Source organism: Hevea brasiliensis, chromosome 13, assembly GCF_030052815.1.
Source record: "Hevea brasiliensis isolate MT/VB/25A 57/8 chromosome 13, ASM3005281v1, whole genome shotgun sequence".
Taxonomy (NCBI): Eukaryota; Viridiplantae; Streptophyta; class Magnoliopsida; order Malpighiales; family Euphorbiaceae; genus Hevea; species Hevea brasiliensis.
Genome location: NC_079505.1, coordinates 70,311,184 through 70,374,342, shown reverse-complemented (window position 1 = coordinate 70,374,342; position 63,159 = coordinate 70,311,184). Strand labels below are relative to the sequence as shown.

The 63,159-nt window shown below is 31.8% G+C and overlaps 4 protein-coding genes and 1 pseudogene across 10 annotated transcripts; 3 read left to right on the top strand and 2 right to left on the bottom strand.

The window, feature by feature from the left end:
• Positions 1-3,479: 3,479 nt before the first annotated feature.
• On the top strand, positions 3,480-10,165 carry LOC110638303 (UDP-arabinose 4-epimerase 1). Of its 6 annotated transcripts, none has more exons than XM_021788812.2 (11): positions 3,480-3,637; positions 4,633-4,802; positions 4,986-5,110; positions 5,668-5,781; positions 5,888-5,995; positions 6,072-6,163; positions 7,091-7,232; positions 7,396-7,490; positions 8,596-8,725; positions 9,456-9,600; positions 9,692-10,165. In XM_021788812.2, exons 2-11 carry the CDS (start codon positions 4,742-4,744, stop codon positions 9,931-9,933), a joined length of 1,254 nt encoding a protein of 417 aa, XP_021644504.1. In that variant the 5' UTR covers positions 3,480-3,637; positions 4,633-4,741; the 3' UTR covers positions 9,934-10,165. The 6 variants fall into 6 exon arrangements, with proteins under 6 accessions (XP_021644504.1, XP_021644505.1, XP_021644506.1 ...); XM_021788813.2 differs by having other exon boundaries at positions 3,485-3,637; positions 4,636-4,802; XM_021788814.2 differs by having other exon boundaries at positions 3,585-3,741.
• Positions 10,166-10,697: 532 nt separating this feature from the next.
• On the bottom strand, positions 10,698-17,884 carry LOC110638305 (coatomer subunit epsilon-1). Its single transcript, XM_021788818.2, has 7 exons — positions 17,643-17,884; positions 17,456-17,545; positions 16,673-16,824; positions 14,712-14,847; positions 14,477-14,632; positions 14,001-14,080; positions 10,698-11,026 (listed from the first exon to the last, which is right to left on the bottom strand). Exons 1-7 carry the CDS (start codon positions 17,802-17,804, stop codon positions 10,933-10,935), a joined length of 870 nt encoding a protein of 289 aa, XP_021644510.2. The 5' UTR covers positions 17,805-17,884; the 3' UTR covers positions 10,698-10,932.
• Positions 17,885-23,383: 5,499 nt separating this feature from the next.
• On the top strand, positions 23,384-38,424 carry LOC110638313 (uncharacterized). Of its 2 annotated transcripts, none has more exons than XM_021788827.2 (2): positions 23,384-24,436; positions 26,873-26,897. In XM_021788827.2, exon 1 carries the CDS (start codon positions 23,557-23,559, stop codon positions 24,430-24,432), a length of 876 nt encoding a protein of 291 aa, XP_021644519.2. In that variant the 5' UTR covers positions 23,384-23,556; the 3' UTR covers positions 24,433-24,436; positions 26,873-26,897. The 2 variants fall into 2 exon arrangements, with proteins under 2 accessions (XP_021644519.2, XP_021644518.2); XM_021788826.2 differs by lacking the exon at positions 26,873-26,897 and adding an exon at positions 38,126-38,424 and having other exon boundaries at positions 23,385-24,436.
• Positions 38,425-39,298: 874 nt separating this feature from the next.
• LOC110638318 (beta-amyrin 28-monooxygenase-like) lies at positions 39,299-41,424 on the bottom strand. The gene is made up of 3 exons (XM_021788837.2): positions 40,319-41,424; positions 39,877-40,064; positions 39,299-39,717 (listed from the first exon to the last, which is right to left on the bottom strand). Exons 1-3 carry the CDS (start codon positions 41,259-41,261, stop codon positions 39,421-39,423), a joined length of 1,428 nt encoding a protein of 475 aa, XP_021644529.2. The 5' UTR covers positions 41,262-41,424; the 3' UTR covers positions 39,299-39,420.
• A 17,556-nt stretch (positions 41,425-58,980) lies between these two features.
• Positions 58,981-60,546, top strand: LOC110638307 (berberine bridge enzyme-like 17; annotated as a pseudogene).
• The last annotated feature ends 2,613 nt before the right edge of the window (positions 60,547-63,159 follow it).

The following is a 63,159-nucleotide window of genomic DNA, read 5'->3' as shown; positions in this document are numbered from 1 at the left end:
GCTATAAAAAAAGTTGTAGATAAAGTTGACTGGGCCTCTCTTTACAAGTGCTACATTTACATTATTGAGATATATTCATATTTGTTTTATAATTGTAGGACAGCTAATTGAAGCATATAAATATGGTTTTATTTTTATATTCACATGTGTAAGGAAATCAAAAGCAATCACCGAGTGAGTAGCCTGCTGGTTAATCTGGTGATATATTTTTATCTCATTTTAGTTTAATTCACTACACTAATATTGATAACTAATATTATTTTTATTTAGAAGTATGAATGAGTCAGTAGCGGATTGTCCAGTGGTGTGTTTCTTAGGATGCCATCTCAGGCTTGCTGGTAAGTCCTTTTTTGGATTAAATCAAGAATAACATCAATGAATAATTTCAAATTTTAGACTCCAAGGAGTTATGATTATTATATTCGAAGAGCCCTCATTTTCGCATTTAAAAAAAAATGAAAAGTAGAAAGTTGTTTATTTTGTATTTTTAATTTGTTAGATTTAATATCTTTTTTTCTTCCTCAACATGGATTTTTTTTATTTATTAGTTTGAAAAATTTTAAGAAGAGAGTATTGAATTAAACCCAATCTTATTTTAATATTCACTTGAATTCTTTAGGATAGTATTCAATAGTTCTTCCTCAAACATCATATAATAATTAATTTTATGTTTTTTTTAATATATAATTTAAACATACAATCTTCATCTTTACCTATACTATTGAGATGCTAATATGATTATAAATGACTCCCTCTTAAGAATTAGAATCATAAATAAGAAAATTTATAAAACATGTAAAAGTTTGTTTAAATTGTGGATCTAATTTACTTTTTGAAAGAGTATAATAGTTTTAAATTATGTTGTTAAAAAATAATTTAAAAAAGTTTTTTAATTTATTTTGATTAAAATATGTTAAATTTAATTTTAAAATAAATTTGAATAATTTTAATTAATATATTTAAAATAATATATTTTTTTCAACAATAGATCAAATAATAATACTGTGTCAACTTTTTCAGCTGCTAGGGATAGTGTTGATAAAGAAAGAAGTGTCCAGCTTCTGGGTTTGTCAACTCTTTCAAGCTGGGATAGCGTTGATAAAACTACTTTTCTAGCCTCCAATGTTGATTTTTGTAGCATAATTAGGCACCAAACAAAAAAAAAAAAAATTCAGCAGTCAAATATATAATAAATATCTTGGAAAAAATATAATAAATAAAAAAATTGGATTAATAATATTTTTTAGTATAATAAAAAAAATATTATTTTCCATTAATTAAAGTATATGTAATTATTGCATATTAATAAAAAAAATTATGTCTTTAATATAATATATGATTTGATAGATGAATTTTAGAATATAATCGTTATATTTATAACCATTTTATTATAAATATTAATCATTCAATTGCTTTTGTTATTTTAATCATATGAATATATTATTTCAATATTGTTTTATAAAATTTTAAATTTTTAAGTCTATTAATGTTGATATTTAGAGTTAAATAAAAAAATTTAAAAATTAATTAAGTATAATAAAAAAATTTAAATAATAAAATAAATAAATAAATCGAGTTTATGATCATTTTATCTGCACATTATTTTTTTTATAAAAAAAAAAGATGTCATTTTAATAGAAAAAAAGAGGAATTTCGAGCAAATGGGCAGAGTCGTCCATTAAGCTTGGAGAGTTCTTTTGCTTGGAGTTAAGACACGACGTCGTAGCACAAACGAGACGCGCGTGGAAAAATGAGGCATGGACACGTGTCAAATGGCGTTTAAAAGTTTTGAATTCAATTGCTAATAAATTTTTAATGAATAAAAAATAATTATTATTTTATTATTTCTTAAAATAATTTTAATTTTAAAAATGTTGTATGACTATTTATTTCAATATTTCAATGACTGTTATATGAAATACGTATTATATTTGGAAATAAGTTTATGGTATTATAGTATAAAATTAAGAAATAAATTTTTAATATTTTCAATTGTAAGAAAATTTTATATAAATAAACTACTAATTGTGTTTTCTTTTATTTAATAAAAAATAGATAAAATATTTCACTAATTAAAGTAAAAAAAAGTATAAATTAATATATTATTTTTATTATAAATAAAACTAATCAAGAAAAAAAAAGAATTTAAAAAATTTGATAGTACTGACAAAATATGTAGATTAGGCAACGGGGCGGATTGCGCGCTCCGCTCTTCCATGGTCTTTTTTCAAGCCTGGTTGATCTCCAAATTTAGATATCCTATTGAATGAATATTACTCTCATTCAAAAAATAAAATATCTCAATAAAAAGCCTTCATTAAAGAAGAGAAAATATCATAAAAATTAAAAATATATTAACAATGACATATTTGAGGGAAATTTATCATTTTTTAGAAAACGATTTAAAATTAAATGAAGTTTAAAAATGGGAAGAAGATAATTATATATAAATGAGAAAATATATAAATGAGAAATAAAAAAATAACAAATTTATTATTAAAAAGTATATATATGAATTTATTAAAAGCAAATATAAAAGAAAAAAGAAAGGGTATCGCTAATTAAAAATAAAAATTTATATGTACATGAAAGTTGAAATTAAGAAATTGTCTTACAAAATTAAGCTACCTAATTTAATAAAAGTGTTAAAAAAAATGTCATGTGGCATCTCTTATTAATAGTGAACTTATTTATTTATTTATTAACATTTAAATAAAATTATAATTACTTAAAAAATAAAATGATAATTAATTAAAAATGTTATTATTAATAAAATTTTATAATATAATTATAAAAATATAAATTTTAAAAAAACTAAAATATATTATTAAATAAATAATTCACACAAGTAATACTATTAGTTTCAAACTAAATTTAGAGTTAGGCAACTTGTTAAAGAAAAAAAAGGAAAAAGACACATATTATTAATTTTATAATTAAATAATTAATTACTTATTTTATATACAGAAAGTCAGTTCCCTAAGTCCAACCTAATAAATTAATAATTTTATTTAAAAATTAAAATATATAACTAAAAATGAAAAGACTTTCCAATCCTTTATCTTTTTAGTTGAGATTTTAATTTTTTTTAAAGAGTCGTAATACTCTCTCACTCTTCAATTTTATATCATTTAAAAATTTAAAAAAACAAAATATTATTTAGAAAAGCTTTAAGATTATGTTATGTATTATTTAAAAAATTTGTTTAATTATACTTTTAATTATTTAAAATATAAAGAGAATATTTTTATATTAAAATTTATTTTATTAATTTTAATATAATTAATTTTAAATTTATTTATTTAAAGTCAAGAATTTTATTTATTTATTTATTTTTTAGGAGAAAGAATTTGATTGATTATGAGTTAAGTAAGGGGTCAAAGTCAAGAGCAAAATATGGCTTAAATATATAAACAAATAAGAAAAACGAAAAATTAAATAAAAAAAAGGAAAGTCCAAAAGAAATTTCTTTTCCTTCCTCTTCTCTCCGCGCTTTGCAAAATGGGCGCACAGAGACTTCTTCGCGTCGCCTATTACAACTCTCTCTCTCTCTCTCCCCCTTCTTCATATTCAAAACGTACCCTCTCACACGACACCACTGGACCTCGTTCTGTCTTTTTTACGTTGTCATTCCTACGTAAGTCCATTCTCTCTCTTCCTCTTTCACTTTGTGCGTGTCTCTCTGTTAAATTCTTTAAAGTTCTTTCCTTTCCTCTCTCTTTACGTTTCCGATCGTCTCGGGTAATTTTTTTTTTTTTTTGTTAATTTAGGTTTTGGATTCTGGGCTCTGTCTTATGTGTGTATTTATGTGCGTTTCTGTGATGGGTGCACCGCATAGGCTTGTTTATTATAAATGCCCTGTTTGGATCTTGTGATAGATTCTTGGCAAATTATTCTTTTTTCTCAGCTTTTCATTATCTGTAAAGTGTTATAATTGTCCTGCTTATTTCAGGTTCTGTGTTTTGGCAACTTATGCGTTTTTATATATTAACACTTTTTTAAGTTTTTCTGGTCTTTATATATTCAGAGGACCAGACCTTAACATTTGCCATTCTCATTTTCTCTTCCTGGGTTTGTGAAGGGGTCCTGATTGCGTCGTTTTCCAGTGTAATTTTCAGATGGGTGGTTTTGGATCTTGGGAATTTTTATTTTTTAAATTTTGGATTTGGTCTGTTCTTCTGCTTCTCTTACTGGGTTTTATTTATTTGCTAAAAGCTGATCGCTTGCATTTTTTTTCCCTGGGCAGACATGCCCTGACAAATAATTATAATGGCCAAAAGTTGAGCTTGGATTTTTTTCTTTTGCTCTCAGATGGCTTTTGTGATCTCTTTGGATCTTCAAACTCTCCTTTCCTCTCCAGCTCTTCCTCTCTATCTATGAGAATTTTAATTTTGAGTTTTTTTTTTTCCTTCAATTTCTGTTGTAAAAATTTTGATACTTTCTGATATTAAACTTTTTGCCTTTCTGTTCTTTTATACATTTCTAATACAGTGCCCAGCCAGACTTTCTTTTGGTTTTGATTTTACCTTTTTATAGTTATATATATTTTTTTAAATTATATTTCTTTTATTCTAATTGTTTTTAAATCTATTTCAGAATTGATGATTGTTTATTGCTTGATTTTTGTTACAGCAGATTGGAGCAGAAAAGGCAAAATTTGAGAAGAATTCTTTATTGATAATTATACAGAAGTGTATTTTTGAATCCTGTTGAAGGTATTAGCATTGTAGAGATTCTCCAAATGCAAAATATTGGCAGGACCAGAAATCAGCCAAGGTCCAACAGATCTATGTCACTTGGAGGTCTGTTTTCTTCTACCTATGGAAATTGATATACTCTTCCTTGCTCTTTTGTTCTTTATAATATTTTTTGGTTGGCATTTGATTGCATGTTGAACTTTCTCAATTTTGAATCCATTGTTCGAGTTATGTGTTAACCATTGTTGTTTTAAGGATTGACTGTGTTTTGTGTCTCTCCTGTTGCAGGCCTGGATTATGCAGACCCTAAAAGGAAGAGTAATTATGTAGGGAAGATTCTATTGGCTGCTTCCCTCACAGCATTGTGCATTATTTTGCTCAAACAATCCCCAACATTCAATACCCCAAGCCCGGTAAATTTGTTGACTCTATGTTCAACTTTCATCTGTTGACTAGATGCTTTGTTCTAATAGAGTCAACATCAATACTTTAAATCAGATCTTGTTTGCTTAGGTCTTGCTTGTTCAAAGAATTGTACCTTGTTTTAGCCCTTAAGATATGCAGGACACCCGTGTCCATGAGTGCAATGTTATTATTTTGATGTGCAGATAAGGGCAATTTCTTGCTATTCTTTGAACAAGCACATGGCTACTGCACAAATGTACATGGCTATAAGTTCCGCTTTGAAATCTGGTTTATTATGTCAAAATATGAATGGTTGTCCTAGTTTCATAACTAAAATCTTGAAGAATGATGATATGGGTTGTTGATTATAGTGTATGGATGTTACTTTTTATGAACATGGGCTCTTTGTAAATGTTGGGGAAACATTGGCAAATGAAGTGAAAACTTAGCTGCATATCAAGTGAGAGTCTATTATTCTTTTTATTCTTTTCTTTTTTCATGTGCTATGTTGCAATTATTTATCTCAGCCATAACATGTTTCATTTTTTGGTTGGCTTTTCTCCAGTTTTCATTGCATGAAGAAGGGGTGACTCATGTGCTTGTGACTGGTGGTGCTGGATACATTGGTTCACATGCTGCGATGCGGCTTCTGAAGGATGGTTACAGAGTAACCATAGTGGTATGTTCATTTCATGCAATATAAAAGTTTCAGTTTGTATCTCATATAGCTCTACAATGCTTATTGTTATGGATCTATTAAAGAAAAGGCTGTTAATTTTTGACAGGATAACCTCTCACGGGGAAATCTTGGTGCTGTCAAAGTTCTACAAGAATTATTTCCAGAACCTGGGAGGCTACAGTTCATATATGCTGACTTGGGAGATGCAAAAGCTGTATCCTTGTTTTGCCATTTATAGTATAGGAATTTTCTTTTGTGCGTGTGCTTGTTTCCTTCATAAAAATTTTCAGGTTAACAAAATATTTTCAGAAAATGCATTTGATGCTGTGATGCACTTTGCTGCTGTTGCGTATGTTGGGGAAAGCACCATGGATCCTCTTAAGTAAGTTTTGTTGATGGTGTGAAGTGGGCCTGTTAAAATTTCTGTTAAACTTGGATGCAAAAAGCTTTCTCTTTAAGCTTGTGGTAACTTGTGTGTTTTGTTGTGTGTGGTGATGTTATTAATCATGAATGGCTGAATAAGGTGTCTCCAAAATTTAGTTTCACATTTTGGCACTTTGGTGGACAACTGAACAAAGATGTTTGAATAGAGGAACTTCAGCCAATGATTAGATGGTTGTGTGGGATAATAACCGACATTTTTCTTTGGTTCCATCTTAGAGCTGTTCTTATGCTTATATTGGAGACTAGAGCTTTTTCTTTTTGAGGATGAATGAGGTTAAAATAATGCAGAAACAAATGACCTCTGATGCTGGTAATTTTGATATTTAGGTTGGTAAACTGGTTCTAAACATATGCCTGATGCTGAATCTTTTCTCAAATATGATTAAAAAAAAATAGAAAACCATTAGCATTTTCATCACCATTACCACCTTGAGTCCATGCTTTTCTGTCACAATCTCTAATAACATAGCACTTGAAATTAGCAGCATTGAAGTGATTCCACTGCTTATAGGAGGAACATCTCCATGTTATCTAATATCAACATCTACAAGTATATTAGTAAACATTCTGCACTTAAGTTATGAAAACCTAGGTCGGTGGAGACTATTCCTGATTGAATAATCCTGCATACATTTTTCTTTACTTTGAGAATTACAGAAAAATCCATTGGAAGCTATAGAACATAGAAAATTGCTTTTGAATTCTGATATTATGGACATCAAATTGAAACCTTGAGAGTCTTTGAATGACATTCTTATGTAGTTTTGAATCTTCTTCAAATGAAACAACCAACATTGTTTTATTATCTAAACTTAATGCAGAATAGCCTGTACCTAACCATGATGTTCCTTTTCTTGTTACGAAGGTACTATCACAACATTACATCAAATACCTTGGTAGTCCTGGAGTCAATGGCTGCACATGAGGTGAAGACTTTGATATATTCAAGTACATGTGCAACATATGGGGAGCCTGAGAAGATGCCCATTACTGAAGACACTCCACAGGTTTTGGCCGAGAAACTTGATTATATGTTAACTAGGCACTATGATTTACTTGTTTGTTTAATTTAAATTTTAATTTATGCCTTGAAAGTTTTAAATGGCATGCTTAGATTTTGCATGGAATTTTATTTCTAGATGGCTGATCTGTATTCCTTCATCTTCTCAGGTCCCAATTAATCCATATGGAAAAGCTAAGAAGATGGCAGAAGACATCATCCTGGATTTTTCTAAAAATTCTGACATGGCAGTTATGATACTTAGGTTGGTGTTTCAGTAGATTCTATTTGATATATTGCTTTAATCTTTAAAACTCTTTTCTTTAACTGTTACTCTCACAGGCAATATTCTTATTGTTTCTCGTCATCTAATTCTCTCTGAAGAACCTTTCATTCAATAATCTAATTTTATTTTTTTGACAGTTTTGTTTTATTATTTTAGATTACCTTATGATTGAAAGAATTTCATTAAGAATGGTAGCAGTTTTGTACCTTGAGTTCCCAAAATACCACTAGAAAATACACAATTAGGGATCCAATTGGGTATTAACCCTCTTACTTCTGTTCTTCCCATGCAATAACTCGCTTGCGGGAGTCGTCATTTTTGTTGGAGATCACCCATTGTTCTCCCACAGCTGAGTGGCTTTCACTTCCTGCCATTCACTTCATGGCCACATAGCCAGGCAACCATAAATGTATTTGTGGCATTATGAAAAATAGTTCTAATGTCAATCACTGTTTCAGATTTTATTATCAAAACCTGGCTTTGGCAGAAATTCTCTCCTTTGTGAAAACTACAAGAAATTTCTGAAATCAGGATAACTGATAACCTCAAAATATGATTTTCTAATTTATTCATTTAATTTAATTAAGTCTATGACCAGTTTTTAGTATTTGTTTTCAGGGTTAGCCTTTTGTTACCACTGTTTTTGTAAAATCAAGTTATTGTATAACTTAATTCCTTTCACATTCTGGAAGGGTATCTACTTCAGATTGTTAGAATTGAATAATACTGTTTTTAGGCTAGCAACTTATGCTGTATTTGGCCCTTTATTTTACCAACTGCAGCTTTTTGCAAAGCAGCTCTCAGTTGCCTTGCAAAACATAAGCATGTGCAGGCCAAATTTTGGAATATGCACACACAATGCCATATAGCTTTTATTGCTAGTAATTGCTGATGGGGGACCCATACATGTTCTCCATCTTATTCTCAAACCCGTGAAAAGATGGAGCTTTGAAGTTAAATCTCTCTCTTTCTCTTTCCATCTCTTATAAGCTCACTGCCTTGCTTTGGAATTTGAATATTTAATGAGGAATTGTCTCTTCCATTGGTTACTTACTGATGCAAATTTCTTGTGAATGACTTCCAGATACTTCAATGTGATTGGTTCAGATCCTGATGGCAGACTAGGTGAGGCTCCCAGACCTGAACTGCGTGAGCATGGACGAATTTCTGGCGCTTGTTTTGATGCAGCTCGTGGTATTATTCCTGGCTTGAAGGTACCTATTTATATTCCCTTGATTTTTTGTTTTTGATTAAAGTTGCAACTTTCTTGCCAATTATTTCATGGCTATACTGCTAAATGTATTTATTTGGGTAATTTGTTATGTCTGTCGACGTGTGTATATGTAATTTGTTATTAATGTATGTTTCTAAAATACTTGAAAAATTGTAAATTTCTACTTTTAATATTTGGAAAATCAAATGTTGAGTGCTGCACCTGTCTGGTTGGCCATTGATATCTCTTTGATTTGTGATATCTCTTTGATTTGTGATATCTCGACAAGCTTTGCTATTTATTTATTTATTTATTTTTGTGTGTTTTTTGTTCTGATTTCACATGTATGTTAATGCACATTGCTACATTTTCTCATTTTTGATGATTGGTTCAATTTTTAGATGCTTAGCTTTAACATCTACATGGAGCTTATTCGTATGCTTCAGTGCTGCCCCACTAATTTTTTTTTTTTTTTTCCAATTGTGAATCTTCTAATATATTATATATGTCATCCCTGATAAAATTAGATGACTTCGTTAAAACCTGGGATAATCTAGTAAATATTTGGTGCGGCTTAACCTCTTAAACTTCTTCCAGTGTCTATCTGCTTCCATATATGAGCAAGGAGACATTTTTGAAAATAAATGTAATGATCCATCTTTTTTTTTTTTCTGTATTCTGATAAATGAAATGGCTAACTGCATTGATCTGGTGTTTCCATTCTTTTGCAGGTTAAAGGAACAGATTACAGGACACATGATGGCACTTGCATTCGCGATTATATTGATGTTACTGATCTTGTTGATGCCCATGTGAAAGCCCTTGAAAAGGCAATGCCTGGAAAAGTTGGGATCTACAATGTTGGCACTGGAAAAGGTGCAGTATGCAAATTCGAACATCAAATGATTCTTTTATTTATTTCTTCCCTTTTTTGTGTTTATTTTTTTGTTCTGGCTCTCATCATCAGGTAGATCCGTCAAGGAATTTGTGGAGGCATGTAAGAAAGCAACTAGTGTGAACATCAAAGTTGACTATTTACCTCGCCGACCTGGTGACTATGCTGAAGTTTTCAGTGACCCAACAAAGATTAGGCTTGAGCTGAACTGGACAGCACAACATACTGATCTCCAGCACAGCTTACAGACTGCATGGAGATGGCAAAAGGCACATAGAAATGGATATGGATCCCCTTTGGTGATGGCTTCTTGAAACATTGAGAGCAGTCCATAGCAAAAATTTAACGTAAACCCACCAATGCAGCACCTGCTTGGAGCTGTGCTTCTAATATCTTAGAAGAGGGGGTTCCAAAGAAAATTTTTTTGCACCATCATCTAATATATAGTGGTAGGAGTAGCCAATTCATTATATGTATTGTACTGATAATAGCTTAATAATATGATGCCCATCTGCTGAGGTGCAGGCATAGTTTCTATCTGATTCATTGCTGTTGTTCTTGATCCTCCTTTTGTAGCGTAGTGTTAAACGAAGTTGGTCATTATTTGGCAATTCTGACCCTAAAGTTCTTCGAAAGGCCTCTCGGGATAATGCATGGGATTTATAATGAGATTTATATATAAAAAGATTGATAAATCCATCAGATGATGGCTTCATGTACTAAATATTTTTATATCGATGACAATGTAATATGAAATAGGTGTGAGAATAGATTTGAATCAATAATTAGAAACTTTCTTTTCTTGATCTTGATTTGCGTATAAATTCAGGAACTATAGTCCTAGTTGAACCAAGGAGATTGGAATTGGTACTGAACATCCCCTGTAATTGTACATGCCCCTAACCATAGAATACACCTTCAAGCTCAAAATATGTTTCTAATATTACTGCAGTGGTCTAAAATTCTTTACCATCTATCTTCAGAAGTTTAAAAATACTCGATTCGCTTCGATTACATTCAAAAGCCAAAAGGGATACAAGTCTCCTTAAAAGGCAGTTTAAAACACTTAAATCCATAATGAATGAAATCACTAGACCTTGTGATATATCAATTGTTCCTTATCAAAAAGATTTGGGAAAAGCCATTACTCATCGGATTTGAGCTCTCAGTCAACAGATACTTTCCCTAACAATCATGTACTTCTTATAGGTTACACAACCCAAACAATAATAATAATAATAATAATAAAAAAGACGGCTGTGACAATGATGAAATAAACACCATTCACCCAGTTGCCGAAGACCAACTGCACATCAAGCTACTGATTGTAGTGCTCTTTCAAAGTTCTCTTCAGCAGATGATGAACGTTTGACAAGCATGTGATCTGGATGTGAAAGTTTCAATTGACTGCAAAACAATCATTAAAAATTCAGTAATATGATTATACTAGGAATTTCAAAACATACATTGAAGTGACATTAAACGTTAATAGCTTTCTTCTGCTCAATTAGTAGGAAACCAAACATAAACTCCACACAAAAAAAAAAAAAATTGAGCATTTATGGCACTAAATAACTTCCCAAGAAATCTCAGGTAAAAGCTCAAAATCTACAGTACTTTCTAATCAATTGGAGTTAATGTTGGGTTTTAAAATCACTTAAATAAACCTTTAGGCCTTGTTTAGCTGTGAAAAACATTTACTATGTTCATTTTCCAGTTTTTTCCTCCATTCCTTAGTTTTCCAACTTTCCAATTGGAAAATTGAAGAACATATTCATTTATCTATTTTTCATTTTTCAATTTTTAATTTTCAGTTTTTCCATTGTCAGACTTTTATTATACTTTTTTTTTTATTAAATAAACACTATTTCATTGAAATTACTATTTAATATAAAATTTATCAACTTAAAGATTACATTTCAAATATGTAAACTATCCTAATAATTAATATAAAACTATTTGGCACAATATTTCAAAATTATCATACTAATTAGTTTTTCTATTAACAAAATAAAGAATATGTAGCATCATTGACTTAGGTTTAACAATGACTTTATATTTAAAAAATAAGTGGGCTATATATATATGGCTTTGAACCCAGCAACAAGAATGAGAATGGAAGATAACCATCAAACCATGCATAAAAGAATATTAAAAGAAAAAGGAATGTCAGTGCTGGGATTTGAACCCAGCAACAATGACACTGAAAAGTGGAAAATTGGAATAAACTCCATGTTCCACTTGAATCTAAATAAGGGGAAATTTGGAAAACATTGTAGAGTAGTTTTTAAAATTTAGTATAAATTTGGAAATTTTGAGAAATTGATTTCTAATTTTCTAATTTAGAAAACTCTAGCAACTAAACAAAAAGCCCTATTTTCTAATTTTCTTGGAGTAATTTTCAAGAAAACAGTCTTTGTTTTTCCATAACTAAACAAGGCCCTAATGTTTTCTGAAACAAGAATGCTTTGATTGAAAGAACTCAGCAGTACTTTCTCAAAAACAGAGCCAACTGATTTTTCAGTTCAAAGAATGATTTCTTGGTTCTGCAGATCAGACATAGGAATCATCCAAATTCTTCTGCATGCCGTAAATATGCACCAGCCAAAAGACAACAGATATGCAAAAAATACAAAAGAGGAGGATTGCCAAAGAATCCCACCAGGCTACAACTACAGTATTGCTAACAAGATTACAAAGTCAAACAGGAAAAGAAAACCCGAATATTAGTCCACTTGAAACAAGAAAGTAACATGTACTACTTCAGACCAATAAGACTGACAAGGAAGAAATAACGAACAACAATGTCATATTTAGTCACCAGCTGTAACCATATTTGTCAAATTAAGATTTGAATCGAGAATCGAAATATTTATTTTGCGAATCGAGAATCGAAATCTTTATTTTGCGAATCGAGAATCATAAGATTCGACAAAAATCTCAAAATTAATTAAAAAAGATATATGTTCTAAAAAAATAAATAAATGTCACAATAACATATTTTGATAAATATAAAATTATCATTTAGCTAATTAGAAGTATGCTTTATAATAGAACAATATATTCTTATTATGTTGTATAGTTTTATATTATAAATTATAAACTTGTAGATAATGATTATCATTGTGCATGTACTGAAACTCTTGTCACTTAAATTTGATTAAATAATTAAATAATAAAAAAGGATAGCTGGTCAAATTAAACGGTCATGATATATTACTATAAAATGTCATAATTTGACAAATTTAATTAGAAGAGTAAATTAACAAAAAAAAAAGAAAAAAAAAAGAAAGGGAGAGGGAAAAGAAAGGCCGGTGGAAGAAAAATAGTTAGGAGAAGATTTTATGTGTACTTCTCATACTAAAAATAAAATGAAATATTCAATTTTGAAGCTATGAGGTCTAACAACCCTTCAGAAAAAGAATCGACCGAATCAGTTGATTCCTATCAATTCACCAAATTCACTATCGAATCGTAATATTAGGTCATGATTCAGGTACATTTTCAATTCATCCCATAGATTTGAATTTTTAGGAAGGGAAATCAAATTGAATCGAGAATCGTATGATTCTAACAACGGTGGCTGTAACCAACTATCCCTGCCTGCCAGATAGACACATTCAAATTTATTCAGCACGAAGAATGCAAGAATTTCTCAACTTTCCTATGGACAGAAGTATCAAACCATATAAACTCAAGAAACCATCACATCTCTGCACAATAATTTAGAAAATAACAACTACATCTAAGCATGATAAACTATATTCAGTAAGGTCAAAAACAAGAAATTGCACCACGTTAAGTGCAACTGAACTAAATGACAAAGTGTCTTCATATATACAGTTTGAACACCAAACTGGAGGTATAACCATTCCTACTCCTCTCAATCACATCTAAATTAAGAAGCAAGGCCATTGCCCAAAGCCAGTTATCATGATACAAGCTCACTTATACCACATGTGAATAGATCACCAAGTACTGTCATGCCAACTGCGGCAAATACAACCAGCATGTTTCTAGAGGCAACAATAATTCAAAGGAAGACCACAAACACTGATCACCATTGAGAGAGAGAGGTAAACTTATTTTTGTTGCCAAAGAAAAGAAAAAAAAAAAGGAGGAAGAGTTATCACTAGTCAGCAGCAGCAAAGGCAAAATTAACAACTTTTCTAAATGCCAAAAATCATGTCGTCTAGCTTCCACCAAAAACAAGCATATTGAATGACTGACGAGAGTTATCCATCACTTTTTTAATTTCATGTTTTGCACAAGCATTAAGGAAAGCTTATTTAGCTTGCAAAAGAAATCTTAAATATTCACAAAAATATTACAACAAAATGGGATTAAAAAAAAAAAAGAATTACATGAAAAAATATTTTACCTGAGATAACGTGATGAGGGTTTACCAAGGTGAAGACTGCATACTACTAGATTGGCTAAAGTCTCTGGATCCTTTGCATCCTGTATCAATTACAAAACAAAACCCTAGTCACTTACGGGATCTAGAAAAACCAACAAATGCCAACTGCATGTTCATTATGTTGAATCAAAGTTTTGGACAGAAAGAAAAGAATTCAAAACCAGTCCAAAAAAAAAAAAAAAAGAGATTTTAAATTGCAACAAAGCTTATCCAGCAAATTGACAAGAAACCATATATATATCATCCGCATTGTTCACATTAATCATGCAAACATGCAATCAAGTAGCACTATGTGCATGCTAAAGTCTTATACCAGTAAAATTTGTGAACAGCTGTGAATTTTGTGAAAGTGGTGAGTAAATAAACAAGACATAGGATTACAAGAGGGAGGGGAAAAGAGAGGGAGGATTACAAGATGTTCACTAATTTTAACTTGCCTTATTTAGTGCTTCAAGCAACAATGTTTCAGCTTCATCAAAGTTTCCCATGTGCATGCAACAAACTGCCTTCCCATTCAAGATCAAGGATGTCATTGGATACTTCTCAGAGAAATCTTGGAAGATGAGATATCCTTCCTGTACCTTTGAACCACCCTGATTCATAAAACAATATATGATTAGTATACTGTCAATGACTTGTGACATAGATAATAAAATAAACTAATCCACGTACAACTGCCAGATTCAACCATGCATTTGCAAGTTGAGTTAGTGTGTGGTCCTCATCAATCTGCTGCATGTACCTCAGCTGTTTCTCTGCATAATCTGACCTGTGCATCTTAAGGAATATTTGGACATTCAATGCATGCCTGGAAAAGCAGACATGGGCATGCTTCAGACTTTCAGTATTGAAAACCAAAAAAATGCAATCTCTAAACAGAATTTCCTCCATACAATTTAAAGCATAATGCCAGAGAAAAAACAGGTTCTAAATCTTTTAATTATTTACCCCATATGGCCACATCTTAATCTTTATAGTTTTGGTTGGAACAGAAGCCAAATCTGTTGTCTTGACAAACTCTATGAGACTATGACAAACCCTGAGAAATTGTCCCAAAATACCCATTATTGAAAGGGAAAAACTACACTCCCATTCAAATTCCAAGCTGTCAATGATTTCAAAATTTGATCAAACCTTGATGTATTGTCTAGCACAATAACCAGATAAAATACACATGACATTTCTTGACAGCTTATCTTCCAGATCACATCATGGACCTTTCATCATTTTAGAAAAGTATATCTATTCCCTGACACTTGGATGGAACCCAAATAGATTAAGAGGTTCCTAACTCTGTGCCATCCCCCTTAGGCATGCTTTACATAAAGCCATAGACATCTGACTCTTAAGTTATTCCTAAAATCTCTAATTTTCAATCAGATGCATCAATATTCTGGAATTCGCTAACTAGCCACATAAATACTCCAGTCATTTTGATACTTTGATAAGTACTATAATACTCAACTCAACTCAACTCAACTAAGCCTTTATCCCAAAAATTTGGGGTCGGCTATATGGATTCGTTTTCTCCACTATGAATGATTTTGGGTTAAATCCTCAGAAATGTGTAATGCTTCTAGGTCATGTTGAAATGTGTAAACAAAAAAAACTGAGGGTATGATCAGTAGAATAATGATATGTGGCCAAGAATTCATTGTTAGCATCATAGTTATTGGTACTTCTCAATTCATGATTCAGATCTCAAATGATCCCAATCAGGAATGCAAAATTAAAATTGCACAAAACCGTATTCAAATCTTAAATTCTGATTCAATTTCACAATTCTCGTGATTTGGAAAATAAAATATGTAGATATCATTTTTCTTTACATTTTATAATTGTTTCCACTCTTCCTTAATTGCATTCTCAATATCTTCCGCCTCAGTCCCTGGCTATTCTTCTTATATTTGTCAACTCTCTCTCTCTCTTCCCCTCCTCTTTTTTCATTTCCTTTTCTTTCTTTCTTTTCTTTATTCTTCCTTCTTTCTCCAAAAAATGAGGATCACTAAAGCCACCAACAACTGAATACGCTAGTAGTCAAGTTCTAGTTTATTTTGGATTCCTTGGTATTTAGAAGATCACATAGGTAATAGAAATTCCACCATTTTGAAGATAATATAAAGTGTGAAAGCGCCATAGTTCAGTGAAAGAAAAGTTTTATTTGATAGGTGAAATTGTGAGTGAAACTACAGAAGCCATACTTGGAAGCAGGAATATCATTTGCGTACATTTCTATATTACTATATGATAATGAACCTGAATTTCAAATATTTTTTTAATATCAATTAACATGAAAATATATTGCCGAATTTTAAGAAGGAAAAACTCAGAGAGATTGTAGTTTAAACTTTAAAGTTCAAGGTTGAGTGGTTGACATACAAATTCCATTAGTAAAAGAAAAGCTTAGTTGTTGGTTTGGGATAGAGGAAAATTAATCCAACAAGTTGATTTACTTTCATTCCAACTCAATCAAAGAAAACATTGCAAAAATAAGAAAATTTAACAGCCACAAGATATACATGTTTCATCATTAGTGCTTATAAGAATGAACAAGAACCGACAAAAAGCTAAACATTATAAGAATGGATCTGCTGATACGTATAATTACAATATCTAAGTCAAATTGAACTTACAATTCCATAGTTCCTCCAGCATTGGTGTGTTTTAGAGCCTCATTATAATCTTCTTCATGCATGAATATGGTTCCAGCAATCAGCCTCAGAATAGCATTGTTTCCAATGGCTGAATCAGCCAGCCACTCTTTCAAGCTTGAAATAGTGGATTCCTGAACAATTCAAAAACAATTATCGCACTATAAAACTTTACATCTTTAAATGATCCAAACTAATAAAAGTTTATGATTGGAATTTTCAGCCTAATTTCTTTATCTCTGTTTTATTGGCAATCAAAAAGCAGAAATGTGAACAAGTAGATTCACACAAATGTGTGTGTGTGTGCACACACAAACAAAAGAAACAAACAAAAATATGACTATATGATACTGCTTTAAAAGTAAAATATTAGGCAGCATTTGGCAGGAAAAAATACGATTTTTATGAAAAATCCAACATTCAAAATGCAAATGCAGTGCAAACTTCTGCTCATAGTACAAGCATTTAAATAAAACCCAAATCTCTTAGTTGTACACACTAAGCAAAGAAAACTCAAACCACATATCCAAAGTCCAAACCTAATAAACAAAATTTCAGAGACAGTGAAGTTTTATTTTACTTAAATTCAGAGCCTCCGAAACTAAAAGTCACTCGAAGAGCAATAGATTTTCCGATCAAAGGAAAAACCAAATCAAACTTAGATCTCACACTTACGGCCAATAAATTAGCAATAATTTAATGAATCACCCGATTAACAAACCAACTTTTCTAAAAAAAAATGTATTAGGATCGAGCGAATTAAACCTTGTTTGCTGGGCTTGAGAGATACAAGGCCAGCAATTTCACCGCCTGGAGCGAAGTGGCAGCCGAATTGTCGATTTCATTGATCACCAGCTGCAAAAATTAATCCAAATTTCATTTAGTTATTCCTTTTGGAAGGAGAAATGAATGAATCAAGAGTTAAAAACAGGAAATGAATAAAGCGAAGGACCTGGTAGCTGCCGAGGGCAATATAAGAGCGGTAGACGAGGCAGTCACGCTCAACGGCGTCGTCAGAGGAGAGATTGGGAAGGTCGCTGTTGTTGATGGCAGCCTGGTAAGCTCCCAAGTAGAAATTGTTTCGGAGACTGAATAGGTGATCTGGCGCTGCCATTGCTTCCTTCCGACTGATTTTTGGGAGATCTGCAGATTCAGACTCTTATCACTAAAAAAAATGGCACGATGGTGTTCTCCAATGTATATAAACACATTTTTATATTATTTTTATAATTTCTATAAGGTTTTCAAACTTGGTCATTCAAGTATATTATTAAATAAATATTATAAAATTAATAATAATATTTATTATAATTAATATTTTTATATATTTTATAAATAATTATTAAATTAAATTAAATTTTAATATGTGAATACATTTTAAAAATAATTTAACTTATAATTAAAATTTTAAATAATAATATTTAATTATTTATAATAGATAAACACTTAAAATTAAAATTTTTATGATAATAAATTTGTACAATATCAATAGAAAAATTATAAATAAAGAATAATTTAATAACTAAATTTAACATATTAATAAATAAATATTTTTTTATTGTTTGTATAATAGTTATAGGCTTGTAGTTATTAATTATTTTATATAGTTTAAATACATATATAAGTTATTGTAAAAGACAAGTAATATATATATATATATATATATATATATATATATATATATATTTTTTTTTTTTTATTTGAGGAAAACAGAAAGAAATAACATTGATCAACCAGAACTAACTAATAAGGAGTATCATCAGATGCAATAATGGCAAGGTGAGATGGAACATCTTCCATCCATACAATCAAAGACTCGTTGTAAAAGCTTCCTTAGGAACCCTAAGAGCTAGCCTATTTCATGCATGAGGAGAAAACATAAATTTCGCAGATGTGAAACTAGCAGAAAGAGCAAGGATATCAGCAACACATAAATCATGAAATGGGCTAATAACAGGGCCTCCATTCAGAAAACAACTTCCAGGAGGCACCAATATATGTCCTTTTTTTTTGAAAAAAAAGAAGGAATGGTATGATTTAGATTGCCTGTTTCAAATCGGCCGGATTTGCAAGTGGTCATCAAGTCCCATTTTGAAGTTGTAGCTCCTCTGCGTATTCAGCGCATCCTCGCCCATATCACAGCCCTGTCGAGTATTTCCTTCTCCTTCATCAAGAGAAGTGCCGGTAATGTCGCTCACACTCTAGCATCCCGCGCGCTTCATTGTTCATCTTTCATTAACAATATTAAGTGCTCTTTGTTTCAGCATGTTTGTCGGTTTAGTCATATTGTAGCTTTTGTTTTTATTCAATAAAAAAAAAAAAGGAAGTGCTTTTTCTTTTTTTAAGAGAAATTATTTAAATTAATTTTATTTATTTATTTATTTTATTAAATTTATATTTATAATTGTTTATAAATTAATAAATATTTCCCTATATATTAATTTATTAGTATTATATATATATATAAAGTAAAGAGGTATTCTCAATAAAATAACATACGGCACTTTCCTTAAAAAAATTTTTATGTATTACATTGCATAAATATTCTCTTTTTATATTAATTATTATTTATTTTTTTAAAATTAAGACTTTTTACGAGTAAATATGATATTTAAAAATTATTTATAATAAATTTATTTATATAAAAATATTATTTGTCATATATTATTCTTCATAATTATAGATGGTCATTATTTAAAAAAAAATTAATTATTAATTTATAATCTCATAATTAATCATAAATACTATCCTTTATACTAATTATTATTTAATTTTTTTAATTTCTCTTTTAATTATTATTATTATTATTTACAATATTACCTTAACATTTATGATTTAAATTATTATCTTCTTTAAAATTTAATTTTTAAAAATTAAGACATTTTTATGATCAAATGCAATATTTAAAAATTATTTATATTATTTTTTTTATAAATTTATTTATATAAAAATATTATTTATCGGATATTACCCTCTACAATAATAATAATAATAATAATAATAATAATAATAATAATAATAAAATGTTATTTATAGCTATTAGTTTAAAAAAAATTAACCATTAATTTGTGATCTCATAATCAACTATCATATAATTTAATTAATCTTAAATTATTTCATGTATTTATTAAATATTTTTCTTACATTATTATATTTTTTATTATTTTTATTATGAAATCTCTATTAAAAAATTTGAGAGACAAAAAATATAATTTATATAAAAAGTTATGAAATTAAAATAAAGATATTTAACTTATTTATAATTAGCATGTATTGTTTTTTTATGTTAATAATTTAATATTATTTTTATTTCACTTTCTTAAGATTAATTAATATTTATTATTATGATCAACTTATAGCTATTTAATTGAAACGATCAAATAAATAAAAAATATTTCACTATTATAAAAATTGAATTTGAATACTTTTATTATCGTTTTTTAATTAAATAATATTTAATTATAAATTAATTTTTATTTTAATAATTTTCATTTGTTTGTTTATATATAGTAGGTCATATGAGATACGTGATACACATCAAATGTTCTCATTTTATAAAATATTTTTATTTCACCTAAATACTTTCAATTTTTTTTTTAATTGCACTATTTTTTTATTATTTATTTCAAAAGTTATTAGTTATCATTCTCAAAATTTATTTATTTAAATATATTTAATTAATATATATTTAATCATTATTTTTTAATATATTTCTTATTTAATATTTCTTAAAATTTTGAATATTTTATTTCATTATAATTATATATTTAATACAATTATAATTAATAATTTGATTATACATATTTTATTATCATTAATTTTTAACATAATTATTTTTTAAATTTTAATTAAATATCTATATTTTTATGAACAAATTATCTCTCAATTATTTTTTATATAAAAATAAAAATTTAAAGATAAATTATAAATATAATTATATCAAAAGTTTACTTACAAATAAAAATTATTAAAAAAAATTAAAGTTATAATATGAAAATTATAGAATCTATCTTTTAAAAAATAATATATATTTTTAATATTTTTATATTAATAAAAAATAATAATATTTTAAAATTTTAATTTTTATGAATTGTATTTATTGTATATTATAAATTTATGTTAAGTGATAATTATTTTTGTTAAAAAATTATTTTATAAAAATATATTAGATTAATAAAAGAAATTTACACTTAGATATAGTATTTTTAAAAAATAACATAATAAAATATTATTTTTAATTAATAATAATGTTATATATTTTCATTATTATTAAAATAAAATAATTTAATTTATTATTAGTAATTTAATATTTTTTATTATATTAATTTAAATATTAATTTTTTCATTAAAGTAAATTAATATTCAATTCATTTTTAGTAATTTAAATATAATTATATTATTTTCTTATTAATTCAATATATTTTTTTAATTTATAAAAAATAAATACCAATTTACATAAATTATAAGATAAAATATAAAAATTTTATGAAATTTAAATTATTTTTTAAATAAAGTACTTTTGTGACATTTTAAACGAAATAATTATGAAAATTATTATTAATATATGTATAAAAAGAATTAAATAGTTATTTTAATTAATTATATCATAAATTAATTAAAATTTTATTATTATAACAAGTAAAAATTTATTAAATTAAATTCAATTAAAAAGAAATTTTTACATTAAAATTAATTTAATAGTAATAATTTATTTTATTTAAAATATAATTAAAAATAGAATAAAAAAATAAAATTATAAATTAGGATGAGTATTATCCTAGTTAAATAGCATTATTAAACTATTAATATGTCATTCACATTACATGTCCTCACAGTATTATTTTATCGAATTAAAATTAATACATTATGCATATTTTTATTATTTATTAATACTAATTAATATTTATAAATAAATAAATATATATATATATATATATATATATATATATATATATATATATATATATATATATATACACAAATTGATCTCTTGTTTACATTTTTATAAATTATTGCTATTATTACATATTAATTGTACTTAATAAGGCTATTTATATTTAATAAAATTAATTATTTAATTTCCCTCATTTAAAAAAAATTATGATTTTGTTTCTGTTTATTTTGTTAAAAATATTATATTTTTTAGTGTTTAAAGTATTTATTAAAATTGATCAATAAAATATATTTAATTGATTAAAAAAAATTAAGTCAATTTAAAAAACGTGATTTTTTTTTTCAAAAGATGAAGTTATTTTTCATATGACAACCTTATTAAAATATAAACATTTATACATATATAATATAAATACATATCATTAATTTAATATTATAACTAAATAATAAGAAATATTTTTAAAGAGAACATTTTCTTAGTAAACAATTTTTATAGAATACATTTTTAATATATAAATTATTTTTTTATAAAATAAATAAATTCTTAAGTCTTATTTTTTTTTTTGAATTATTTAGTCCTGTTATTATTTTAAATAACTTTTTTATTAATTAAGTTAGTAAAAAAAGAAAAATTAATTGTATCATTCAAAATACATGAATTTAATAAGTGATGCATTTTTTAAATTATGAAAACTAAATAGTTATATTATTCAAATTGTATAAACTAAATAATTGAGTTAAAAAAATTATAAAATAATATAGAAACTAAATAGTCCATTCACCATAAAAAATAGAGAGATTAATGCTCCATTTATTTAGCAAAATTAACACTTACAAAAATGAGTTAACAAAAATATTTTATTGAACAAAAGTAAAACTAAGCCATTTTATGTTTAGTTTTATTAAGGGTAAATTATTATTTACTCTCTATATTTTAGATAAATTAATTATTTAGTTTTTATATTTTAATAAATATATTATTTAGTCCTTATATTTTTCTTTTATTAAATTATTTAGTCTCTTTATCAATTTTTACGTTAGTTAATAGTAGCCAACTACTGTTTGGTCCCTCAATTTTAATGAAACTAATTAATTAGTCTCTCTATTTTAAAAAAACATAGTAATTAATTTCTATTATTTAATTTCGTTAACTATTTAGTCTTATAATTATTTTTTATACCTAAACTACTGTAATTCTCTTTCCATTAATATTCTTTTGTCCTTTTTCATTTTTCTCTTTTTATAGTTTTTTTTTTCTCTTCTATATCTACACCATTCTCTTCCTCATTGTCTATTTATTTTCATCTATTGATAAAAATAACACAAGCTGTCTGCACAAAAAAAAGAAATTAATTTCTTTAAATTTATAAAAAATTTTAAAAATTTATTTTCTAGTATAAAAGATACAAAAATGATATGCAAGAAATTGAAAATTAAAAAAAATATAAATTTAAATTTAGTCTCTACAGCAAAATTTTTATTTTTATTTTTTATTAATAATTATATTTTTAAAATATTATATTTTTTAAAATATATGAACCGACTAATTAGTTTTACTCAAATAGAGGATTGAACAGTAGTATTTTTTAAATTTTAAATTAATTAATTAGTTTTCTTAAAATATAAAGATTAAATAGTAGTATAAATAATAAAAAAATAATAAAAAATTAAATAATTTAATAAAAATAAAATATAAAAATTAAATAATATAATTTTTAAAATATAGTAATTAAATAATTAGTTTTATTAAAGTATAGGACTAAATAATAATTTTTCTATAAGGATTAAATTGTAATTTTGTCTTTATATCAAACGAGAACGAAAACCCTGCCAAACCTAAAACCCACGCTGATTTCCCTATCATCCCTAACCGCAATCCACCTCTTCCTTCTCCAGGTCCAGAGTCCAGATTCGGGACTAGATACGGAAAAATTCACACATCAGAGAAACCGGAAAAACCCTAGATTGGCAAAATGTCCATGTCCAAGAGCTCCAAGATGCTCCAATACATCAACTATCGGATGCGGGTCACCATCCAGGACGGTCGCCAGCTGGTCGGAAAGTTCATGGCCTTCGACCGCCACATGAATCTTGTCCTCGGAGACTGCGAGGAGTTTCGCAAGCTCCCTCCAGCCAAGGGCAAGAAGAACAACGAGGAGCGAGAGGACCGCCGCACTCTTGGCCTTGTTCTCCTCCGTGGTGAAGAGGTTATCTCCATGACCGTTGAGGGCCCTCCTCCTCCTGAAGAGTCTCGGGCTAAGGCTGTTTCTGCAACTGCCGTTACTGGTCCCGGCATTGGCCGCGCAGCAGGCCGTGGGATTCCCACCGCTCCTCTCATTCAGGCCCAGCCTGGCCTCGCGGGCCCTGTACGTGGCATTGGTGGGCCTGCACCTGGCATGATGCAGCCGCAGCTCTCGCGTCCTCCGGTCCCACAACTTTCTGCTCCGCCTATGACTTACCCTGCAGCAGCGGCTCCACCGGCTGGTGCCGCGCCTGTCATACGGCCGCCTGGCCAGATGCCTCCTCCTGCTTATCCTGGTCAAGCTCCTCCAATGGGTCGGGGTCCACCTCCGCCGCTTCCACCTCAGTTTGCCGGTAGGCCACCACAACAGGGTTTCCCTATGCCGCCACAGTTTGCACAGAGGCCAATGGGAATGCCACCCCAGCAACAGGCACCAATGATGAGAGGGCCTCCTGCTCCACCAAGACCTGGAATGCAACCCCCACCTCCTCGCCCTGGAATGCCTCCTCCGGGTGGTGGCGTTCCTGTTTATGGACCTCCTCGTCCTGGCATGCCACCACCTCCTCTCAATCCCCAACAGCAGCAGCATATTCAGCAGCAACAATGATTAGGTATGCCTGATTTTTGATGTTTGGGACGTTGCATTAATTTGTTCAGCAACTTGTTTGAGTTTGCCACTTTCTTTGCGAATTGTTGTTCTTTTTAGAGGTAACTTATTGCTTACTGCTGCATATAAATTATAACGTGGTCTGTATGGTGTCACACTGGAATGAACAATTAGGTTACCGTCTATAGGAGCCTTGTTATTGATTTCCTCGTGTGTCATGTTAATACCAAAATATAGCATACTATCAGTACTTAGCTGCATTCGGCTTAACAATTATGTTTAGACCTAATGACCTATAGACCAATACATTTCAGTAGCAATTAGTGCATTTGAAGGTCAGACGTTTTGGTGTACAATATCTGTTTGAAATATAAAAGATATTTTATATTTAAAAAATATAAATTCCATAATTTATGTGGTTTATGATTTTTTAAAAATTTTTTTATGGAGTTTAAATTATGTAGTTTATGAAATATTTAGGGAGTTTATACTAGGTGCTTGTCTGTCACATTTTAGTCTTGTACAGTGGTAAGAGTCCTGGACACAATCAAGAAATTGTTCCACACAGCAAGTCTGTCTTAAGACTTATGGACATTTGCTGCGTGGTTTTCAAAGGTTGTCTATTACTGATGCTCAATGAGATTAGAGTGCCTTATCATGTTGACTCTTCTTTTGTTCTTGAAATAATTTAGAGGATGCCTTATTTTCCTAACTGTACTTGTTTCTTCTTCCTCTTCTATCAATGCTTACCTATGTACAAAAATGCATGTTTTTTTAACTGAAGGATTTTTCCTCTTATTTTAAAAATACTTTTTAGTGATTGTCTGTGATTCTTATAGGATTGGTTAAATATTATTTTTAGTTCCATGTAAGTTATGTATGTGATTTTCTTTGTCAACACCTAGAGATTTCTTTTATCCTCCTCTACCCTCTTTCCTTCTTAGTTTTTACTCAAATGAGGATATTGTTACTTTTGGCTTGTGTAGTTGGGATTGGTAGCTAATTTAGTATTTTTCTGGCATCTGGTTGTCCATTTGGAAGTTGATAATGTTTCATATTTTGTGTTTACATACTTGTGTAAGTGCATAACCGGACCCTTCTGTGGGATATGAATTCTGGTTAAAATGTTTGATGTTTATGTTCTTAACACTCTTGTTATTTGCCTATGTCAATCACTTGTTAGGATAAAACAATTTCATTTAGAAATTTTATGTTACCAGATGATGTTTCATGCTAAAGAGTTCCTTGGTAACTCGGCGTTACCAAAAGTGCTGTAGGCTTCTTCCTGCAAATCTCATTGGTGCATGCAAACCAATATAACGTGCAATAACTTCAATACTAAAGCTCGTTGGTGTACTAATTTTTTTTTTTTTAATTTTTAGTATTGTACATATGTTTTATGTGTTTTACTATATTAATATACCAATTGACAATAAATATGCTCTAAATTATTATATATCAAATGGCAATATATAATTATGTTGCCTTTCAAGCTACTCTGTTATCTTGCAAATTTTTAGCATTATTATTAGTATTGTTATCTTAATTATGTTTCTAATGAAATTTCAATGTAATTTATACTAGAATTTTATTGGTTTGATGTTATAATTTAAATTTGGTGTATTTTATTGTTACTTTCTTTTTAACTTATTTTGTGTATTTCACAATTGGGTTAGATTCTTACAATTCATCCAATAATATTTATTTTCAAAGTAAGATTTACTTTGCAAAAAAAAAAAAAAAAAAAAAAAAAAATATATATATATATATATATATAATTTAAATACTATTAAATTCATTGATACTATCTTTTAATTGATTAATAAATTTAAATCAATTAAAAATAATTATATTTTAAATAAAATTGTAATTTTAAAATGTAGTCACCGGTTAAAAATGATAAAGACGTGCCAATAAAAACTAGTCTTACAAAACTCATAAACTTGAAATTATAAAATATTATCATTTGCTCAAATCAAAATTGAGTCATACAAATTGAAGTTGAGGGATGAAGTTGAAATAATCCTTAAAGTTGAGGGACTGGGGGTGAAAATTAAATTTATGGTAGACAGAAAACCAGCTGAATCTGGTTAGTGTGACTTTTTGGAAACTCAAATTAAAGTGATTTTATTGTAACAAACTGAAGTTGAGGGAGGAAAATGGAATAACCTCTAACCATTCTCATTTTGGGCGGAACAGATCTATGAATTCTTTGATTCTAGTTAGTAGGTGGGTTCTTGAACTAAGAAATTGAGTCTAGAAGCTTAAAAATGGTATCTTGATTCTCTCTTATCACCTTGGAGTTTCGCTTATATGCAGTCTCTTCTCTACGATCACAGTATAACTCCATTGCCTTAAAAACCATCTTTAAAAACTATCTTTACCCCGTAACATGGGTCAAAAATAAACAAAGTCTGATTTAGTGCTTGGCCTTATGAAGACATGCATGCGGTTGCATTGGAGAATGTGTTGGAAACAAGACTGAAAGCAGTATTTATGAACTGCTGCTGAAATGAGATGGGCGATGCCTTGAACCCATGAACAGGTTTGGTTTATAATCCCAAGAAAGCCAAAATCAAGTTCAGACACCAAAGAATACATTGACCTATCAATTATATAGAATTGAAAACCAAGATAATTCAAAAGTAGAATTAAGGATTCTTGACCCAAAGTTTATAATCAAACAAGAATCAAGAATATCAAGATGGTTAAATCCTACAAGATTAATCACTCTTGAAGAATTTAGTTTAGTTCAAGAAAGAACTAAAAACTAATAAAAAAAGTTGGAGCGGTCTGCACTCCTACCTAAGGCCAAAAAACACATAAATAAGGCCCAAAACACATATTTGACTAAAAATAATTAAATAAAATCATCCAGACTTGTCCTAAATTTAAAAAAACACACTAAATTTGCATAAAAATTCATTAATTCTGTCCAAATATTTCTTGATCATCTCCCACGCAAATTTGCAATTAAGACACTTTTTATCTTCTTGGAATCCAAATTTATTGATTGTATCTCCATATTTAGCTTCTTGTGCAACCGTTTCCTCAATCAATTCTTGCATCTTTTTAACTCTAGTCCTTGTGATTGGAGCTTCTTGTGCAATTGCATCTTGAATCATCTCACGAACATTCCTAGGATCTTGTTGTTCTTGTTGATTTCCATCATTCCCTCCCTCTTTAAAAGGATTTGTCCTCGAATCTTCACCTACATTAAAAGGGGAAAGATCAGCAACATTAAAAGTAGCACTCACATTGTATTCATCGGGGAGATTCAACTTATAAGCATTGTCATTAATCTTGGCCACCACTTGAAATGGACCATCTCCTCTAGGATGAAGCTTATACTTCATTTGAATTGGAAATCTTTCCTTCCTCATATGCACCCAAACCCAATCTCCTGGTTGGAAAGTAACTCGCTTTCTTCCTTTATTAGCTTGAACTGCATATCTCTTATTCTTCTTTTCAATGTGCTATTTAGCTTGTTCATGGATCCTTTTAACCAATTCAGCCTTCTTCTTTCCATCTAAACTTGAAATCTCATGCACAGGCAAAGGAATCAAATCTAATGGAGTTAAAGGATTAAACCCATAAACAATCTCAAAAGGTGAAAAACCAGTAGAAGAATGCACACTTCGGTTATATGTAAATTCAACAAATGGTATACATCATTCCCATGATTTCAAATTCTTTTTAACAACAGCACGCAAAAGAGTTGTTAAAGTTCTATTAACTACTTCAGTTTGTCCATTAGTCTGTGGGTGACATGTAGTAGAAAATAGCAGTTTAGTACCCAACTTATCCCACAATACTTTCCAAAAGTAACTTAGGAACTTAACATCTCTATCACTAACAATGCTCCTAGGGATGCCATGCAATCTCACAACTTCTCTAAAGAATAAATTAGCAATATTTGTGGCATCATCAGTTTTTTGGCAATGAATAAAATGTGCCATCTTAGAAAATCTGTCCACTACCACAAATATAGAATATTTACCTTTCCTAGACCTAGGCAACCCCAAAATAAAGTCCATAGACAATTAACCCATGGTTCACTAGGTGCAGGCAAAGGTGTATATAAGCCTTGAGGTAAGACCTTGGACTTCGCTTTCTTACATGTGATACACTTAGAACAGACTCTCTCCACATTTCTCTTCATATGAGGCCAAAAGAAGTGTACTCTTAATGTATCCAAAGTCTTACTAACCCCAAAATGTCCCATGAGACCACCACCATGTGACTCACGCACAAGTAACTCCCTCATAGAGCAGTTAGGCACACGTAATTTATTCTCACGAAATAAAAATCTATCATGCCTATAAAACTTTTGAAAAGCAGTTTTCTCACATGCATCATAAATAACAGCAAAATCAGAATCTTTCGCATACAACTCCTTCACATACTCAAAACCTAACAATTTAGCATTAAGAGTAGAGATAAGAGCATACCTTCGTGACAATGCATCAGTAACTATATTTTCCTTACCTTGCTTATACCGGATAACATAAGGAAAAGTCGCAATAAATTCCACCCACTTGGCATGCCTACGGTTGAGCTTGTTTTGCCCTTTCAAATGTTTCAATGACTCATGGTCAGAATGAATCACGAACTCCTTTGGCCACAAGTAATGCTGTCATGTCTCCAATGCTCGCACCAAGGCATAAAGTTCTTTGTCATACGTTGAGTAGTTCAATGCTGCACCATTTAGCTTTTCACTAAAATATGCAATGGGACGCCTCTCCTACATCAAAACAGCACCTATACCAATCCCAGAAGCATCACATTCTATTTCAAATATTTTAGTGAAATCAGGAAGATTCAGTAATGGGGCAGAACATAGCTTATCTTTAATTAAGTTAAAAGCACGGTTTTGTTCCTCACCCCATGTAAAGCCAACATTCTTTTTAACAATCTTCGTCAAGAGTGCAGCTAAAGTACTGAAATCCTTAATAAACCTTCTATAAAAATGAGCTAAACCATGAAAACTATGCACCTCAGTAACAGATGTAGGAATCGGCCAGTCACGAATAGCTTTCACCTTCTCTTCATCCACCTCAATACCTTTTGCACTAATCACATAACCCAAAAACACAACTCTTTCTATGCAAAAAGTACACTTTTTAAGATTAGCATACAATTTCTCTTTTCTAAGCACTTCAAACACACACCTCAAATGACGCATATGTTCTTCCATGTTTTTACTGTACACTAATATATCATCAAAGTATACCACCACAAACTTACCAATGAATGCACGCAAAACATGGTTCATTAATCCTATGAATGTACTAGGTGCATTAGTCAATCTAAAAGGCATAACTAACCACTCATATAAATCATATTTTATTTTGAAAGTATTTTTCCACTCATCTCCTACTTTCATCCTAATCTGGTGGTATCCACTTTTCAAATCAATTTTTGAAAAGACACAAGCACAATGCAATTCATCTAACATGTCATCTAGCCTAGGAATGGGATATCTATACTTTACTGTAATCTTGTTGACAGCTCGACAGTCAACACATTTTCCAAGAACCATCATTCTTAGGCACTAATAACATTGGAACTGCACATGGACTCAATGCTTTCTCTCACATTCCTTTTTGCCAATAACTCCTCAATTTGCCTCTGAAGTTCCTTTGTCTCCTCAGGATTACTTCTTTAAGTTGGTCAATTAGGAATTACTGCTCCAGGAACAAAATCAATTTGATGTTCAATCCCTCTAATAGGTGGACACTCATTAGTATCCTCGGGAAAGACATCTTCAAACTCTTGTAAAAGAGAAACAACAAAACTAGGCAAAGAACTGTTAAGGTCAGCAAGATTCAAATAAGCCTTCTTGTACATAAGTACAATCATTGGCCTTTTAGCAAAAAATGCACTCTTAACATCTTTCTTTTGCAAATAAGCTCATTTTTCTCTCTTTGCTCTCTTTTTGCACTGGATTCACTCTCTTTCCAGTCTCACTCAATGAATTTTCACTCCTCTCTTTATTTTTACTCTCAATCACTATCTTCTCCTCATTAGAACTCTTGGCCTCTCCTTTTTCTACACTTTTACTGTCAGCCTCACTAGTGTTTTCCTTCTCAATTGATCTCCTCAACTTCATTTGATTCTCATATACTAGTCTAGGAGTTAATGGAGCCAATGTTATCTTGCGGCCATCCTTTTCAAAAAGAATACCGATTTCTGTAACCATCATGTACCACTCGCCTATCAAATTGCCATGGTCTACCAAGCAACATATGACCCGCATGCATAGGCACTACATCACATATAACCTTATCATGATATCTACCAACGGAAAAAGTAACTAGTGCTTGCTTAGTCACTTTTAACTTCTCCACATTCGTTCAACCATTGTAACTTGTATGGCCTAGGATGTTTCAAAGTAAGCAACTTCAATTTCTCAACTAGTGGTGTACTAGCTACATTGGTACAACTACCTCCATCTATTATCATACTACATGCTTTATCCTGAATGAGGCATCTAGTATGAAATATATTTTTCCTTTGCTCCTCTTCGCCAACCTCTCCCTTCACTTGCATATTCAATGCTCTCCTAGTGACTAATGCATTGCCCTCTACAGCATACTCCACATCAGTAGCATCTTCTAATGGAGGCATTGAATCACTATCTTCATCACTCTCAGTCTCTATATCTCCATTATCTCTTAAGATCATTGCCCTTTTATTGGGACATTGTGAAGCAATATGACCTGTCCCCAAACATCTAAAACACTTTATTTCCCTATTTCTTTAAGATTGGGAAAAGTTCATACTTTTATCTTTGTTATCTCCATGAGGCTTACTCTTACTTTCTTCATGCTTAGGTTTAGAAACAGCCTTATCCTCCTCCTTAGTCCAATTCGGTTTCCATGAGCTCTTAGGAACTGAACTTGTGCTACTCCCATACCTCGGCATCCCTTTCCTCCTAAGCTGCTTTTCAATTTTCATGGCCATATGCACCATGTCCTCTAGCTCCACATAATGCTGCAACTCAACTAAATCAGCTATTTCTTTATTCAAACCACCTAAGAATCGAGCCATTGTGGCTTCTCTGTCCTCCTCAACATTTGCCTCAATCATAGCCATCTCCATCTCCTTATGGTATTCTTCCACACTCTCTGTCCCTTGTGTGAGTCTCTGCAGCCTCTGATGCAATTCTCTGTAATAATGGTTAGGGACAAATCTTCTTCTCATGACAGCTTTCATCTCATCCCAGGTATCAATAGACCTCTCTCTGTTTCTTCTCCTGCTTAAAATCATCTGATCCCACCATACAAGAGCATAGTCAGTAAATTCAGCAGCAGCTAGTTTTACCTTTTCTCTTCTGAATAGTTGTGACAGTCAAAGACTAGCTCAACTTTGCGTTCCCACTCAAGGTAATCTGGATCATTCTTCCCTTGGAAAGATGGGATTTTCATTTTGATGCTCCCAATGTTTCGATCAACACCATCTCTACCCCTGTCATCTCTCCTTGGCCTTCTTTCATGCCTTTCTCTCCTCTAATAAAATTTGTCCTCATTTATGATTGAAGTCTGATCATCATTATTCTCATCTTCCTCATCCTGCTCATCTTCAAATTCTTCAGGGGGAGGGTTATTGTTGTTGTGTCTAGCTTGCCTCCTAGCATTAGGCCTTTCCCTCTGCAAGTTACCTATAGTAGCTTTTTGCCTATTTAGTCTAGCCTCTTGCCTTTCCATTTGATTCCTCATGTCTCCAAGCATCAAAGTCAGTTGCTCATACTGTTGTTGAATAGCTTGCATTATGAAGAATTGATCTGATTTCTCTTCTTCACCATTTTTGTGTGACATAATTGGAAAACCTACAGAAGAATGTTAGCAAATATCCTCACAACGCTCCCTCACGTGTTTACACTCAATTAATGTCACTCCAATCGTGTTTCACACAATTTAGGCTTTTACCCTTTTATGTGCTCACACACTCTTGCCTTTTTTCACTATTTGATTTTTTCTTTTAGCTCTTTAAGGAACTAACCAAACTCACTCAAAGTAACCAACTTGTAATATTCAACAAAATTAAAATTCAAGATAAGACTGAAGACACGAAATAAAAACAAGCAATAGAAAAACGAATGCAAAGATAGAATGATAAAGGACTCTAGAATTCAAAGAAACGGAATAAGATACAAAATTATTAGAAATTGAAACAAATGAAACAATAAAGAAGCAAAAGCCTAGATAAAAATTTAATAATTTAGGGTGTGTAGTGAACCCTAATTGTGCCACACCAAATCTGCCTCCTTTTGTTTATTTTTTATTTTTTATTTTTGGCTTTTAGCTGACCTGAAATTCTGCAGAAAAAAATTCTGCAGTTCTGTTTTTTTTTTTTAAGCTGCTGGGCAGATTTTAATTTTTGCAGAAAAAAAAAATCTGCAGTTTTTTTTTTTAAACTGCTGCAATTCAATTTTTTTTTCCTTTAGTGGCAGATCTGAAATTCTGTAGGAAAAAATTCTGCAGTTTTTTTTTTGGCAGCAGAACTGAAATTCTGCAGAAAAAATCACAGTTCTGTTTTTTTTTTTTTTTTTTTTTTTTTTTTTTTATATACTCAAAGGGCAAATCTGAAATTCTGCAGAAAAAAAAAATCTGCTGTTTTTTTTTTTTTGAAACAAGAGACACAAAAAGGAAAGGAAAGAAAAAAAAAATTCAGATAAAGAGTTACTGAAAAAAACGAAAGACATAAAGAAACAAGGAAATTGATGAACAAGTTACAAAACGAAATAGTACGATGAACAAATAACAAAAAGAAAACACAAAAGGATAGAACCTGATTTAGAGTCAAAGCTTTGATACCAAATTTGATGCGAACCTCAAGAACTATGCCTTGAAATCCATGAACAGGTTTGGTTTATAATCCCAAGAAAGCTAAAATCAAGTTCAGACACCAAAGAATACCTTGACCTATCAATTATATAGAATTGAAAACCAAAATAATTCAAAGGTAGAATTAAGGATTCTTGACCTAAAGTTTATAATCAAACAAGAACCAGGAATATCAAGATTATTAAATCCTACAAGATTAATCACTCTTAAAGAATTTAGTTTAGTTCAAGAAAGAGCTTAGGAAAAATCCCTCTCATGTATTAATTGAATTAAAAGTAACGTTCTTCTCAAAAAGTATTAAGTTAGCCTTATATATACAGCTGAAACCCTAATTCTCTAAGCTAAAAGGAATAAGATAAAACCCTAAAAACTAATAAAAAAAGCTGGAGTAGGCTGCACTCCTATCTAAGGCCCAAAAACACATAAATAAGGCCCAAAACACATATTTGACTAAAACAAATTAAATAAAATCATTCAAGCTTGTCCTAAATTTAAAAAAAAAAACACACTAAATTTGCATAAAAATCTATCAATTCTGTCAAAATATTTCTTGATCATCTCCCATGCAAACTTGGATCAAATTAAGGCACTTTTTATTAGGGCTGTGCAGTTTTCGGTGTGAATCGAAAAATCGAACCGAACCGAGCCATTTCGGTTCAATTAGTGTTATCAAGGTGAAAGGCGATACTAAGGCGATAGATAGATAGAGTACTCTATAGCCTTAGGCGAGGCGAGGGCCTTTTTGAAGCGAGGCGAGGGCCTTTTTGAAGCAAGGCGCCATAACCTTAATTGCTTAAATTATATATATATATATATATATATATATATATATATATATAAATTCATACTTTTAAATAGTTGATAAGTAAAAAAGTATATTAAAAAGAAAAAAAATAATTAACAATAATAAGAAGTAAAAAGTAAACTAATTAACAATAAATTAATAATGTCCATATAAATTACACAATTACTTACAAAGAACAAAAAGAAAATAATTAAATTAACTATAAATTAATAATACCCATATAAAATAAACAACTAATATCTAATTAACAAGAAAAAAGCAAAATTAATCAAACTAAAACTAATTAATAAGAATAACAAGTAAAAGGTAAACTAATTAATAACAAATTAACAATACCCATATAAATTAAACAATTAATTAACAATAATAAAAAGTAAAAAAATCAAATTAATAATAAATTAATAATACCCATATAAAATAAATGATTAATTAACAACTAATGTCTAATTAACAAGCCAAAAAGTAAAACTAATCAAATTAACAAGAATAACAAATAAAAATTAAACTAATTACCAACAAATCAACAATACCCATGTTAATTAATCAACTAATTAAACAAGAATACAAAATAAAATAATCAATTTAGCAATACCCATAAAATTTAAATAATTAAATTAACAATAAATAAATAAATAATTAATAATAACTAATTAATAATAAGGAGGGGAGGGGAAAAAAAATAAAATAAAAAGGGACTGCTGAAAGAAGGAGAGGAGAGGGAAAAAAAAAAAAGAAAAAATAAAAAACAGTGGTCTACGTAGCAGGGAAAGCAGAATAAATGGAGAGGGAGAAAGCCAAGGAGAAAAAGACGTGAGAGAGAGATCGGAGAGAGGAAAGAAGAAGACGACGTGAGAGAGAGAGATCGGAGAGAGGAAAGAAGAAGACGCGAGAGAGAGAGATCGGAGAGGAAAGAAGAAGAAGAAGAAGAAGATAAGAGAGAGAGAGAGGGCGTACTTGTTGGCCTTGTTCTGTCTCTGTCGCGAGCGTGAGGTCGAGGAAGAGAGCGGGGCTGCTGTCTTCATGGTGCGGCTCTTTTGTTGGCATCAGGTGAGTGGTAGGTTTATTAGTTTTTTCATTCAAAAAAAAAAAAAAAAACTTACCGTTGCTTTGATGAGGCGTCGCCTCTCGTCTGCGTCGCCTCTCGCCTCACCGGCCTGAGGCGTCGCCTCTCCAAAGCCCAACCAGGTGTTCCAGTGGAGGTGACAAAGGGGCGCCTCGCTCGCCTTTGATAACACTGGGTTCAATCGGTCGGTTTTTTAGTTTTATCGATTCGGTTCGGTTTGAAAATTTGAACATTTTCAGTTCGGTTCGGTTTTTTATCGGTTAAAACAGATAAAACTAATTAAACCGAATAGTAAAATGGCCCAAATAATTTTTCAGCCCAAGATGCATAAGCCTCAAGGCCCAAGATGCATAATTCAGCCCCAAAAAATAAAAATTCTAATATTTTCTGTTTAATGCAACGGAACCGAACCGAATCGATATTTTTCGGTTTGGTTTGGATCGGTTCTTCTTAGGTGTTCGGTTCGATTCGGTTTATATTTTTAAGGGATTCGGTTTTTCGGTTTTTGATATTCGGTTCAGTTTGGAACCGAACCGACCGAATGCTCTCTCCTACTTTTTATCTTCTTGGAACCCCAATTTATTGATTGTATCTCCATTTTTAGCTTCTTGTGCAACCGCTTCCTCAATCAATTCTTGCATCTTTTTAACTCTAGTCCTTGTGATTGGAGCTTCTTGTGCAATTGCATCTTGAATCATCTCACAAACATTCCTAGAATCTTGTTGTTCTTGTTGATTTCCATCAGGCTAGGTTTGTAAAACTGTTGGGTCATGTAGGTTCTGAAAAATGTGAAATCATCTGGGTTTTAACTATGTTGTTCTTTAAACAGTCTAGTTGCTCAGCCAACCAAGGTAAATGAATTGCCATTGGTTTTCTGGTCTAACCGGATATGCTGGTCCTGCTGTAATAATGCTGGTTAATGAATTAATATTGTACTCTTCCAGTGGCATGGTCATATTCTTGATGGTGTACCATTTCAAATATGATACTGCACTTCTAGTGACTCTCTTGTTTTAAAAAATGGCTTTTGATGAATGTGTAACCTTGAGTTAGGACTAGATGGGAATATTGTGTTCATAGTTATTAAAGGTGCAAGGTGCGGATGCGAGCTTTACTCTATGTTTGGGAGGAAGTTTTTGGAGATACGGTATGGTTTTTTAAAGTATTGGGCTAGTTTGAGAGGAAGGTTTTTTAAAGAGATAAGGTTTTTGGAGGTTTCAAAACCTTCAAAAATTTCACATTTTCAACCCATGTGGGTTGGGGAGGTTTTGATACCTTACCTTCTATTGACTCGCCTTACTTTACTTTAAAAAAACCTTCCTTCACTCCATCCGAACACTCTGTTAATGATGTGAGACTCAAAAAATAAAATTTAATAAAGAATTAAAATTTAAATCAAATAATCATAAAAGACCCACATAGCATTGTTGATGTGTTAGAAAAAAGGACAATTTCAGATAAACTAGAAACATAATATTCCAACAAGCATTAAAGATGAGAGAGATAATGAGGGAAGATTGAAACAAGGTATGAGATGGAGCATGAGTGTTGAAAATGGAAATATGGGCGGTTTGCGATCCTAGATATGGTAGTTTGATAGGATTCCAGCAACTTTTTATCACCAGGATTCTAGTAGATTGGCAAATTTTGCGTCTACTGGTGTTGTCTTTTGCTAATGGAAGCGCTAGCCGGATGTGGAAATAAAGAAGGTAAGGCTTTTTAGAGCCTTGCGCTTGGAACAAGGTGAGTTGCTGTTAAACATCGCATGCCTTTATCCTATAGAGGCGTTAGGTTTGGAGCTTTGTGAGCTTTGAGCCTGAGGTATGCCTTTAACAACACGGGTTCCATGGCAGTGTATATTTGCTCTCTTAACCTCATATTCTTCTGCAAAGTCTCTCCTATTGAAGACAGAACAAATTAACCATATAGCAATTTGTGTACAAAGACTTGGTCAAGTTGGGGAAAGAAGACTTGGTATATCCAAGTCCAAAATAATTTTGGGGGACTAATATTTCACCTTAACAAAATTCAATCCAGTATAAACCTTATTAACATTAACAATGTTGCTTAGGGATGAAAATTGTCTCCCAATCTAAGGTAATGGAACCCAAGCTGACCCATGTTCTAGGTCATAATACAAACCCAATCCTGTTTCTAACTCAAACCTTGCTGGGGCCTACTAATCCATGCATTCTATAACCTATTTTTGGAATCTGTCAATAGGACTTGGGCTTAGGGGAGCAATAGGCCGACTGTTAACCCCTAATGCTGTTTATGTTATTTATCAACTGTGGCTGCTAAATATATCCCAATTTTTCTGCTTTTTGTTCCTGATTAATGCACCAAGTTTGCTGGTCATTCATGTGGCTGACTGCTATGGCGGAGTTAATGTTTTTAGTTTGAGCTGTTCGTAATTCTATTTTTGTAGCTTATCACACTTCATGATGACAAAGAATGGGGTTTTGGTGCTGGCATAAAGAATTTGCTAGGTGATGTTTTATTTGAACATCTTAAATTTACTGGAGGTTTAGGTGTTTATCATTTCTAGATGTCAGTTAGCCCAAATTGCTACCAAGTAAGCCATAGGCTTGACCTATTCCTAATAGGCATTTTAGTGGATCTAACTGACGTTGAGTTTTACACTCATATGTATCATTATTAGCATACTGAAGCTTCTTAAGATATCTATTCTATAACTTCACTATTAGTACTTCTCTTGTATATTGTGCCTGCATTTGTCAATAGATTCTTGGCAAATTGGAGCAGTTGAATTAATGGCTTCATATGATTTTATGTTGCCAAGGATTTGCTCTGTTGACTAGCTTATTTAGGATATTTGCTAATTGTGCTTTATTCAGTAATGCTGATACATTTAAGTCATAAAAATTGCTTCAGTTATATGTTTTGCCATATGTTCATGATTAAATTCTTTATTAATTTGAATTCCACCACAAATAATTTTACCTTTTGTTTCAGGGCTGTTGCAGTTGTGCTTTGAAAGTTCTCAGATGAAGTTTGTAGAAAGGCTCTCTCAAGTGCTGAAGTCTTTATTGAGTTTCGCCTTGCGCTGTGCACATCTAATGTCGATTTCACTAGCATTTTGAACTAATGTGTATACTTCTCCTATTATAGTTCAGGATTTTGTTGTGCTGTAATGGTACTATAAGCCATGTTGGCCGAGTGGAGGGTCTGTCCTATCAAAGTTATATTAGCACATATGATCATTAGATTTAGACAAAAAAATATTTGGCAATGCAGCATTTTAATTGAATTTTGACCTGTTTTTGGCTAAATGGAAGTGATATAGCTGGGATTTGATGGGTTGGCCCTCTTTTCTATCCCTAGTAAATCTCAAGTTATTAAACGATTTTGGGCCTAAACTCATCAACTTCATTCTCATGGCTAGTTTTGGGCTCAGTATTCAATCGTTAAAACGCTAGGGTATCTAACCGAACTAGAATATTAGTTTGCTACATGTGTATAAGCACAAGTTGTAATATAATTATTAGAATCACCAACCCCAAATTGGACATTATCACATGACTAACAAACAAATAACTTTGTGCATCAGGGGCATTTATCATCTGCAAGTTTCTGAATTTTTTGAGAATATAGAGATAAAGACATAATTGTTCTTTCATAAAACATGTTATCAATTTAACGAACTTGGTTATCACACTTGAATTGAATTTTATCAAAATTAAAAGATTTTCAAAATAAATTTTAAATTAATAAGATCATAAGCTAGTAAGATTAAAAAAATTTTTAGATGTATTCTACTAAACATCAACATTTATTTTTGAATAAATTACACTTTCACGTTACTGAATATATTATTCAAGACTTCATAACCGAATACGAGGAAAAATAACTTCTTAAGAGAGGGAGAAGGTTAATGGGAGTCAGCAAATCTTTTTATTATTATTATTATTAATAATTTTGATTGAATTTAAATTTAAAATTTTATAGCCTTGAAAATGATTCTTTTGTCACTGAATTAAAATTTATTAATTTATAATTTTTATTTTTAATGTTTATATATAAAGGAAAGTCATATAGTATATATATATATATATTGAAGACTTACCATGGGCACTACATATTAGTTAGTTTATCAGATATATAATTTACGGAAAGAAACATCAACTAGAAATTTCAAATCAATGAAAGCAACACATTGGCTTGACTTTGAGTAGAAAGGACAAACCCTTGTATTTTTCATATTTTCTATGACAGTGAAAGTTGCAGAAACAACTTATTAGCTTTCTACTCTAGAGTGGTTGAAGGCGAACTGGAAGACCTTTCTGAGGAGTTGGCATCATATCACCAATAATTTTTTCCTTAGGAAATCCCAAATCCCACTTGAACCTCTTCATCACATTGTGGATAAATGTTAGAATTGCTAATCTAGCATACTCTTTTCCAGGGCACATTCTAGGTCCTCCTCCAAATGGTACAAATGTGTAGGGAGGAATTGCCTTTTCATCATCATATCTTGATGGATCAAATCTTTCAGGATCTGGGAAGTATTCTGGGTTCTTGTTTGTTGTGCTCACTGTCCAATATATCTGCAGCATTTCAAGAAATTTGTTAAGATATATAATAATCAAGTTTAATTTCAATCAAGCAAGTCAAATCTTCATTTTAATTTATGTTTGACAAGTAGGCCTTAATTTAATATGGAGTAGAGATGTGATCATGAAAATGAAAATAAGGATGTAACATACCTTCCACCCCTTCGGAATTGTATAACCTGCATAAGTAAAGTCAGCTATAGCCTCTCTGAAAGTTCCTTGAAGTGGAGGTGTAAGTCTCATCACTTCATACACCACATTCCATGAGTACTTCATCTTCTGTATGTCTTCCCACTGCAACAAATCCCCATCTTTCTTAGCAGAGGCCACCTCCATTTGCTCTGCAGGTTAGTTTTTTCATGTTAGAAACTGTTGATAATCGTACATAAGCTTTCACCTATTGATACTAGAGTCGTCTCTTGAATGCAAGATTATTAGTTCAAACTCTGTCCAATCAACCCAAATAAAAAAAGAAAACCTCATCATACCAAGTTATGAAGGATTTGAGAGTAAATTCACTTGAACTGGGCTAACTTTTAAGAATTGTTAGTTCAGAGGAAGTGAAAAAAATGAAGAGATAAGGAAAAAAGTTTACCATCAAGAATCTTTTTGTATATATCAGGTCTCTCGCCAACATATTTCATGAAGAAAGTAATTGCAGTAGCAACGGTGCTATATCCTGCTGTTAGTAAACCCATCATCTTGTCAGCAATCTCAGCCTCCGGCATGTGTTTCCCTGAAGGATCAGTGGCGACGATCATATGCGAAAGTATGTCTTGCATAGGTACTCCTGATGTGGATATAGCAGCTCTCTTCTCCTTAACTACTGTGGTTAGCTCCTTGCGGATTGCAGCTACAGCTTTTTTGGCTCTGTAGAAGATGGTTCCAGGAAAATTCACAGTAATGGAATGCATCCCTACAGTTATATCGTCAAAGTTGCTCACAAGCCTAGCAATCCTCTCGGGATCATCAGTGCCCAAGAAGAAGCGACAAGCCAGGGACAAAGTTAGTGTCTTAGCAAGAGGAGAGACCTTGACAGTTTCTTTTCCCTCCCAATAATTTTTCATTTGTTGTTGTGTAATGGAGTCCATTTTCCCCAAGTATCTCACCAACGCCTCAGGCTTCAAGAAAGCCGGGGACCGGAGTATTTTAGCCTCAGGTTCGCTAGGAGCAGGAGCTTTAGCTTGGTAGGAACGAAAGAGCTTCTGCATGGAATGAGGACGAAATACAGTAAAAAGCTTCTGCTCGTTGGAGAAGAGAAATTTGTGTCCATTAGGACCGCATATGACAGCAGTCTTCTCACCAAGAATCTTAGTCTTGAATATGTCAGGAGAGTATTTCTTCATTCTTTTGAATACAAAATTTTCTGGCTTGCCAAACAAGAACTCAACTGTTTCACCCATGATTGGCCATCCCATGGTCCCTGGAGGAAGGTTTTTGGCACCAATAGATTGACGCTTAAATGCAAAGACAAGAACATAAGCAAGAATGGCAACAATAAGAGTGATGAATATCGAAGGTGTGAGAAAGAATTCCATGTTTAACTACTAGTGATCGAGCTAGATGAATAATTAAATGATAACATGAAAGAGAGAACTATGGTATTATATAAATTCAAGAGGTGTGGGAAGATTGGTTTATATAGGGAGCAGTTGCATACCGGTTTCCCAGTTTAAGTCCTGGGAAGAAATCATATTGCATCTCCTTAGCAATCGCATGTATAATTTTCATACTATATATATATATGCAATTTGAGTTGTTTAATTATTTTTTTGGTATGCATATTCATACCAGTATAGTTATTTCACTAGGTAATTATTTCACATATAGATTTCACAAATTCATTCATAATTTAATATTCCTTTAATTATAAAATGATATTATAAATTAAATATCCAATAACACAAGAGTATTATTATCGAAACTGCAAAAATTTTGATAAAATTATCCCACCAAAATTTATTTTGTTAAGATCATAATAAGATTCATTAAAACTCCGCCTAAGTAGTTTGCGCTTAACCGGTCTCAAGCCCGGATAAAGGAGGAGGGTTGCGGTAGGTGACAACCAGCGTAAAAATTTCATCACACCCTATGATATGGATTCAAATGATAAAAACGTTGGGGCGTCCTCTACTAACGACGCGCTACATCGGAGCCCGGGTGTAGTGATAAATATGCAAGGGTGTAGGGCGTTCACCGAAAGCGACGCGCCATGCCGGTGCCCGAGTGTGGTGTTAAGTGAGCAAGGGTTCCCACATCATGGACGGTTGTGGGTAAAGAAGTTAGTCCATAGGACAGATAGTAAAGCAAATAGTGGAACAGAACACAAGATAGACATAGAAAACAATAGAAGATATCATAGAAGGAGACCAATTAGGAAGGAGCAGGATAGGAGGAGGATCAGGGTTGGTATTTGGAATGTTGGATCACTTACAGGAAAATTAATGGAGCTTGTGGATACCTTGGAAAGGAGAAGGGTGAATATTGCTTGCATTCAGGAGACTAAATGGGTAGGAGAGAAAAGTAAGGAAGTGGGTAATTCAGGGTACAAACTGTGGTTTACTGGAAAGGAGAGAAACAAGAACGGAGTGGGTATAATCATAGACAGAACATTGAAAGACGCAGTAGTAGCTGTGAAAAGAGTAGGAGATAGAATTATACTAGTAAAGCTATTCCTAGAAGGAGAAACAATAAATATAGTTAGTGCTTATGCCCCACAAATAGGACTAGACAGTGAGAGTAAACAAAGGTTTTGGGAAGATATGGATGATTTAATGCAAAGCATACCGAATGAAGAGAATGTTTTCATTGGTGGAGATTTGAATGGACATGTAGGAAGTGATAGACAAGGTTATGAGAATGTTCATGGAGATTTTGGTTTTGGTAGTCGAAATGAGGAGGGAAAAAGCATCCTGGCTTTTGCTATGGCATACGACCTAATACTAGCAAATACCTACTTTATAAAAAGAGAGTCACATTTAGTGACTTTCAAAAGTGGGCAACATAGAAGCCAAATCGACTTCCTCTTAACCAGGAAGACAAATAGAGCTCTATGTAAGGATTGCAAGGTCATTCCAGGAGAGGCTTTAACAAGTCAACATAGGTTGGTGGTCTTGGATATCAAGTTTAGGAACAATTCAAGTAAGGTCAGAAGAAATAGTGTAGCTCGAACAAAGTGGTGGGAGTTCAAAGGAGTAAAGCAAGTGAAGTTCAAAAATGAGCTTCTCGAGTCCGAAGTATGGAAGCTAGATATGGAGGCCAATGATATGTGGATACAGATGGCATCAAAGATTAGAGAAGTAGCTAGAAAAGTACTTGGAGAGTCTAAAGGACATGGACCACCCTCAAAAGAGAGATGGTGGTGGAATGAGGAAGTACAAAAGGCAGTGAAGAGAAAAAGGGAATGGTATAAGAAATTACCTAAATGTGATAATAATGAGGCATATGAACAGTACAAGATAGCAAAGAAAGAGGCAAAAAAGGCAGTTAGTCAAGTAAGAGCACAGGCCTTTGAAAAGTTATATGAGAAACTTGAAACTAAAGAAGGGGAGAAAGATATTTATAGATTAGCAAGGAGTAGAGAAAGGAAATGTCAAGATCTCAATCAAGTTAGGTGCATTAAGGATAAAGAAGGAAAAGTGTTGGTGAAAGATGAGGACATTAAAGAAAGATGGAGAAATTATTTTAATGATCTCTTTAATAATAGTCAAAATGGTAATAGCGTGAATATAGATTATAGAACAATAGAAAAGAATGTAAATTATACTAGAAGGATTCGATTTTTAGAAGTAAAGGAAGCACTTAAGAGAATGAAAGTGGGTAAAGCCTGTGGACCCGATGAAATACCAATTGAAGTGTGGAAGTATTTGGGAGATATGGGAGTGGCATGGTTAACTAAATTATTTAATAAGATTCTAAACTCAAAGAAAATGCCTGATGAATGGAGGAAGAGTATTTTAGTATCTATTTTTAAAAATAAGGGAGACATACAGAGTTGCTCAAACTATAGGGGAATTAAATTCATGAGCCATACTATGAAGTTGTGGGAGAGAGTGGTGGAGCATCGACTACGTCATGATACTTCTATCTCTCTCAATCAATTTGGTTTCATGCCCGGTCGTTCAACTATGGAAGCGATCTTTCTCATTAGAAGCTTGATGGAGAAATATAGAGATGTGAAGAAAGATCTACACATGGTTTTTATTGATTTAGAGAAGGCTTATGATAGTGTTCCAAGAGAGGTCTTATGGAATGTATTAGAACAAAAGAGGGTATCTATTAGGTACATACAAGTATTGAAAGATATGTATGAAGGAGCAACTACTATTGTGCGCACAGTAGGAGGGGACACAAGAGATTTTCCGATCTCAATTGGATTACACCAAGGATCAGCCATAAGCCCTTACCTTTTTATATTAGTTTTAGATGAACTGACGAAACATATACAAGAGAGTATTCCTTGGTGCATGATGTTTGCGGATGATATTGTTCTGATAGATGAGACACGAGAAGGAGTCAATAGAAAGCTAGAACTTTGGAGAAGTACTCTAGAGTCAAAGGGTTTTAAGTTAAGTAGAACAAAGACAGAATACATGCATTGCAAGTTCAATGAAGGCCAAACTGGTGATAGGGAGGGAGTTAGTTTGAATAGAGTGGTATTGTTACAAAGTAATCACTTTAAATATCTAGGCTCAGTCCTTCAAGTAGATGGGGGATGTGAGGAGGATGTTAGTCATAGGATTAAAGCCGGATGGTTGAAGTGGAGACGTGCCACGGGAGTTTTATGCGATCGTAAGATTCCCAATAAATTGAAAGGAAAATTTTACCGCATGACCATACAGGCTATGTTATATGGTAGTGAGTGTTGGGCATTGAAAGAGTCGCATGCATCTAAGATAAGAGTTGCAGAGATGAGAATGTTAAGGTGGATGAGTGGCCATACTAGACTAGATAAAGTCCGTAATGAGAGTATTAGAGAAAAGGTAGGAGTGGTGCCAATTGAAGATAAGTTGAGAGAAGGGAGATTGAGGTGGTTTGGTCATGTGAAGCGTAGACATACGGAGGCTCCAGTTAGACAAGTAGAGCACATTAGGTTAGAGGATAGAAAGAAAAAAAGGGGTAGACCTAAATTGACTTGGAGGAGAGTAGTACAACATGACTAAGAAGCATTACACGTTTCTGAGGATTTAACTCAAAATCGTTCAGAGTGGAAAAAGCGAATCCATATAGCCGACCCCAAATTTTTGGGATAAAGGCTTAGTTGAGTTGAGTTGAGTTGTATAATAAGATTCATTAAAAATTTTGCAAGTTTGATAATCATAATCAGATTGCATATACATATATATAGAAATTTAATGTTGAAGATGAAGTCTATGAGAAACTCTAGTAAGTTCAAAAGTCACCTCCTCAACGACTTGGAATATGTTTGTTAACTACAGATTCTTAATTGAATGATGAAACTAATAATTATAATTACAATTATAAAATTAAGTTGAGTGGCATTAGGTAGAATTATAGGCCGTAAGAGCTGGTTGTGATGTGAGGTGGTTTACCAAAGATGAAAGAAAATATTGTAGCTAGGGGACAGTGTTTGACTAATTCTCCATGGAAAATTGAAGATCTAGCAAGATGGCTTTTGCTCATATACATATAGACTTGATCAAGCAAATGATCCTGCAGTTTTTTTTTAATTACAAAATGGACCAACAAAATTATTTTTCTCCCTATCTTTCGTATGTTGACTTTTGCAAAGCAGACAAGAAGGAAAGCGTTCAATTTGTTTATTTTGGCATTTTTTAATATTTGAGATCCTCAATAAAATAATTAACGAATAATATTTTCTTGCTCTAAAAGAAAATTAAATTATTTTTAAGGAAAATAACTCTTTTAAAAAAAAAGCATTTTTTATTTTAATAATATTATTAAAATATAAAAATATGCATATAATATAAATATATACTATTAACTTAATATTACAATCAATAATAAAAAATATTTTTATGAAAAATATTTTTATAAAAAATAATTTATCGAAACGAATGGAGCCTAAATTGTTGAATTAACAATGAATCTTGAAAGTGCCTCATGTTTGATTTTTTCCCCTCAAATTATTAGTAAAGAGAATATTGTTATCGATGAGAAATTTAGATTCAATCTTTGGTGAATATTGAAGAATTTCTGCACATAATAGTTCTTGATTTTTGTAGCAATTCCAAATTTGTTTAATATACAAGTATTTAAATATAAAATATATTCATTATTTAAATATAAAATTTAAATTAAAAACTTATGTTATTGTAAAATAAAATTTCAATAACTTAATTATTTCAAATTAAAAATAAAATTAAAGATATTATGATAATTTTTTTTTATAAATAACGAAACAGAAATTAACAGAGTTATTAATCTGTTAAATTATTTAATTTTAAAAATACATAAATTAAATTATTGATTTTGCCAAACTTTAAAATTTATATTTTAATTATCTAAAGAAATATTTTTAATCAAATTCGAGTCAATTTATGGGTTAAATATCATTTTTATATTAAGATACTAATTTTATTTTATTGAATTTCTTAAGTCAAAATTCAAGTTAATCGATCAATTTAATTACGTTAGCTTCAGAGCTCATATGATTCTCAATAACAGTACAGCGACAGAAACTTTTGTAGCTAAACATGGTGAAATCCATCGCTATATCAAAATAGCGACAGAATAACGATCAATAAAATGTAAAACCTTTTTCACAATATAAAATAGAAAGGAAAAGTATTATCTGTTGTTAATTGATAATGGCCAAATTAAACCCGTTGCTAAATTCTAAAAGCCATCACAATTGGATTTAAGTTTACCTATTCCTCTTCCCATCATAATCATTTTGGATTTTTCTTATCTAAACTCGATCTACTATATTCGGTCGACAGGACTCATATATTAAATACATAAAACTCACATATTTGTGTCTTGAATGCACGATAAATCGAGTTTAAGCAAGAATTTTTCAATCTATTTTAGTTGTAGTTCAACTCAAAAGTTTTTTGAATAAACTGCATTGAGTGTCCAGTCGTTAGCATAAATACCGACTTGAGGGAGTTGGCATTTAAAAATAATTTTTTTAACAATGTTCATTTATTAATTTTATTATTTGATATAAACACAATAATATTGATAAATATAACACTTCAAGCTGAAAATTCACAATAAATATAGGTTTTTCCTTCTCCCAAAACTGTAATAAGTACAAGTAAAAGATATAATCAGTTTAAAATTGGATAAAATCATATTGCATTAAAAAGTAATTAGAATAAGTGGCTCTCTTAATTTTAAGATTTAAACTTAATCAGAGTCTTTGCCATAGAGGTTCTAACTTATGGCTTGTGAAACCGGTAGTTAAGTTGGGAAAAATTGCAACAATAACAATTTTTTTATTGTGAAGATTAAGTGGACCTCATGTATTTTTAGCAGTTGATTGTGTTAATTGAAGAATCCCATATTGAATGGATTGCCATTTCTAGGTCAAAATAACAGATTCTGGAGCACTAGCCCAAAATCTAGGTATATTTATCTAATTAAGAGGAGAGGGAGGGAGTGGGCCAAAAGCCACAATCTTCTTCAAAGTCAAAATATGTCAAGGTAAACCGAAGAGCGGTTGGAATCCTGCGGCAAACTTTGACGGGAAATTTAGACAATTAATAGAGACTACACAAAGGAAATTTAGGATTTTAAGAATTGATACATGCATTTTATAGTCATTTAGGTTAAATTTTGTATACATTTTATTGATATATTAGTTATTTTTAGTTAATTTTATGAGTTATTTAGTTAATTTTTCATAATTCTCAATTTTTGGACTAAATTGTAATTTTGCTTTTGTTTTGTAGATAAAAAGTGTTTTTGAGGGACTAAAAAGTAATTGTGCAAGTGAGGAGTAATTTTCAGATCCAAAAATGCTAAAATGAAGCTTGAAAATTGAAGATTGCGAAATTACCGAAATCCGCATGACTTGTTGCATAACCTGTGCAGCTTTTGCATAGGAATCAGAAAGAATTGAATATTTGCAAAAAGTGCACAACTTGTTGCGCAGCTTATGTAGGTTCCTTGTGCAGCTTCACGGAAGAGACCCTGTACCAGCCGAAACTTGCACAACCAGCCGCATAATTTGTGCACTTTCACGCCTTCTCTTACACAGCTTCACGGAAAGAATTTCTAAATGGTCGAAGCTTGCGCAACCTGCTACATAACCTGTGCAACTTGATTGTGCACCTTTACGGAAGGCTTCCAGACATCCCAAAATTTGCACAGCCTGTGCAGATCCTGCACAACTTGTGCACTTTCTCATTAATTGGCCGAAGAAGCAAGTGTTCTCACATATGTAATGACTTTATTTCAGCCCATTTTTAGCCTATTTTAGAGTTTTTGTCACCTGTATTTAAGCATCTTTACATCACATTTTACAAAAAAGAGAAGAATAAAAAAGGAGAGAAGAAATTTTTGGGAGAAAGAAGAGAGAGAAAAGGGAGGCACGCCATTTTTGGACTACTCCAACCGGGATTTTGACTCTTCTTAACCAGATTCTTCACTCCAAACATCGGGTTTTTCAGTTTTAATTTTACTTTTCATGTTTTATTTCTTCTTCTACATAAAATCTCTTGTATTAAACATGAATTATGAGTAGTTTTCTTTGATTCTGGAGTTAGGGATGTAATATTTGAGTTATTTTTATAGATTTGAACTGGGTTAATCCCAATTTAATGAATTTATGAGGTTTAATCCATTTCTTGTGTGCTTATTCACATGCTTAATGAAGATTCCCATTAAGTTATGTTCTTAATCCTTGGTTGAAGCACCAAAAGAAGAAGACAAAGTGATAGATAATCAAGAAAGTGGACTTAATTAGCTTAGATCTAGAAATAGACTAAGAATTAAGAGGGTTTAATAGATCGATTAAAGAACCTAATGGGTCTTTGTTGATTTTAACTCTACGAAAGTAGGATTAAGTTAATTAAGGCACTCTTTGTCTCACTCAAAAGAGATTTCAAAGGATTTTAGAATTGATCTCCTTTAAACCCATAAATTTCATAGATTGGGCTAGCTAGGAAAATTCCAAATTGAGTTGAATATGAACCCTTAACTCCAGAATCGTCTTTTATCAATTGCCGTTTGAAATTTTACTTTTGAGTGCTTAGTTAACTCTTATTTCATCAATTTTCATTATTAATATTCTTAATTTATTTATTTAGCCAATTATTAAATTAGTCATTGTTCGAATTTAGTTTTGCATTTTTATACCTTAAATTTCAAATTTTCAAATTTTTTTTTGTTTAATTAAATTACAATTTTAGTGTAGTTCATTTTACATTAAAAAATTAATTGAAAACACAACTCTCCATGGGCATGATATCTTTTTCTATACTACTTGAACGATCCGTATACTTGTGGTAGTCCATATCAAGTTTTTGGCGCCGTTGTCGGGGAGTTGTTTGTTTAAGATTGAATTCTTGATTGTTTTAGTTGTTTATAGTTTTATCTTTGTTATCTTTTCATTTTGTGTTTGTTTGTTCTTTTTAGGTATTTGTTTGTTCTTTTTAGGTACTTTTTGACCTTTTATGAGAAGAACCAACAGCACAAGTGACACATTTCTATTGTTCAATCCTGAAATTGAGAAGTTTTGTAGAGCCAACAAGAAAGAAACCAAAAGAAGAAAAGAAGCTTTGAGAGCAGCTGAAATTGAACCAGAAATAGCTGAAGAAAGAGTTAGAATTAGTGGTGGTAACGGTGGAAATAATAGAAATAATGAAAATGAAGCTCGAGGGGAAGAAGTAGTCAATGCTAATATGCTTAGGAGAAGTATGATAGATCATGCATTCCCTCATTTTGATGACTTGAGAGAGAGCATTGCAAGACCAAGGATAGATGTAAACAACTACAAGATGGATTTTGGAGTATTACAAATGATTCAGAATTCTCAATTTGGAGGTCATCCTTCAGAAAATTCTCATACTCATTTTAAGAAGTTTGTTATAATCTGTGACATGGAAAAGTAACCATGAGTGTCTAATGATGCAGCAAGGCTAAAATTGTTTTCATTCTCTTTGAAAGATAGAGCATTGGATTGGCTTGATTCTTTATCTCACAACTCAATTACAAATTGGGAGCAGCTCACTGATGCATTTCTTGCCCAATTCTTTCCACCTGGAAAAACTGAAGAGTTGAGGAATCAAATGATTGCTTTTAGACCAAGAGAAGATGAGACTCTTTATGAGTCATAGATGAGATGGAAGGAGTTGGAGAGATAATGATCACATCATGCCATTCCTAAATGGATGATAAACCAGAATTTTTACACAAATGTCACTCCTGCTATCAGAGGAATCATTAATGCTCAAACTGGAGGGGAATTCATCATTAAGCATGAAGATAAAGCTTATGAGTTCTAAGAGAAAATTGCAAAGAACACTCATCTATGGAGTAGTCCAAGAGGGCCAGCTCCAACTCAAAAGAGGCAAGTTGCTGGAATGTATGAGCTTGATTCATTCAACATGATCAATGCCAAATTTGATGCACTCACTAATGTCCTTGCTAAGAAAATGGAGGATTTAAGTATGCTAGTCAGTTCATCATCATCTTCTGGAAGTTCTCAACAAGTTGCCTATGCAGAAGGAATAATGAGTTGTGGAGTAGATTATCCTTCATATGGTTGGAGGAATTATCCCAATTTTTTATGGGGGAATCAACAAAATCAAGCTTCAACTAAAAACTTTCCACCACAACAACAAGGGCATCAATACCAATAGCCTAGGCAACCACTACCTGGTTTTCAACAAAGGAATGAAAATCTTACATTACCAAAACAGCAAGAATAAGGCTCTACAACCGAAGCTTTGCTATAACAAATTCTTACCAATCAAATTAAGCATGATGAGGAGATGAGAGAGATGAAAGCAAGGCTAGAACAGATGCAAACACACAATAGGATGCTAGAAAATCATATTGCACAACAAGCAAGCTCCTCAGGTGCCAAATCTATGGGTAAACTTCCTAGTCAAACAGAAAACCCAAGGGAGCAATATCATGCCATTACACTGAGAAGTAGTAAAATAGTGCATAATGAGAAGAGTGAAAAAGGTGAGAAGAGTGTTAGTAGTATGCCCTAGAGTATATCATTTAGTATGTATCTTGTACATGTTTTATTAATAAAAGGTATTTTCACTTTTCCATTTACATAATATATTTATGTGTAATAGAAAAGGTCCATTGATATTTTGTTAGAAATTTTATTCTTAAGTTATTAAGAATATGAGTGACAGTATTTTTAGCACAAAGTATTATAAATTGGTTCACAATCGAGGATACTTCACAATAAGGACATGACTTATTCAGAAAGATTGTATTCATATTTGTTCCCAATATATTTATATGAGATATAAACAAGATGGAATGGTGAGTCTCATGCCATATAACAAACATGATAGGCACTTATACATGATAAGTAGGCCGAACCAGTGATATTTATGACAAGCACATGGAGTTTACTCTTGTCAATGTATTGTCATAAATCATATCAGTGCATATAATCTTTAGACCTGAGATAGTCTAGTTATCTTGTATATAGGTGGTTTGAGTTTAATACTGCTTTCATACTTATACTGTGTATGGGTATATGGGCATATGTTGGCTCCTACTAGTTATATATGGAGGTAGGTGTTGATCAAGATGGAATCTATTACCCTAAGTAAATAGGGATAAAATCCTATGTTCATTTAATTGTTCTTGATGTTTCAAGTTCCTAGCCAGGACAGATAGATTTAATCAGAAAAGAGTTTCTGATGAAAAAATCTTTTTAATCAAGAACTGGAATTAAAGGAGAACATAATATTCATAGCAAATGGGATTTGACATAAAACATGACTCCAGCTCGATTTGGGATTTTGTAACAGAGAGATTCTAGTGCATGGTAACATTTGATTATAGGGTCATTTATGGTAAACCTTAATGCTAGTTGGGTAACTATGGCATGCTATGCTAGGTGTTAACCATAGCCTATGAGGTGCCTAAAATGATTTAGAGAAATCATTTATGGTAAGAAAGAGTTCTGATGATATTAAGAGTTAATATCATATCTCATTACCAATTAGTGATGAGCCTAGTGAGTCACACACATACACAAGTAATCACTAAATTAAATGTGATTTAATTAATTAGTTAAAGAGTTTAATTGATTAATTGATTAATTAAATAGGTTTGGTTTGCAATTAGATTGTAAAGTCTCTAGCATGGCTTGAAACTAAATCTAGGTTATTGGATATATAGTATAAGTTAAATTTATATTTAAAGTGTTTAAATATGAATTTAATTATGAGAAATTAATTAATAGAGATTAATTAATTAATTCATATTTGATATAAATTGATTAGAAGAAGAAAAATAATTATTTTGGGTTGAAAACTCAAAATTAAGGCATAAGGGTATTTTGGTCATTTCACAGGATGACATGTGGCACCATAAGATGGTGACACATGGCACTACACATAAGCTTGCCATTTATCTTTTAATCATGTAAGATAATTAAAGTCAAGATTAAATCTAAGTTTGACACTTGGCATAATGTGATTGGGTCAATTAAACTAAGAGCCAATCAGAAGGTGACATGTGGCAAGGGTTTTAAGTGGTGACCTAGCTATATAAGGGAAAGGATGAAAAGAAAAATTATAAGCTGCTGTTATTTCATATGTGCCACCACCCTTGGAGTGCTCTTCCTCTCTTCTTCTTCATCTCTCATCAATTCAAAGAGAATTGCCAACATTCTCTTGAATTAAAAATACTAGAAATCGTTTCTAGTGTCCTGTATGCATTTATAACATCTCTAAAGGAAAAACTTGATTTTCTAGTTAATTGGAAAGGCTTGAAAAGCTGTTCAAGGGGCTGTCATTGGTGATCTTGATGTGGACAAGCTAGAGGGACAACATCTGGTGTCCTAGGCGCATCCCAAAGGTGCCAAACACAACTGCAGTGCATCAAAAGGTTAGTGCACTTATTCTTGATCTAATCTAGGGTTCTAATGAACTAATCTGTTAATTCTAAAATCTTAAATGGCACATGTAGATCCAAAAATATATTAAAAGTGTTTTAATATGCTGTTTATCATTGAAATCAAATAGATAAATAATGAATCTTGCATGATGCATGAGACCCTAGAAGAAAATTTTTGAATTCAATGATCTAAACTTATGTTTTTCATGCTTCCGCTCCTTCAAAGAGAGCAAATGAGGAAGATGTTCAGGAAAATGAAAAACAAGAGAGTGAAAAGAAAGAGAGTGCAAGAAAAGGCAAAGAGAAAAGTGAAGAGAAAGAGGAGAAGTACATACCTCAAGAGCCTGACAAGCCACAACTTCCTTTTCCACAAAGATTTCAAAAGGCCAGATTGGACAAGCAATTTGAGAAGTTTCTAGAAGTGTTGAAGAAGTTGTATATCAATGTGCCTTTCATTGATGCTCTTTCTCAAATGCTCTCTTATGCTAAGTTTCTGAAAGAAATTCTCTCAAACAAGAGGAGACTTAAAGATTATGAGACTGTAGCCTTAACTGAGGAATGCAGTGCTATCCTCTAAAGAAAACTTCCTCTAAAGCTCAAGGACCAGGAAGTTTTTCAATTCCATGCCACATTGAAGAATCATGTTCTACAAAAGCTTTATGTGATTTAGGGGCTAGTGTTAGCCTTATGCCCCTCTCCATATATGAAAAGCTGAACATGGGAGATTTTAAGCCAACCCACATTTCTCTTCAGCTAACAGATAGATCAATTAAGTGTCCAAAGAGGATCTTTGAGAATGTCCCGCTAAAGGTTAGAAAATTCTACATTCCAGTTGACTTTGTCATTTTGGACATGGAAGAGGATTCTCATATGCTAATCATTTTGGGGAGGCCTTTTCTGGCTACAGCCAGTGCTTTGATTGATGTGAAAGGTTAAAAGCTTACTCTTAGAGTGGGAGAGGATCAATTAGTCTTCAACATTGGCAATGACAAGAAGAAGCAACATGAAGATGTCGACTCTTGTTTGAGAATTGATATGGTTGATAAGTTAGTAAAAGAGCACTTTAGATAGAGCTGTTCGAAGGCTTCTTTTGAAAATTGTTTTATCCATGAAGGGAATATCAATGATGAAAACCCAAAAGTAGCTGCATTTGCACAACATTTGAAGAGTAATCCATCTTGTCCTATGGCACCAATCTTTCAAATTGAGCAAGTGGAGAAAAGTGAAGTCAAGCAACCATCTCTCAAAGAAAAAGATGCACCAAGGGTTGTCAAGAAAGAAATTATTCGATTTTTAGACAAAGCCACAGGGATCTTCTCATTTGATGGAAAGAAAATGAAATATAGATTCATTGAAGCACCTGTTGGGAATAGAAGCAACAAATTTCAATTTTAGCCACCATGAACATGATAAGGCTCAAGCTAGTGACCTTAACTTAGCGCTATTGGGAGGCACCCCAAGTTCTTTTTGTTTTGTTTTGGTTAATTTTATTTTATTTGTTTTGTTTTGCTTAGTTTTCCATCACCACTAGATTCAATTTTTGACAATTGTCAAATTTTGCTTTGTACAGATGCTTGTCAAATGGAAGATGAGAAAATACAGATTGAGGGAGTTTTCTATTCTTTTAATATGTGTTTATTAGGTTGCATAATTGATTTGGCTCTAAATTTGATTTGTGCTTATTATGCAGCATATTTTGTCAAATTGGCAAGAAGGAGAGTTATTGTCAAAAGCTTGAATTGTGCAAAAGGGCATCATTTAAAGGAGTTCATCTCTTACTTTTCATTCTGATAAATGATTGAGGTGATATAACCAATTTATTTTCTTGATATTGATGTTTAATGTGAGAGGGTGTGTTTGGATTGAAAAGTTGAATGATTCATTTATTTGTGGAATGGATAGTTGAGTTGGTGTGTATATTTTGATCTTAATGTGTTGGGTTTGAAGCCAAATTTTTAAGATGGATATTTCTTGTTACAAATACCAATTTGGTTAAATTTTAAGATTTAGAATGTGTATTCTTTAAATGAGAATGAGTTGGCATCGTTTGAGATGGTTTTTAGTGTTTTAATGTTGCCTATTAAGTGTAGAAATTGAGATTTTTATAGAATTTACAGTTCATAAGGCAAATTCTATAGAAAATATAGTTCAAATAGCAATCATGTAATATTTGCTACTATTCACATGTATATTTGTGCAGAAATCACTGTTCATAGTAGAATTTGGTGCTTTTATTTTACAAAAATAGTGTATTTATTCATGTTTTACCCTAATTTTGATGTTAAAAGAGTTTATGCAGTTGATATTTTTTTTTATTTCAATTGAGTTTTAAGCTCCAACAGCTGTTTTAGAATGCATTTTTAAGTTTGCAATACTGTTTATGTCTTTTTGTTCATTCAGATGAAAACTGCACAGCCTAATGCACAGCTTATACAGTTTTACTAATACTTAGCCTGGTGCACAGCCTGGTAAATTCTTCACTTTTTACAGCATGCTTTATATTCTTGCCATTACAAGTAAGCTTATTCTCTTCATTAGTTGAAATTTGACTCTAACTATTTTAGCACTTACTTGTAATTCATCAATATCTTACATCTTGTTAAGCCTTTTGAATTCCTTCATTCATTAAACCTTTTTGTTCCATCTTGACATTTATTTTGATATTGAGGACAATATCCACTTTGAGTTTGGGGGTGTATATAGGATTTTTGCTAATTTTTGCTTAAAAATTTTAGCATTTTTAGTCTAAGTGTATTTCATTTCATTCCATCATACATTCATGTTGTAAATATTTTATACACTCATACATATATACCATACATCATATAGCAACCATATAGAAAATTTGCATATAAATTTATTATATTTAGTTAATGCATTTTTCATTTTTAGGAACCAAGCATTCATGAAATAAAATTTTTGCCAAGTCCTTTGAGTTATGGGAAGTTACTTATAAGAGTAATTCAGCTTACCTTTGGTTTAGTTTGTGGATTGAAGGTTTTTTAAGAGGTGCAAAGTTTCGAAGTGTTTATCCTTTGCCTATATCTTCTTAGCCAAAAAGCCACCCAACTAGTTAGTTGGAGATGAGAGTGTTTAGAGAGAGCTATAGGATAAAAGGTAGTCAAATGATGTCTCACCAATCTTAGAATAAATTTTTTAAACCTTTCAAGGTGAAATACTAGCTTATACTTGAAAAGAGATATGATCAGGCATTCTTGACTTAAAGATTCTCATTTTAAACCTTTAGCCTTTTCTCCACATTTAAATGAACCCTTGCAAACCCCTTTGAGCCTACATTACACCTAAGTTTTTCTTCAAACCCTTATTGCTAACTAGCCGTCAAACCAAACACTACCACCCTTTTCATGATATTAATTATGCATAATATTTGGTATATAGAAGAAATAAAAAAATATAAAAAAAGAAGAGAGAATAAAAATAAAAAAATAAAATATATAAAAGGGGAGAAGAGATGCCTATCTTGTGTAAAAGTGTTAGTATATGAGTTTTTCATTATTGTCATTCAAATTAAAGAAAATCCACCCAAAGTAATTAAAGAAAATGAGTTTGGGGGTGATATTTTTAAGGACAATCATCAAGAAAAGATACAAGATACAAACTTAAAGTATCAAAGTGTCCCTTCATTCTATACCTTTTGTAAAATATGCTAACACTTAAAAATTTCCATTGCATATTTTTCTCCTTTCTCTCTAAAAAAAAAAAAAAAGAAAAGAAAAGAAAAAGAAGAAAAGAAAAAAAGAGTGTACCTTATATCCTCAAGTTGAACATTATTATCATATTTTGAATCCTTTTTGCCCTTTTTCTTCTTAACCTCATTTTAAACCTCTTAGTCCCATTACACCCCTAAAAAGACCTTTGATCTCTTGATAGTACTTGCTACATTAGTGGAGATAGGGGTAGGAAGTTTGCTTATGGGATTTAAAATTTATTCATACATCCATCAAATTCCACCATTCTATATAAATGCACTTTGGTTATTGATTGTTCTAGAAGTTATGTTTAAGCCTGACTTTCTCTTTTGATTGGTTGGTTTAGAAATTTTAAATGATTAATTGACTTGAGGCTAAGCGGTGAATGCTTGGGTAAACATTAGATTCTTTGCATCTTGAAGGATGAGTATATGGATTGTTGGTATGGCTAAAGGTGAGTTAGATTGCTCTAATAGGTGATTTTCATGACTCTATGGACAAGGCACCCCAAAATTGCATTAAATTTTAAGGTTTGCGTAAGGACAAACAAATATTTGAGTTTGGGGATATTTGATACATGCATTTTATAGAGTCATTTAGGTTAAATTTCATAGTCATTTTATTGATATGTTAGTTATTTTTAGTTAATTTTATGAGTTATTTAGTTAATTTTTCATAATTGTCAATTTTTAGACTAAATTGTAATTTTGCTTTTGTTTTATAGATAAAAAGTATGTTTGAGGGACTAAAAAGTAATTGTATAAGTGAGGAGTAATTTCCATATTCAAAAGTGCTAAAATGAAGCTTAGAAATTGAAGATTGTGAAGTTATCGAAATCAGCATTACTTGTTGCACAACCTGTACTGTTTTTGCATAGGAATTAGAAGGAATTGAATATCTGCCGAAAAGTGCACAACTAGCTGTACAACTTATGCAGGTTCCTTGTCCAGCTTCATGGAAGAGACCCTGCACCTACCAAAACTTGCACAACCAGCTACATAACTTGTGCACTTTCATGCCTTTTCTTGTGCAGCTTCACGGAAAGAATTTCTAAATGGCCGAAACTTGCATAACCTGTGCAACTTGATTGTGCACCTTCACGGAAGGCTTCCAGACATCCCAAAATCTGCACAACTTGTGCAGATCCTGCACAACTTGTACACTTCCTCATTAATTGGCTGAAGAAGTAAATATTCTCACATGTATAATGACTTTATTTCAGCCCATTTTTAGCCTATCCTAGGGTTTTTGTCATGGGTATTTAAGCATCTTTATATCATATTTTACAAAAAGAGAAGAATAAAAAAGGAGAGAAGAAATTTTTGGGAGAAAGAAGAGAGAGAAAAGGGAGGCACGCCATTTTTGGACTGCTTCAACCAGAATTTTGACTCTTCTTAACCACATTCTTCACACCGAATATTGGGTTTTTTAATTTTAATTTTACTTTTCATGTTTTATTTCTATATTAAACATGAATTGTGAGTAGTTTTCTTTTATTTTGAAGTTAAGGATGTAATATTTGAGTTATTTTTATGGATTTGAACTGGATTAACCCCAATTTAATGAATTTATGAGGCTTAATCCATTTCTTGTGTGCTTATTCACATGCTTAATAAAGGGCTCCATTAAGTTATGTTCTTAATCCTTAGTTGAAGCACCGAAAGGAGAAGACCAAGTGATTGATAATCAAGAAATTGGACTTAATTAGTTTAGATCTAGAAATAGACTAAGGATTAAAAGGGTTTAATAGATCGATTAAAGAACCTAATCGGTCTTGATTGATTTTAACTCCACGAAAGTATGATTAAGTTAATTAAGGCACTCTTTGTCTCACTCGAAAGAGATTTCAAAGGATTTTAGAATTGATTTCCTTTAAACCCATAAATTTCATAAATTGGGCTAGTTAGGAAAATCTCAAATTGAATTGAATATGAACCCTTAATTCCGGAATCGTCTTTTATCAATTGTTGTTTGAAATTTTATTTTTGAGTGCTTAGTTAACTCTTATTTCATCATTTTTCATTATTAATATTCTTAATTTCTTTATTTAGCTAATAATTAAATTAGTCATTGTTCGAATTTAGTTTTACATTTTTATATCTTAAATTTCAATTTTTTAAATTTCTTTTTTGTGTTTAATTAAATTACAATTTTAGTATAATTCATTTTACATCAAAAATTCAATTGAAAACACAATTATCTGTGGGAGCGATATCTTTTTCTATACTAATTGAATGACCCGTACACTTGCGGTAGTTCACATCAAGAATCCTTTCATAAATTCAAACAATTGATGGTTAAGATCCTTTACAATGAAGATTTGCTTACTGATGTAGCTTATTCTGGAATTCTTTTTAGTCGATTGAACTTTGACTGAGGTTTAAAGTCGTAATTTCATAGCTGTGGATACAACTCTAGATTGAGGAAGGCAAAGTTCATCGGTTTAGCTCGTCATTGGATTCTTAATTACCTCTATAAATACATATACTGCAGTAGAAATGGAAATGTCACCTGCACAATGAAGATTTCCGATGTATTTTTAGTTCTTCTCTTCCCAGTTTCAATACTACAATGCCTTATTAATTATCATACTAATGAGTCTGAGCCAATCTTTGAAGTCATTTACACCCCCACCAATTCCTCCTTCAAGCATGTTCTTCAGGAATACATTAGAAACCGCAGATTTCTGACCCCTGCAACACCCAAACCACTTGCTATCATAGCTGCCAAGCATGAATCCCATGTCCAACCAACTGTTGTTTGTTTCAAGTCTCACAGCTTGCAAATCAGAATCAGGAGCGGTGGTCATGATTACGAGAGTCTTTCTTATGTGTCTGATGTCCCATTTGTCATCCTTGACATGTTCAATCTTCGATCCATAGATATAGATATTGCCAATGAGACAGCATGGGTTCAAGCTGCTGCAACTTTCGGGGAACTTTACTACGGTATTGGCAAAGCAAGCAAAGTCCATGCTTTTCTTGCTGGAGTTTGCCCTACCTTAAGTGTTGGGGGTCATTTCTCTGGAGGGGGTTATGGGAACATGATGAGGAAGTATCGTCTTTTCGTGGATAATATCATTGATGCACGATTAGTTGATGTAAATGCTAATACCCTTGACAGAAGTTCCATGGAAGAGGACTTGTTCTGGGCAATTAGAGGAGGTGGTGCAGCAAGCTTTGGTGTCATTCTTTCTTGGAAGATAAATTTGGTTCAAGTGCCTGAAACGGTGACTGTTTTCAGAGTAGAAAGGACCTTGGAACAAGGGGCAACTCATATTGTTTATCGATGGCAGCAAGTTGCTAGTAAACTAGATAAAAATCTTTTCATAAGAGCATACCTGCAAGCTCAAAACAGAACCCACCAGCAGGGTGATCATGAAAAGACAATTAAAGCTTCTTTCTTAATTCGGTCTCTTCTTAGGACAAAGCAGCACATTTCTTTCCTTGATGAATAAGAGTTTCCCAGAGTTGGGTTTAAAGGAAAAAGATTGCAGTGAAGGGAGTTGGATAGAGTCTGTAATTTTGTGGGCAGACTTCCCCATGGGAACATCCACTGATGTTTTGCGCAACAGGAGCTCACAAGAGCTAGTATTTTCCAGAAGCAGATCCGATTATGTGAAAAGAGTAATTCCCAAGGAAGATTTCAAGAAGATATGGAAGATGTTGGTAAAACTTGAGAAAATGTATGTGCAATGAGATCCTTATGGAGGAAGAATGAGTGAGACATCTGATGCTGAAACTCCATTTCCTCATAGAGATGGGTACCTGTTTAAAATTCAGTACCATACATCATGGACTGAAGAAGGGACTGAGGACTCCAGGCATTACATAACCTTGTCAAGAAAACTATACGAGGCAATAGCTCCATATATGAGCCAGAATCCAAGCGAGGCATTTCTCAACTATAGGGATCTTGACATTGGCAGTAATCCTAGCAATCAAACCAAGTTCGAGGAAGCCAAAGTTTATGGTAGCAAGTATTTCAGGAGTAGTTTTTTAAGATTGGTAGATGTGAAGAAAAGGGTGGTCCTGATAATTTCTTCAAGAATGAACAAAGTATTCCCCCATTTGAAAAAGAGTAATCGCATGACAATATATGTAACTTTGAGGGTATTTGATGTATGGACTGCAACATATTTGTGATCTTTAAAGAAGAAGAATATATCATTATATCCTGATATGCAACACAAAATTATATTGTGGGTGAATTAGTATTTGCTTCTTGAAGTTTGATGATATGTGCACTATTTAGTTGGTCAACTAAATAATCTCTTAGCCTTTTTCTGGTTAATTTTTCATTAATTAATGAGAAAAATTCAATAGAAGGACTAAAATATACATGAGATACCAGAAATACTCCCCCAAATATTGTATAAAAAATGTTCATAGAGAAAACTTCTTCCAGCATCACTGAAAATTAACTTTACAACGGATAGGATAACTTAGTGCTTTTGCCATCCTTGTAAATAGCATAATGAATACTTGTGAGCATCAATCCATTCCACACAATCTATGTCCACACAAAGTTTATATAATTGTCAAGATTATGAAATAAATATTTCACTTAACGATAGCTATTAACTAACTCAATGAAAGCAGATGTCAGGTCAGGTCTTACGTACCCACAAGACCCAATTCAATCAATTTCAGATAGCCCCCATGGCTGCAAGAGTTCACCAACAATCCTATCAGGTACAGTCAGGCCTGTTTCAATTACATGCACTTGAAGAACTACTCTCTCTCTCTCTCTTTCTCTCTCATTTTTCATGTTATTTACTCAATAACTACTCTCCCCCTCTCTCTTCCCAGTTAAGCTACAGCAAATTGCTAAAAGATATGATAGAACTCCACCCAATGCAAGTTTTTATAATCGATCTTCAAAGCTCAATGTAAAATGTGTGGTAACAGGGTGAAAATGGAACTTCTTCTCCCCAAGTTTTTATTTTCTCCTAATAGATTGCTAATGCTTTTCGAGTAAGAAATTTTTTGTTGAAGTTGTAATATAGAGCTTAAGTGCCTTTTATACATGATGAGATTTGAAACATCTTGGTCCTCTGCAGTCGATAAATTCATGCAAGATATGGAGAAAGATTGTCAACTGAGTGTCGGGAGTATTCCCGGCTTGCGCACCCCGACGATGTTGTCAGTATCCATTCGAGAGAATGAGAGAGTTAGAGAGGAGAGAAAAAGATTCCTTACCTTGGGGCGAGGTTTTTTATGGATTTGAACATAGAAGAAGATCTCTGCAGTCGATAAATTCATGCAAGATATGGAGAAAGATTGTCAACTGAGTGTCGGGAGTATTCCAGGCGTGCGCACCCCGACGATCTTGTCAGTATCTATTCGAGAGAATGAGAGAGTTAGAGAGGAGAGAAAAAGATTCCTTACCTTGGGGCGAGGTTCTGTATTTATGGGAGTAGGGCACTTGTCTGGAGTTTTATGGATTTGAACATAGAAGAAGATCTCTGCAGTCGATAAATTCATGCAAGATATGGAGAAAGATTGTCAACTGAGTGTCGGGAGTATTCCAGGCGTGCGCACCCCGACGATCTTGTCAGTATCTAATCGAGAGAATGAGAGAGTTAGGAGAGAAGAAGATTCCTTACCTTGGGGTGAGGTTCTGTATTTATAGGAGTAGGGCTCTTGTCTGGAGTTTTATGGATTTGAACATAGAAGAATGATCAGGATCGGCCATGGGAAAATGGCTAGATTTGGCCATGGAATGACTAGGTTCAGTCATGGGAGAACAACTAGATTCTGCCATGGGAGGGGACAAGGGAATCACGAAACTACTGTATAATATCCCCAGGATTTGGCCATGGGAGGATGACATGGTTCACGTCACGACCCGATCATAGCCGGCTCTAAAACTTGAGCAACGGAAGGTTGAAAAACTTGGGCCCCGTTGTATATTGTCAAATTATTGTCCAAGCCCAATAGAAAAGTCCATTATCAAGAAAGTTACTTAGACCTGCAAGTGAGACAACATATATGATGGAGAGCTTAAATCACTCTCAACTCAACACCCAATCAGCATGCAACTAATTGGGTATGTAAGCATGCAGTACCGGAGGCCGACCGAGGAATAAAATTGGAAGGGCCTGGCTCGCCATTATTATTAATTGTAATATATTGACTCTAGAATCAAGCAGCATATAAGTGGGACTCTTGGCCTATCTCAATTTTTTTTTAATTAGTTAACACCAAACTTCTATTAGAATTAATTAGATGTTATAATTGTTAAATTTGAAAAGATTGTTCACCTAATTATAATTTAATTCAGATTTATATAAATAATTAAATTATTTTATACATTAAAATAACTAATCAATTACAATCTCATCATTTATATTTATATTTATTATTTTATAATTATATTTTTTCTCCAATCTTAAAAGTAATCTCTTATAAATTAATTTATATATAAAGTTTTCCTTTTCTATGTAGCTTTCCTTGATTCTCTAACCTATGAATTCGGCACCGATTGAGAGTTTTAAATTCGGCAACACGATCTTAGAAACAAATTTACTAACTGATTTTAAATCCATTGATAAATTTAATATTTTTTTTACAAATTCATTTTTTTTTAATTTTACTAATTACAAATTAATTTAAAATCTGTTAATAATTTATTAAAGAATTATAAAATTCATTGATAAATTAAATATTCAATTTTCTTTCCTCACAAATTAATA

Coding starts and splice junctions, on each gene's coding strand:
- LOC110638305 (XM_021788818.2), bottom strand. CDS start 17,804: ATGGCAGCGCCAGATCACCTATTCAGTCTCCGAAACAATTTCTACTTG. Junction 17,546..17,642: donor TTGCCCTCGGCAGCTACCAG/GTCCTTCGCTTT, acceptor TAATTTTTGCAG/CTGGTGATCAATGAAATCGA. Junction 14,848..16,672: donor GCTGGAGGAACTATGGAATT/GTAAGTTCAATT, acceptor CTGCTTTTCCAG/GCATGCATTGAATGTCCAAA.
- LOC110638303 (XM_021788812.2), top strand. CDS start 4,742: ATGCAAAATATTGGCAGGACCAGAAATCAGCCAAGGTCCAACAGATCT. Junction 5,782..5,887: donor GTTACAGAGTAACCATAGTG/GTATGTTCATTT, acceptor AATTTTTGACAG/GATAACCTCTCACGGGGAAA. Junction 8,726..9,455: donor GTATTATTCCTGGCTTGAAG/GTACCTATTTAT, acceptor ATTCTTTTGCAG/GTTAAAGGAACAGATTACAG.
- LOC110638318 (XM_021788837.2), bottom strand. CDS start 41,261: ATGGAATTCTTTCTCACACCTTCGATATTCATCACTCTTATTGTTGCC. Junction 40,065..40,318: donor ATACAAAAAGATTCTTGATG/GTAAACTTTTTT, acceptor ACTAACCTGCAG/AGCAAATGGAGGTGGCCTCT. Junction 39,718..39,876: donor CAATTCCGAAGGGGTGGAAG/GTATGTTACATC, acceptor GAAATGCTGCAG/ATATATTGGACAGTGAGCAC.
- LOC110638313 (XM_021788826.2), top strand. CDS start 23,557: ATGTCCATGTCCAAGAGCTCCAAGATGCTCCAATACATCAACTATCGG.